The 67,113-nt window shown below is 30.7% G+C and overlaps 4 protein-coding genes and 1 pseudogene across 12 annotated transcripts; 1 reads left to right on the top strand and 4 right to left on the bottom strand.

The window, feature by feature from the left end:
- Positions 1 to 2,576: 2,576 nt before the first annotated feature.
- LOC107261768 lies at positions 2,577 to 5,264 on the bottom strand (annotated as a pseudogene).
- A 2,731-nt stretch (positions 5,265 to 7,995) lies between these two features.
- LOC107261775 (FGGY carbohydrate kinase domain-containing protein-like) lies at positions 7,996 to 17,046 on the bottom strand. Of its 7 annotated transcripts, none has more exons than XM_048379158.1 (15): positions 16,677 to 17,046; positions 16,454 to 16,571; positions 15,925 to 16,103; positions 15,412 to 15,554; positions 15,105 to 15,289; positions 13,053 to 13,114; positions 12,748 to 12,862; positions 12,519 to 12,638; positions 11,890 to 12,009; positions 10,789 to 10,909; positions 10,543 to 10,699; positions 10,219 to 10,291; positions 9,371 to 9,498; positions 8,555 to 8,595; positions 8,289 to 8,440 (listed from the first exon to the last, which is right to left on the bottom strand). In XM_048379158.1, the coding sequence occupies exons 1-14, from the start codon at positions 16,971 to 16,973 to the stop codon at positions 8,578 to 8,580; spliced, it is 1,836 nt and encodes a 611-aa protein (XP_048235115.1). In that variant the 5' UTR covers positions 16,974 to 17,046; the 3' UTR covers positions 8,289 to 8,440; positions 8,555 to 8,577. The 7 variants fall into 7 exon arrangements, 6 of the variants coding, with proteins under 6 accessions (XP_015578846.2, XP_015578844.2, XP_015578845.2 ...); XM_048379157.1 differs by having other exon boundaries at positions 9,376 to 9,498; XM_015723360.3 differs by lacking the exon at positions 8,555 to 8,595 and having other exon boundaries at positions 7,996 to 8,440; positions 9,376 to 9,498.
- Positions 17,047 to 22,257: 5,211 nt separating this feature from the next.
- Positions 22,258 to 24,481, bottom strand: LOC8282422. The gene is made up of 3 exons (XM_015723356.3): positions 24,300 to 24,481; positions 24,119 to 24,173; positions 22,258 to 22,506 (listed from the first exon to the last, which is right to left on the bottom strand). Exons 1-3 carry the CDS (start codon positions 24,382 to 24,384, stop codon positions 22,350 to 22,352), a joined length of 297 nt encoding a protein of 98 aa, XP_015578842.1. The 5' UTR covers positions 24,385 to 24,481; the 3' UTR covers positions 22,258 to 22,349.
- An 18,151-nt stretch (positions 24,482 to 42,632) lies between these two features.
- LOC8282424 (myosin-2) lies at positions 42,633 to 55,556 on the top strand. 3 transcript variants are annotated; one of them, XM_002525711.4, is made up of 25 exons: positions 42,633 to 42,796; positions 43,714 to 44,202; positions 44,874 to 44,975; positions 45,077 to 45,220; positions 45,313 to 45,463; positions 45,564 to 45,591; positions 45,754 to 45,922; positions 46,033 to 46,096; positions 46,225 to 46,238; positions 46,327 to 46,411; positions 46,909 to 47,012; positions 47,140 to 47,278; positions 47,940 to 48,058; positions 48,183 to 48,335; positions 48,420 to 48,509; positions 49,020 to 49,097; positions 49,436 to 49,594; positions 50,439 to 50,636; positions 50,990 to 51,195; positions 51,291 to 51,426; positions 52,540 to 52,669; positions 52,895 to 53,017; positions 53,087 to 53,199; positions 54,215 to 54,427; positions 54,651 to 55,556. In XM_002525711.4, the coding sequence occupies exons 2-25, from the start codon at positions 43,750 to 43,752 to the stop codon at positions 55,149 to 55,151; spliced, it is 3,672 nt and encodes a 1,223-aa protein (XP_002525757.2). In that variant the 5' UTR covers positions 42,633 to 42,796; positions 43,714 to 43,749; the 3' UTR covers positions 55,152 to 55,556. The 3 variants fall into 3 exon arrangements, with proteins under 3 accessions (XP_002525757.2, XP_015578850.2, XP_015578849.2); XM_015723364.3 differs by lacking the exon at positions 42,633 to 42,796 and adding an exon at positions 42,873 to 43,119; XM_015723363.3 differs by lacking the exon at positions 42,633 to 42,796 and adding an exon at positions 43,164 to 43,594.
- Positions 55,557 to 57,791: 2,235 nt separating this feature from the next.
- On the bottom strand, positions 57,792 to 59,160 carry LOC8282425 (chlorophyll a-b binding protein 13, chloroplastic). Its single transcript, XM_002525712.2, has 3 exons — positions 58,915 to 59,160; positions 58,598 to 58,759; positions 57,792 to 58,432 (listed from the first exon to the last, which is right to left on the bottom strand). Exons 1-3 carry the CDS (start codon positions 59,047 to 59,049, stop codon positions 57,923 to 57,925), a joined length of 807 nt encoding a protein of 268 aa, XP_002525758.1. The 5' UTR covers positions 59,050 to 59,160; the 3' UTR covers positions 57,792 to 57,922.
- Between the last annotated feature and the right edge of the window lie 7,953 nt (positions 59,161 to 67,113).

Here is a 67,113-nt window from a genome sequence, read left to right as displayed (position 1 = left end):
CCAACTCTGAAACTCAACACCAACCTTACTGGTATGAACTATCCAAAATTCAGTTTGAGGTTCCATGAATTATTCAAGCAAACAATTCAAGATTGAAAGACTTTCCTAGCATATTCACAAAAATTAATAACTAGTGAACATTGAGACTTCACCCGTACATTATATCAAACTGGGGAAAGAAATAATGAGGGAAAATTGCACTACAAGTAAATGCCAGTAAATGCACATGTATCAACAAGTTTGGTGCAATGGTTGAACCGGATAAGCAACAATGTAGCTACAGCAGGGGCAAGAATATCCATTGTTAACAAATTTCCAATCTTTTTTTTCATCCAAATGTTGGATCAGCACATAAACCAACTGTCTTATTCATCCAGGGAAAGCTACACTTTGTCTGTATAAACTATATGATGTCAGATTACAAGAAGAATAATAAAATATTAGTAAATGCAAAACTAAAATGATATGTTAAAAAATAACCAAATCATGCTTTGCTTTTTTACAGTTGATTGCTATGTTTCAAATTGTAAAACAAATGAACTTGATCAATGTGCATCATAAAAGAAGAAAGTGTTATAATCATATAAATCATGGAGGGAGGTGTACTCTATTGCTATATTCATTGAACCATAAGAATCTATAAGCGACACAACCTAGAAGTCAGTCTTAACATAAGAGGTTCTGAAAAATATTTTCCTCCGCATTGATGGAAGGTTTTAAATAAAGTATCATGAAATTGATATCAAAATCAGTAATAATAAAAGATATAGTCACATTATACCAGCCTGATCGGTCACCACTTTCAACTAAAACTAAGGGCTTAAATCCCATTATTTCTTGTATCAAAAGCCTGTCATATATTTCATTGAATTAAGGGGTAATTGTAATTTGCCAAACCAAAAAGCAATTCAAAGAAACAAGGAAGATCCCTAATTCTATTTTAGAAAATTCTCTATGGGCAGGCAGTCCCTAGAATAATGGCCATAACTCAAGATCGGACTGTTGAATCAAAGTGCCATTTTATACATATAAACTACATAAACGAGGAAACAACATACCCAAAAACCAACCATTCATGTGTCATAGAAATTTAGTATATGAGTTTTCAAAATTGATTGTCAAGACAATTGGAAGGGAATTCAGGACCTAGCAAACAAATATTGAAATCAGCCTATCATTTTATTCAAACACGATAGCCAATAGTACTTATCATTTTAAATATACATATATATATATATATACATATGCATATAAACATATATTCAAACACAATGGCTAATAAAAATCAGTTAAAGAATAAATAGACAAATAAAAACTCAACCTAAACTTTGTCTTCTATTTAATTAAATAATAATAATAGCGATCTTCCCTCTAGAAAAGAAGCTGAAAGCTAAACGATATAAAATTAAAATAAAAATAAAGTCAAACAAATTATAATGCAATTGAATTTGGTATCACCTTAGGCATTAAATAAACAATTAGCATAAAGATGCACAAGTTTCATGCGCTAGCAAGAAAATAAGAGCAACGCTTCCTCCAGAAAAGAACCTGAAATATGAGAAATTAAAATAAAATCAACAAATTTTAATGCAACTGAACTGACAGAGTAATAATAAAAGATAATTTTCGGTATCACCTTAGGCATGAGTTGTGTGATTAAATTGCATTTAATTAAATAAATCATGGAGGAAGGGTGTATTTAATTGCTATTGTTCATTTAAACATAAGAATCTATAAGTGAGACAACTTGGAAAACGGTTTTAACATATAAGGATTTGGAAAATACATTCTATATATAGATGGCAATGTTTTAGATAACAATTTCATGAATAATATTGATATAAAAAACAAACAATGGTATCAGACTTAATGACATTGTATCGGACCGAATCGACCACAGCTCCCATGTTTTAAAATAATTCTCATTTGAATCTGTAAATTTAGGTGTATATTACCTAAGGATTCTTGAGTGAATAGTTTCTTTAGATTTGCAAAGTTGAGAAAATAATGGAGTTAAAAAAATTAAATATAGTTTGAAAAAAATACTGAGTTGTTTCCAAATTCCAAGTAAAATATACATAACATATCGTTTGTTAATAAAAACCATGAGTTGATGGTGCGCTTCAATGATGGCCATTATACATAGAAGTAGTTAATTTTTTATTCAACACAGCAGTAAGGTTAATAGCAGAGATGGTATTGATAACAGTATTGATAACAGTAGTCATGCAGCTAGTTTACTAGTGGCTATGAAATGTGGTAGTATAAAAAACAGTTATAATAGTAGTAGCAGGTGGGATTATTGCTCCTAGTAGCAGCCTTGGCACTGGTTGAGGTACAAATCACGAGCTATAGTAATTCTCTAATGATGACAACAACAACAATATACAGAAATATAACCCACTTTTTCCATACTCCAACCCATCCATTTGAAAATCCCTATTGTCCACCAAAAAAGGAATTAAAATTTCAACTTAACTTAAGGATAAATCCCATAATTCCTGATATTGAATGTCTGTCAGATATTCATTGAATTAATTAAAGGAACAACAGACATTCTTTAAAGTCTCAAGCTATTAAAATCCATCTCAGTTTCTGGTATAAGAATAGGCCTTATAAAAATTAGATGCACACTAAAGCCTTAACAAGAATACTAAGTTTCTAGAACTTAAGCATAGTATCATGGCAAATTAGATATTCAAATGACAGGTATAACAAACTTAATAAGTCCACAGGCAGCTATACATTTCCCGTATTTTAAGTTTAAATTTTGGTTACCACAAGTCCAGCATCACATGGAAGACAAAGTATGTCAATGATAAACTATCATAAAAATAAAATGTACAGAACTCCTTATCGTATAAGCATACCAATCTTAGCATGATGACCATCTATAAGATCACCCAAGCCAATCTCTTACCAAAAGTCATCATCCCATCCACAAGCTTCCATATCTCAAGAATCTTTTTCATTCATTTGCTGCATATGTGCATGCCCAAGATATGTCCATTTGCATACTGTGGTACATAAACTACGACTATCATCTCCCGTTGCTCTAAATCTCAAGAAAAAACAAAGAGATCAGCACAGTAGCATCAGATATGCAAGTATTTCTCTAGGAGAATCATGTACGAGTATAAACGTTAAGAATGTTTGGAGATAAAATAATTACCTGTATGATAACCAATCACTCAAATACATCCATCTAAGCACCATGGACCATGACTCTCGCAAATTTTCTTTCATCCATAGAAGCTGCAATATTTTCAATACTAACACAAACAAATACAGCACCAAAAAGAAAGGCAAAAGAAGAACCTATTTTCTCATTAATCTCAATATTTGAAACTCAGAATCAATCAAAGCACTTATCATTCTTAAAATTTTGAAATAAATGCACAGGGATAGGAAGGCCATCTTAGAACAACACATTATCATTGTTCAGAATAAATCATTTGCAAGAATTCAATTGAATTACATTCTTAGAAAATCATGTCACTTGTAGTATTATGATTTCATTTCTTTCAAAATGCCATGTTCTTTTTAAGTTGAAAGAATCAAATTCTAGCAACTATGACCTTTTCAAATAAAAACAGACTAAAATCGAGAACTCAGTAATATTGAATTCTTGCAATTTCGAGAGTTTACAAACACAACCTGAATAAGTACCTTTGGAGGCTGCATTTCAGGAGAAAGGGCGCCACCTCAGTACTGTAAAACTGGTGAATTAGAAGAATTAATCTTCTCAGTTTGTTTAACAGCTCTATAATCCATCCAAACTATAATATTTCTTCTTGAATCCCCACTCCATGAAACTGATATTGGTGCTCCATCAGCATCAACAGCCACTAAAAAGTTTTTTTTCCAAAAAAAGAAGCAACCTTGTTTAAAATAAAATAAAAATTGAATATACAAAAGGCAGTATAGCCACAATTTCTACCAAAAAGGCAATTCAAGAATTTAATGTAGAACAAATGAGATCAATTCTTGCACAATCATGTCATTTTGGCATGATTTCGTTACTTCCAGAATACCTTGTTTTTATTTTATTAATTGAAAGAATTGAATTCTATCAACTATGAGGTTGCCAAACATGAAAATATCACTAAAACAGAATTCTACTATCCAAACAAGGTAAAATAAATATGACAAACCGAAAACAAGTAGCAGCAAAACCAATGCCAGTAACTTCTTGACCATAAACATTTCCAAGTGAACATGTTGACTTCACAGCTGCACATATTGCATGTCATATATCTGTTGACGATTGCTGCCATAATTTAAAAAACAAAAACAAACTATAATTTTTTATCAAATGAAGCTAAATTTAATATATTTTATTTGAAAATTTAAATAAATAATATAAATCCATAACCTCAACGGTCACATTCTTCCCAAATTTGAATTGGACTACTAGACGTCCCTAAGAGTTTCCCGTTCTCATCGAATAAACCAAAGCGTGCGCTTCCTGTGCCGACGTCGACTCCAAGAAAAACGGACCGACGAGGAACAGCTGTGACGGTGGCAGTGGACATCTCGGCGGAGAAAGGAGAGGCGGGATCGGGAGAATGGTAGAGAGGACCATGACTCTTGCAAATTTTCTTTCACCCGTAGAAGCTGCAATATTTTCAATATTAACACAAACAAATATAGCACCAAAAAGAAAGGTAGAAGAAGAACCTATTTTCTCATCAATCTCAATATTTGAAACTCTAGAAAAACACATTATCATTGTTTAGTATAAATTATTTGCAAGAATTCAATTGAATTCAACACAAAATCCCAACCAAACAGGGCATTCTCCTGTTTTCTTTTTTTCATGAATAACAAATGCAGCTCTAGCAATTTGAAAAACAAACAATTTTTCTTTTATTTTGCCAATAGAAATCCGAAAACTGAGCATACGAGAACTTCATTAAACCCATTTGAAGAATAGAAATCCGAAAACTGATCGCACACTAAAACTTCATCAAACCCATTTGAAGAATAAGAACTAAGAAATATGAAACGACATGCTAGATTTAGAAAGTCCAGAGTTACTGTTTTCTTCTCTGCTTCCTATGACTGCTGCGATAAGCAATAGATTTTTGTCAAATGCTTGTGAATAAACCCATTTCCCCGGTTTAAACAAGAAAGTAACAGCAATCAAACTAAATCTCCAGAGGAATAGAAGAGAGGCATTTTTTATTAAAACTGAAATTAAGGATTTCAGCCATAGGAGAATTGCAGAATTCATTGTGGGTTTCACAGCTGGGTGAAAGGAAAAGAATGGAGGGAAAAAAACGTTTGGGATGCTCTTATGAGAATGGACCCTTAATATTAGTCATCAACGGTAAAAAAACTTCCTAATTAGCTACATTTTCATCTTCCTTGAAAATCCTTTTTCTTTTATTACATTTCTATTTTATAAGTAATTTCAAAATTTTAATTTAAAGTGAAAGATTTTTAGCTTAGCATTTCTATATTAATCAATGAAAAAATGATTCCTCCCAATTTATTGATAAAGAAAATACAATTTTAATAAGATTGTAAATGAAAATAAAAATAAAAATTAGATAGTCTAACTAGAAAATTTATGTTTAACATAAAAAAATCATTTTATCCATCAATCATGACAATAAAAATATCATTGGACACATAAAATTCACTATAATCAATTATAATATTTTTTTATATTTTCTCTAATAAAGAAAATAACTTTTTAATTTATCTTTAAAGTATCTTATTTACTTAAGTTATTTTTTTGATATTAGAATGATAAGTATATTTATTTTATGCAATATAATATTTATATTATCCTTTAAAATATTTTTATTTTTTTATTTTATCTGTTCAATATGATTCATAATATGAAGTAATATTTTCGATCCATTCCATAAAATAGAATAATTATTCTTTTTTTATTTTAATAAAAATTATTTAAAAACTTATTTTTATATTTTAATAACAGCTATTCTTTTACTAAAAGCACTAACGAATAAGAACTTTGAAAATAATAATAATAAAAGTAGATTAAAGAGGAAAGTTTAATGCAAAAAAAATAAAACTAAATTTGGAAAATATTTTATATGGTATTTTATTGATTTTGTATAACTTGATAACTTTTTATTATGACTAAAATAGTATTTTAATTCTAAATATTTTTATTTTTATCTTGTCTTAACAAAAAATACTTTATATGGTATTTGTTTTATTGATTTTGTATAAGTTGATAACTTTTTATTATGAGTAAAATAGTATTTTAAATCTAAATATTTTTATTTTTATTTTGTCTTAATAAAATAGAGTGTGCAATAACACTATCAATTGCAACCATGGTAAAAGTTGCCGAATAGGCTTCTTGTAATTAATATTATTTTTTCACTTCTTAGTGTTTTTCCTTCATCTTTTTTTGGTACACATTTTAGAACTTTATGATGATTAATTGTCCATAATTGAAAATAAATAATTATTAGTAGTATATATATTAGTCCCCTTGAAAAATAAATTAATTTTAGTAATCGGTCCTCTTACAACATGTTTCTTATTACGTTTTATGATCTTTTTCACCATTTATATTTTTCATATTTTTTCAAAGTTTTATTTTATATCCATTGAATATGAATATGTGCACGAGTTTATAGTTAATTATTTTATTTGAACATTGATCTATTTTTAATAAAAGATTATTAGTTGAGCTATACTTTCTTTATCTGAAATTTAATTTTTAATCATTTCTTTTTCATTTTATATATGATTTATCAGCTCAAAGTTATAATTTTCTTTTATCAACTCAAACAATAGTCTTCTTTTTTTTAATTTGGAAAATTCTGTGAAAATTGACTTATGTAATATAATTTTGGTGTATGACACAATAATAGCAAGAGGAATTAATTTAAGGTCTGATTTGAAAAATAGATAAATACAGTAATTTTAAATCTAACTAGAAAGCAAAAGGGAAAGAAAAATTTATGATGATTTGTTAATGTAAGAGCTTCACCATAAATCATGTAGTTATTGTTTTTAAATGCTTATCCAGAGGATATAATTTTGTACAAATTTTCATAATTACATGTGATTTATCTTCTTAAAAATGTACATTCGTTTTGAAAGAGATTTGAAATTGATTGTTTTGATTATATTAATACTTTGATAACATTTATCTAAAAATTGATTTAATGCTCTGTTTGATTTAATTTTATGTAATATTTAATTCTCTTCATTATATTCTTTTATCAGTCAATCTAGTCAAAAGACACAATTTATAAATAAAAAAATAATTTAATTTTTAAATTTCATAATAAATATGAAAGAGAACATAAATTATTTTTGGTAACTCAATTTCAACTAAGTATTAATTTTAGCTTGGTAAATGAGCTACTTAAAATATTTTAAAATTAAGAGAATGTTTAACATTATTATTGAAAAATAACTAATAGTTATTTAGAAAAGCAGTGGACAGCTACAGCTTCAATTCACAACAACTCAAATCTGAAACTTCTCACAAACCCTTAATTTTAAAATAAATAGAATGAATTAACTTTTCATTATTTAGTTAATCTTATTTACTATTCTTTTAATTTTAATTTAAAATAACTTAATTTGAATTTCTTTTACAAATAAATAAATAACAGTTTAAAAATTTATTAAATCCATTAAAAATATTAATTTAATATTAAAATAAAATATTTGTTATTTCTTTTATAATTTAGAAGAATAAGCAATGCTGCACTTTAATAAAAAAGGAGAAAAACAATTAAATTAATATTTACATCATTAAAAATATAAATGACAACTATAGATAATTTTATCAAACACAATTATCGGCGACAACTTAGCCAACCAGGTCCTAATCACCCTTTAATGCTTTGAACAACAGGAAGCCACTATGCCTTTTTGCTTTCTCTTTTCTTTTTTTCGTAAACTTCTTTTTCTTGTTATAAGTTTTTTTGCTTACATTGATAGTTTGTTTTTCTCTTTATACAGTTTATTTCAATATTATACAAAGTGCAGATATATCAAGTAACCTTTCTCTCCTTCCATTTAATTCCCGTAAACTCATAAGTCCACAAAGACATGAAATTGTTCGAAACTTTCTGGTCAAAGACCTTGAAGCTTTAAGTGTGAAGCCATTTCTACGGTAGAATCAATAACAAGTTGACAAGAAAATCAAAAATCGGAAGCATCATTTATTTTCAGAGCTCTAAACTATTGTAAAATCTCTGGGCTATGTACCTGGTGAAAATGCTAATCAACTTTACAAAGATTTCTTTTTGAGATTTTATCAAACTCCCATGATCCTGCACAAGTTTCCACAAGTCCTGAGTAGTAGCAGGACCTATTCCAAAGCTTTAGCAATTAATGCACGTTGAGATAGTTGCTGCTCATAAAGCTCCCGAAATACTCGGTATTTGGCATCATGATACCGCTTCACATTTGGGTCTTTTGATGGATGAATGACCTGGAAAGAGTCAGGTTAATTACACTAAATCAAATAAATATTAATAAAAAAAATATATGACGATAAAGCATAATAGTTTGCCCAAGTATTAATACTAGGTTAGGAGCTACTTACATTTTAGAATATTGGTTTAATGTTTAATAAAGTGAAGCGAGCTGCATAAACCACCCCCACAGTCCTCTCAGTTCACAAACTATTTTATAGGGTAACATACAACTCCCTATTGATTTTGAAATTAAAAGGAGCCAATCCATGTAACGTTGACAATAAAATAGCAAGTTGTTACTAATTCAAAACATATTGACCAGTAAAGGTAGTGCTGAGTAGAAAAATAAATTAATGTAGTTTAAGGCTGTGCAGAGATGGTTTATAAATGCAATCAAAACTTTAACCAAATGACTAGACCAGGGCAGTGCTAAAGTATGGCATAAGAAACAAAATGCAAGTAAAAATTCATTCTGGCAATTTCTGCAACTTCTTCTCTATAATACACAGAAACACCAAAACTATGAAGGAGCAATGAGGTAAAGTCTGCCATGTGTTGCCGAATTCTACCATCAACTTCGAGCCCCAAGCTTAAGCAAGCGCCTTTAGATTTATTTATTCACAACTGATCTATAAAATTCCTTAGAATAATTGCTTTGCAGGTCAACATCATTGAAGTAATACTTCCTTCAAATTCCTTTTGTCTGTTTTTCTCTTTCTTTTTTTTCTTAGAGAGGTGGAGGGAGGTGGGGGTAATGGGATGAACCAAGAGAAAACAACGACTAATGGGAATTCCAGCAAAAACAGAAGGCACAAAGAAAAGCTGCATTCTGTTTTGCACTCGTTTAAAACCTCTCATCCAATCATTCATTGTTTTATACCTAGTTATATATCATAAAAGTTATGAATTGAACTGAAAATTCAGAAGCAAGAGCTCATGCATACCTGACCTGCTGCATTCAGGGCCCTCATGGCCTCACTGAGACTGGCATATTTTTTTGCGGCAACAGCACCAAGAATAGCAGCACCCAATAGCACAGACTCACTTTCTCGTGGTAGAACAATAGGGCAACCTGCACCAATTATGAACAAATAAGCATTGAATTTGTTAACATGCACACAACACTAGAAAAAAAAAACTAATATTCTCAAAAGTAGTCAGAGCAACGCTATCATAGACCTAAAGTACTGAATTTAGTGCATATTTCTTTAATTTTTATACATGTTGCAAAAGAAAAAGTTGTCTGCACATCAAACCCGCTTAGTTCTTCCAACTCTGAAACTCAACACCAACCTTACTGATATGAACTATCTAAAATTCAGTTTGAGGTTCCATGAACTATCCAAGCTAACAATTCAAGATTAAAAGACTTTCCTAACATATTCACAATAATTAATAACTAGTGACAATTGAGACTTCACCTATACATTATATGAAACTGGGAAAAGAAATAATGAGGGAAAATTGCAGTAGAGGTAAATGCCAGTAAATGCACATGTATCAACAATTTTTGGTGCAATGGTTGAACCAGATAAGCAACAATGTAGCTACAGCAGGTGCAAGAATATCCACCGTTAACCAATTCCCAATCTTTTTCTTCATCCAAATGTTGGATCAGCACATAAACCAACCGTCTTATTCTTAACTCGTCTCTACACATGAACATCACACGGTGGCATAAATGAAAATTCACATACAAAGGCTATTCCTCGATCAAAATAATGCACACTAATTTTAAAATTACATAGAAAAATTTTAAGATGAAAACAGTAAAGAGAGTGAAGATGAGTACCAATAATATCTACATGTTCTTGGACAAACACAGGGTTTCTTGAAAGGCCACCACATGCAAGCAACATGTCAATCTGCCAAGAATAAGGATATAATAGAAAGAACAGAAAGTATTAAAACAAATTAAATTTCGTGAATCATTCCATTAACTAAGAAACACATAATTGAAAAGATAAATAATTACAATATAAAACAAATCTCCTAATAACACTAGTCAACTAAAAGTATGAGGTCCAGTTATATGTTTATACATAATATAAAACATGTAACTGCAGAAAAAAAAAAAAAAAAAAGTGCATGAAGATTGAAAGGGATGCTTTCTTACTGTGTGACCATGAGCATTGCAATGCTCCACAATATGGCGTGTACCATATGCAATACCCTGCACGGCAGCAAGGTATAGAAGAGCCAATTGTCTATCACTTGTGTCAAGGGTCATGCCACAAATAATTCCCTTTGCTTTTGGATCTGCAACAGGAGACCTGTAGCATGAAGAATTTAACAATTCAAAGATCTATAACAAAACTTAGGCACTATAACCTGAAAAGACCTTTCATCACTAATCATATACCTGTTTCCATGAAAGTCGGGAAGGACATGTACATCTTGTGTTAAAGCAGCAAGGAATGGAGCCTTTATGTCATCCATTATAGTCCTCAATTTATTGTTCAGTAGTTCAAATAGCGATATGTCTGGAAGACAAGGAAAAGTAATACAAGATCGACCATAGTTATTAAAGGCAACGGCTCAAGGCTGTCCCTGAGAGACGTGAAGTGCAACAACGAAGAAAATAAAGAATTAAACTTCTGACACACATGTACATATTGATACAATCAACAATCTCTTGTTCGTAACAAATGTTTGTCAAAAACCGAGTAAATAAAAACTTAATGCTAAGATACATAGCACAATTAACAATTCAACTTGGCACAAAGATAATGGTAGCATCAATAATTTAACATGGCATAACTAAAAACCAACATGAAAAAAGAAAAGTTATTTTGCTGCTTGTAAAAGTAGGATGTGAAGTTTCCAGAAAAGTAGAGAGAAGAGGAAATAAAAAAAAAGAGGTTGTGAAAGCCAAAGAGGACAGAGAACTGAGGGCCAGCAGAGACAGAATCAAAAGGTCAAGGACATCTTTTTATGGATTGAGCTAGTGAAAGAGTATAACAAATGAAAAGCAAGAAAATGAGGAACTACTTGTTTAAAGAAAATAAAGGTAAAATTGGAGTGAGAAGAATAGAGAAGATAAAGTAAAAAAAAAAAGACATAGAAGAAAGATGACGATAGAGAGATAAAGGAGAAACCTAGTATTGTGATATAGAATAATTCTGGCAGCAACGTTTTATCCCCCTTCTGATCTAAAGCAACACGGGTTCCTTTCTTATAGTTGGTTTATTTTAATTTGGTATGCATGATCTTCATAAGTTCACTTGCATATTGAGATTAATGCTGGAGATTATATAAATATGAAAGAAAAGGGAAAAAAACAACTTTAAGCTAAAATGTTATATACGTGAGCCTACATCTCCTACCTTTTAGTGTTCGAGGCGTTAGGGCTTGTGCCTCGTGCACCTTTAACAACTACGGGGTTAAATTAAGCCACATTACTACGTAAAAAAGCATTAAATATAATTTAGTTAAATGTATATTGTGGAAACTGATATCCTACTCTGAGAAGCAGCATGGTTTGCAAGGCGAGGAGAAGCAACATGGTTTTCTATGATGTAATCTAATAATGCACCAGTAGCACTCTGTCCACCCTCTGTAAGCCAGTACTCAGGGATCATTGCTGCAGGAATTTAAAAAAACGGCCTTAAGATTAAGTTCAGCAATATATTGCTGTGGACAAATAAATGTTGACTTTTGATTAAAGTATGATAATATGCATGCATGTCTGCACATCCATGTCTTAAAAATCATTTCGTTATAACATTCACAATACTTCATAATGATAGCCTGCCCCAGCACTGTAATAATTTTCAGATTGACAGACATTGATATTAGAAATTGTAGATGGTACCTAACCAAAAAGGCCTCAAACCCCAGGAATGAACAGCTTGCTCTGTGATACAGCCATATGACAAGTAGAAGTACCACAGACTAAAGCCATATGATGACATATGACAGATAAATGCTGACTTTTGATTAAAGTATGACAATATGTATGCATGTCTGCACATCCATGTCTTAAAAATCATTGCATTATAACATTCATAATACTCTAAAATGATAGCTTGCCCCAGCACTGTAATAATTTTCAGAGAGACAGACATTGATATTAGAAATTGTAGATGTTACCTGACCAAAAAGGTCCCCAAACCCCAGGAATGAAGAGCTTGCTCTGTGATACGGCCATATGACAAGTAGAAGTACCACAGACTAAAGCCATACGATGACATATTGCTTCTTTATCATGCTCTGTAAAGTCAAAGTTTATGAGAAAGTGAGGAAGTATCTTTTTGCTGTCACAGGACTTAACAGACAACAAAGGTAATGGATCTATCTTTCATTCCAAATGACATAATACCTTTAACATCAGAATATGTGTCAGGAAGTGGGACACTTTCCATGATCCCCACGCCACCAGCATGAGCATCAATCAGTGAAGTCCCCACAGGAGTTCCAGCTTCAAGACCTAGTTCCTAAACATATAAGCAAATACTTAGAGATGTACCGGAGGTTTATGGTTGATAATAAATAAATCCACCCTCCACAGCCCAAATAAAAGTTATGTGCCAAAATTTTAGCGTCTAATCAAATATGTTTGGTCAATGGACCTCAACGAAGCACCACTTGAAATCTATGTGAATTCTTCAGTACAAAATTTCTTGCCTTCGCAGCTGTAGGAGTGAGACCAGAACCTAGAGGATGACCGGGGAAAGCTACACTTCGTCCTGTTTAAATCATATGATGTCAGGTTACCGCTGTAAAGAAGAATAACATATTGGTAAATGCGGAACTAAAATAATAATGTTTGAAAGTAACACATTATGCTTTGCTTTTTTATAGTTAACTAGTTTTACCCACATAGCAGCACGTGAATATTAATAGTTAGACTCGTTATTGTCCACATAATAAAAAATAAAACTATTAAATTTAAAATAAAAACAAACACTACAAATTGACTAAAATGGATTGATGCGTTTACTATTTGAATTTGATTGCACCCAACTCTGATTTTGATCCATGTAATTACGCATTTGATATTTTTAACTAAATTAACATAATTTAAGTAAAAATATAGAATAAATACTTATATCATGTTAAAATAGTAGTAATGTTTGCTAATAGTTCTTTTTCCTAATTTCTAATAATGATCTCAGGTGATTAATATAAATACAGAAACTGAAATGGTAATTAATGATTTATAAGAAACGTTTTAAACTAAATTGTGATCGGTCCAAGCATGTACTATAAAATAACAATTTTTAAGATTCTAGAATTAGATTTAATTATATTTAATGATTAAAAACTCTAATGGAATTGAACTTCTAGAAGTAAACTTATACTTAATGAATTAATAGTATAATTTATTATTAAATTAAATTAATAATGACTAAATTAAGTCAATTAACTACATAATTAATAAGACCATATCAGTAAATTCATTTGTTCCCCTCCTTTTCGCACTACTATATATATATATATATATTATAATAAGTATGTTTCAAATTGTCTTTTAAATACACTTAATCAATGCAGCACCATAAAAGAGGAAAATGTCATAATTGAATAAATCATGGAGGCAGGGTGTATTTAATTGCTATTGTTCTCAACTTGGAAAACGATTTTAACATATAAGGATTTGAAAATACATTCTATATATTGATGGGAATGTTTTAGATAACAATTTCATGAATAATATTAATATCAAAAGCAAACAATGGTATCAAACCTAATCACATTGTATCGGGCCGAATCGGCCACAGCTCCCATGTTTTAAAATAATTCTCATTTGTAAATTTAGGTGTATATTACCTAAGGATTCTTGAGTGAATAGTTTCTTTAGATTCGCAAAGTTGAGAAAACAATGGAGTTAGAAAAATTAAATAGAGTTTGACAAAAAAAAAACTGAGTTGTTCCCAAATTCCCAATAAAATATACATAATATATCGTTTGCTAATAAAAACCATGAATTAATGATGCGGTTCAATGATGGCCATTATACATAGAAGTAGTTAATTTTTGGTTCAACGCGGCAGTAGAGTTAATAGCGGAGATGGTATTGATAACAGTAGTCATGCAGCTAGTTTACTGGTGGCTATGAAATGTGGTAGTATTAAAAACAGTTATAATAATAGTAGCAGGTGAGATTATTGCTCCTAGTAGCAGCCCTGGCACTGGTTGCAGTACAAATCACAAGCTATAGTAATTCTCTAATGATGAAAACAACAATATACAGAAATGTAACCCACTTTTTCCATACTCCTACCCATTCATTTGAAAATCCCTATTGTCCACTAAAAAACGAACTAAAAATTTCAAATTAACTTAGGGATAAATCCCATAATTCCTGATATTGAATGTCTGTCAGATATTCATTGAATTAATTGAAGGAACAACAAACATTCTTTAAAGTGTCAAGCTATTAAAATCCATCTCACAGTTCCCGGTATAAGAGTAGGCCTTATAAAAATTAGATGCACACTAAATCCTTAGCAAGAATACTAAGTTTCCAGAACTTAAGCACAGTATCATGGCAAATTTGATATTCAACTGACAGGTATAACAAACTTAATAAGTCCACAGGCAGCTATACATTCCTCGTATTTTAAGTTTAAATTTTGGTTATCACAAGTCCAGCATCACATGGAAGACAAAGTATGTCAATGATAAACTATCATAAAAATAAAATGCACAGAACTCCTTATCGTATAAGCATACCAATCTTAGCATGATGACCATCTATAAGATCACCCAAGCCAATCTCTTCCCAAAAGTCATCATCCCATCCACAAGCTTCCATATTTTGAGAATCTTTTTCATTCATTTGCTGCATATGTGCATGCCCAAGATATGTCCATTTGCATACTGTGGTACATAGACTACGAGTATCATCTCCCGTTGCTCTAAATATCAAGAAAAAACAAAGAGATCAGCACAGTAGCATCAAATATTCGAGTATTTGACTGGTCTAGGAGAATCATGTACGAGTATGAACGTTAAGAATGTTTGGAGATAAAATAATTACCTGTATGACAACCAATCACTCAAATCCATCCATCTAAACACCATGGACCATGACTCTTGCAAATTTTCTTTCACCCATAGAAGCTGCAATATTTTCAATACTAACACAAACAAATACAGCACCAAAAAGAAAGACAGAAGAACCTATTTTCTCATCAATCTCAATATTTGAAACTCAGAATCAATCAAAGCACTTATCATTCTTAAAATTTTGAAATAAATGCACTGTATATTAGGTCTGATAAGGGGATAGGAAGGCCGTCTTAGAACAACACTTTATCATTGTTCAGAATAAATCATTTGCAATAATTCAATTGAATTACATTCTTAGAAAATCATGTCACTTGTAGTATTATGATTTCATTTCTTTCAAAATGCCATGTTCTTTTTAAGTTGAAAGAATCAAATTCTAGCAACTATGACCTTTTCAAATAAAAACTGACTAAAATTGAGAACTCAGTAATATTGAATTCTTGCAATTTCGAGAGTTTACAAACACAACATGAATAAGTACCTTTGGAGGCTGCATTTCAGGAGAAAGGGCGCCACCACAGTACTGTAACACTGGTGAATTAGAAGAATTAATCTTCTCAGCTTGTTTAACAGCTCTATGATCCATCCAAACTATAATATTTCTTCTTGAATCCCCACTCCATGAAACTGATACTGGTGCTCCATCAGCATCAACAGCCACTAAAAAGTTTTTTTTTTTCAAAAGAAAAAGCAACCTTGATTAAAATAAAATAAAAATTGAATATACAAAAGGCAACATAGCCACAATTTCTACCAAAAAGGCAATTCAGGAATTTAATGTAGAACAAATGAGATCAATTCTTGCACAATCATGTCATTTTTGGCATGATTTCGTTACTTCCATAATACCTTGTTTTTATTTTATTAAATTGAAAGAATTGAATTCTATCAACTATGAGGTTGCCAGACATGAAAACAGAACAGAATTGAATTCTAGCCACAATTGAATTGAATTCTATCACTAAAACAGAATTCCACTACCCAAACAAGCTAAAATAAATATGACAAACCAAGAGAACAAGTAGCAGCAAAACCAATGCCAGTAACTTCTTGACCAGAAACATTTGCAAGTGAACATGCTGACTTCACAGCTGCACATATTGCATGCCATATATCTGTTGACGATTGCTGCCATAATTTAAAAAACAAAAACAAACTATAATTTTTTATCAAATGAAGCTAAATTTAATTTATTTTATATGAAGAATTAAATAAATAACATAGATCGATAACCTCAACACAGTCACGTTCTTTCCAAATTTGAATTGGACTGCTAGACGTCCCTAAGAGTTTCCCGTTCTCATCGAGTAAACCAGCGCGTGCGCTTCCTGTACCGACGTCGACTCCGAGAAAAACGGACCGACGAGGAACGGCTGAGACGGTGGCAGTGGACATCTCGACGGAGAAAGGAGAGGAGGGATCGGGAGAATGGTAGAGAGGAGAAGAATTGGGCTTTTGTTGTTGTGGTCTAGGTAACGGTACCGTATCGGACCACGGAGTTTTTCTGCTTCTACTGCCACTACCAGACATTTTCCTTTTTTCTTTTTTAGAGATTTTGTGATTATTTTGTTTGAATTCTTTTCTCTTTTCCTAAAAAATAAAAAAAGAAAAAGATATTCGGATGACCTACATAGGAAAGGTCGCCAGTTCTCGTGGGTTCAAATTAAATTACCGTGCATCTTTTGTCATGCCTTTTGTTTGTAATATTTACACGCAAAAAGAAATTACAAGGACACGGACACGGTGGAGGCTATGCTTTATTAAATCGGACAAGTGGTCATTTTGCCCAAAAAGCTTAATTGAGTCTGTACAAATTTCTATTGTTTTAATGATAATGGCTCCATTTGGTACTTTATTTAATTAATTATTTAATTATCCAGAAATATATTAACCCATTATCTAGTATTTATTTTAGTCATTGATCATCACTTGAATCAAGTCCGATATTTAAAAAAAATATATTTTTCTACATTATAATATTTGTATTTATATTTTAAATATATTAAACCGATTCGACTGTATATAGAGTCGATCGGCTGTATGTATAACCGAATCGGCTCTACATAATGATAAGCTTATCATCTATTTTTTTTTTTTAAATTATAGTAACCAGATTATTTTAAATATTATTTATATAAATTCGAATTTATGTGTATGATATTGTGCAGGAGTTTGAAAAAAAAATGATAAAGAGTAGCTTCAAGTTAGAACATGATCATTTTGTATGGTGTAACCATAATAACCTTTAACTTATCCGTTTAAATTTTTTTTGTTATTAATTATTCATTAATAGATTTCTAATCACATAATTATAAGTTGAATTATATTCAATTAAATGAATGTGTTGATTTATTTTAGTAGAGTTAAACTTTTAGAATTAGACTTAAATTTAATAAATTATTAATATTTTTATTAATAAAATTATTTAATAATTCATCTAATTAATTAAATAATCAATAAGGCTATTTTAGTAAATTTATTTATCTTTCCCCTTCACACATTTATATATGTCATGATTCAATTAAATGAATGTGTTGATAATTTTAATTGAGTTAGACTTCTAGAATTAGACTTATACTTAATAAATAATTAATATTTTTATTAATAAAACTATTTAATAATTGACCTAATTAACTAAATAATCAATAAAATTATTTTAGTAAATTTTTTGTTCTCCCTCCTTTATTTTATATATATATATATATATATATATATATATATATATGTTGTACATGTTAAGGCTGTTAATGGTGTCTTTAAGCTTATATTTTTGCATTTAGAGAAAAGAGAAATTATTATTACTTTTTGAGATTATATATATATATATATATATATATATATCGAAATTTGATACATTTGACGAGACTGGTGATCCAAAAGAATATATCGATCATTTCAAGCATTTAGCCAAATTTCAGAGTATTTTAGCATGTAGCTTCTCTTTTTTAAGTGGCATCATTCAATTGTTTAAAGTTATTTTTTTATATTATGGTACTTTTATTATAGTTTTTAATTTTTATATTTTCAATTATATCTACGTTTGATGGAAAATAAAATATTTATTTTTCAAAGTAAAGTGTCATTTCGATTTTATTTATTTTCAAATCAGATATTAGACTTAAAGGAAATAAATGCATTAGCTTTTAATGTGAAGTAAAACAACCACCTTAAAAGAGTCATTCTAATTTATTTTTTTAAATAAGAAATTATTTCTTTATATTTGGTATTTCTGTTATATTTTTTTATTTTTGTATGCTTTCTATTTGTATCCAGCTTTTATTGCAAAGTAAAACATCTATCATTCAAAGTAAACGAGTCATTTCAGTCTCTTTTTCTAAGTCAGAATTAGGTTTAAATCAACACATGCATTAGCTTTTAATGTAAAATAAAACAACCATCTTAAACAAAATCGTTTTAGTTTCCTTTTTTTAATCAGAAATTCTTTCTTTACATTTTGATATTTTTGTTATATTTTTTTCCTTTTTAATGCTTTCTATTTGTGTCTAGCATTCAATATAAAGTAAAAATCAATCTTTTAAAGTAAAACAATCCTTTCAGTTTTTTTTTTTTTTAAATCATACATTAGGCTTAGATTAATATATGCATTAGCTTCTAATGTAAAATAAAACACCATCTTAAAAGAGTTTTTTCAGTTCTTTTTTTTTTAAATCAGAAATTATTTTTTGTACTTTAGTATTTTTGTTATACTTTTTTCTTTTTAATACTTTTTATTTGTATCTAGCATCTAATGTAAAGTAAGACATTCATCTTTCAAAGTAAAAGAGTCCCTTCAGTTTTTTTTTTTCTTTCTAAAATCAGATATTAGGCTTACATCAACACATGCATTACTTTTTAATTCAAAGTAAAACAACCATCTTAAAAAAGTCATTCCAGTTTTCTTTTCTTTTAAATCAAAAATTAGACTTAGATCAACATATAGATCACCATATAATTATTTGAAAAAAGAAAAAAAAATTAATACCAAACAAATAAATCAAAAGAGTTGAAACGTCTTTGATGAAACTTTGAGAGAAGATTCTCTTCAGCGCTTGTGCTCCTCCATCATCCCTTTCTTTTTTATCCTCTTTATATTACTGATCGAAGAAGAAGAAGCGACAAGCACAAAACAAAATTTCTATTTTCTTTGTTCTTTGATGCAATATTTGATAATTCAAAGAGAGCTTTCGTGAAGATGGATTTGTATTGGATGTTTCACTTTTCTTCTCATTTTCTTTCAAAATTCTAATACATACATTTGTTGTTCTATGTTCTTCTGTTTCTTTTTCTCTATTTTTGGGTTTCATTTGTTTATTAACCTTACATTTGCATCTCAAATTATATTTCTTAACAAGTAAAAGAACACATCCATATATATATATGTGTATGTGTATGTATTATAATATTATATTATATTATATTAATATCTAAAGATATATATCAGTGTATATATAATTTATAGATATCAATATAATATTATAATACACACACATACACATACATATATATATATATATATATATATATATATATATATATATATATATATATATATATATTAATATTAAACTAATAAAAATTTATTAACTAATATAATTTAATTGCACATGAAAAAGTTAGTCCTTTAGAAAATAGTATTGTAAAAAAGTTATATGAATCAAGGCTATCATGAGATTCTATTGCAAAGGCATGCACTAAAAGGTTCAAAATGAAAATGCAACTCATACATAAAAACAAGAGTCCAACCTTATAATGAAGCATTCAGTCCATTTTGAAGAATAAAAGTCATTCGGCCATGATTAGACTTTTGAGCTTAATTCATATTTATATGTGTTCTTATCTTTTCGCGTTTTAGCTTAAGTAATTGTTTTAGTTTATCTTAATTTAGTTAAGGATTATTTTATTAGGTGCGAGTTATATGTGCGATGTGTGGAGTTACAAATGAGTGCACATGTTTAATTGTTATTTGGAGTTACAAAATGAGTGCAGTCAATGTAAAAACAGCCACTGCTCAAAAGACATCCATTTAGGTTTATTTATCTTATTTTGACTATAAATATCAAAGCCAAATTCATTTGTAAAAAATCAATTGATGAATGATAAATTTTTACTTGTTTTTTGTGAGTGTTTTTGCTTAAGTTCTTGCATGAACTTTGAACTTATCAAACTATCTTTTTAGTTTGTAGCGTTCTATAACTAAAATCTTGTGTTTGATTCTTGACTTATCAAATCATACTTGGTTTGTGACATTTGAAGTTGAATTCAAGTGTTAGTTTCATTGTTGGAACTAGTTTTCCCTAACTTCACTTGAAGAAATTCTTGAGTTTGGAATCATTTTGATTGGAAGGTGTTATCTTGCATTCTATATATATCATAGCTCATTAGTTATTGGAATGTATGGTTTCTAAAATGATTATTTACTATCAAAAAGTTAGTTTATAGTCTTAATTAAGAATATGTAGATAAATTAAAAGATCTTTTATAAATTTTTCTTTTATTTAATTGTCATTTAGTCTAAAAATCACGCTCCTAATATTACGTATGCAAGCTGAAATGTTTATACAGTATTTTTGAAATAAAAGCTTAACTAATAGTATTTTTGACAATAAAATTGATATTTTTAGCTCTTAAGATATTTTTGAAAGAATCCCTAAGAAAATGGACCTTTCATTTCACATATATATATATATATGTGTAAACCCAATCTTTTTACCGTTAAGCCTTCTAAAAATTGTTTGATAATTATATCTAAAAAGTACTTTAAAGGACATTTTTGTCCATCAAATTATTTTTAATGGATAGTTATGTCGAAATAAATTACTTTTAGGATTCCTATAAATCACAAAAAGCTGCTTTTATATTTTGAAAATGCTAAATAGTCCATTTTTATTCATTTCAACTTTTGCTCATTTCATATTATATATAATATTTTTATAAAATTGCTCGATGATCTCAGAATATTTAAAATCAATTTAGTAAAGATATTATAAACCACACCAAGTAAACAATAATTAAAATAAATGAATGATGAATGTAGAATGTGGAGCATTAATCTTTGAAGAAGGTAGAAAAATCAAATTTTCCAAATATGGGATTATTAGCTTACCTACAATAACTTATTTCACTTGCTTTTTTACCAAACACCTGTAGAAGTGACTCTTAACACAAAAGCAGCAATCTATGCCCAAAACTGGCACTCAATAAATCAAAATAAAAATGGAGCTCCATAATTTTTATCTTTTTTTCTAATACAGTTCAAATATCGTTTTCATTTCACTAAGAGGCCTCGAAAGGCCAATACAACAAGAACAAAGAGAGTTATAAGCGCAAATATGACAAAATGCCAATAATTTCGCCATAATGAACCTTTTATGTACTCAACATGAATCCCACAATACAAACGTGTATCCATACATTACTCCTACAATCAAAGTACACAAATACTCATTTTGCATAAAATGTTCAAATTTTCCAAGTATAAAAGTGAGTAGGAATATATATATATGAAAATTACACCTAAAATCAGGCTAATATATGTATATATAGATATCCTTCTACTTAGTGTTTAAATAATACAAAAGATTTAGAATATAGCTTCCAGCAAATGTTCTTTTGGGACTTGGTGAAGTTTGAAGCCTAGCACTCTTGGCGGCAAAATAACTCTGCTTCTACTTCGAAAGCCTATACCTACACCCCAAACGATACTATCTTCCATAACCTTTCTTGTGGAATCCAAACCCTCAGGAAATTGAAGCATAACACAGAGATAACTAATCAAATGACAAGTCAAGTATTTCAGAAACGCGCATCATTCAAATGAGGCAAAAGAATGGATTATATTGAATCATACTTCATTATAACAGAGGAATCTACGAACATCAGTATACAAGACATAACTTTCTACATCATTCAGTCATACAGCAACTTGGCAGATTGAGTTCTGGCTGTCTTGCCGTCTTTCTTCATGACTTTCTCAACAGACTTCTCACTTTTTGAAATAGCTTTCGCTATAGCTTTCATCTTTCGAACATTTTTTGATCTTTTCATTGGTCTTCCCTTCACCTTTCTGTTCCATAAGAAATACAAAATTAGATAAAGACATAGTTTAGGGGAGAAATGAAGAACATGAATGAAAAATGGTTCATTAAAACAAATCTAAATCAGAATAACTGAAAAAGCACTTCATCCGCTCAAACTCACTAATGAGTAGATTACATCATTAAAAAGTTTCTCAAGTACAAGCACTCCATGCAAACAGTTTCTAAGACATATTCTAAGAGAGGATAAGAGACAAGCCTAGACATTAAAGAAAGTAAAGATGAAAATCTAGGGCATAAAGTTGCATAAATTCGTCCTGCATATCTTTACTATTCTCACATGCCAAAGCTCAAACAAAGGAACTCTGCCCAGAATGCCCACCGGGTACGGTCCCTCAAGTTTGCCCTATGTATCACCATTGTCCCTAATTTTTCTTTTGTATCACAAAAACCTTCTCAATTATAATTTGGGTATCAATAAAGCACTTTCCGCCAATCTCCACTTAAGAGCCAAATGGAAAAATGACGTGATTGTCCATGTGGTTAATTTTTTCCCAAAAGAATTACATGTCATTCCCATTCCACTCATTTACCACTTATAATACAAACCAATAATTATACAACATCCAGCACTCATTGTTAAAATTAAAAATTAAAATAATAGACTAAATTAATTAAATCAAATGACAAAATCAAAAGAAATTTAAAAAAGTATTAAAATCAAAATCATCACAACTGCTCTCCCTTTCACTTTTCTTTCACTCACAATCCAAACAAAATCTAAATTAAAAATGACAAAAAAGTTAAAATGAAAACATACACTACAAATGATAAGAATCAAGCCCAGAACACCATCATAAGCAAATACTGTAACATCATTGCTGTTCTTCAAACCATCCTAGCACCATAATATGGTTGTACCATATTTCAGATGGATTTTCTTTCTCTTCAATTCAAATTTCAACAACTCAATGGTCTCCCACCGTTGATTATGGTTTTTCTTACGGTTGTAAGCCTTTTTTAAAAAGTGTGCTCAGAGTAGACTGTTTTGTGTTGTACTACAATTTTCAATCTGTGTGTGATGGTTATGTGCTCTCATTATTAAATAAGCATTGTAATTCTATGGTAAATTCAAAGACCAGAATCGTAGAATGTTTCTCAAAAAGCATCACTGGAACAGAAGTTATAAACTAAATGACTCAATGTTTAGCCCAGCTTCCGCAATTCAATTCAGTACATTAGACGACATAGTTAATCCAATCTTTGATTGCAAATTTAGCTTGATTATTTGAAGATTAGAGTAATTCATTTTAAATAACGACTCTCCTTTTCTTTTCCTTTCTTTTAGAAAACTGAAGAAGGTCCTTAGATATTATACAAGAATACGAGTCAGAAATCTCGTGTGGAAAGTGCCGCTCATTGCGCTAATTCGTGAGAGAGACCAACATTGCGCTAGCACAAGAACTAGAATTTCATCCCTCTCACTTCTCAACAACACAAGAGTAATGCTGCTAATCAAGAAAACTGAAGATCATAAACAATTCCAAAAATGAACTAAAGCCATAAAAATTAAAAATTAAAGAAGGTAAATGTATCCTGATTAGGATTGGGGTTAAGGCGAATGAGAAGTAGAAGACTGACCTTGTAGTTACACCGGAAACCGGCTTTTGCGGCACAGATTCCGATGTGTCCATTCCTGCATGCAAAATTCGATTGTTATAATTAATCCAGATAATAATCACAATAAACCAAGGCCATAGGAAAATTGAAATTAACCGATAGAGTTACAAAAGAAAATTAAAAAAGACGGCTCTTTAGAAACCTTGAGGAATATCTGAAAGGGTTGGTTCGGTGATGTCCATGGAAACATCGCCGCTTCTCTTCTTCTTGTTTCTGTTCTTCGCCATGGATTGCAGAGAAAGGGAATTTGAGGATCCTAGGGTTTAGTCGAACAAAACAAAACCCTGGATTTTAAGCAAGTGGAATTCTTTAGTCCATGGGCTTTAATCCATTGGGCTGCTTCGTCTATGTGTTTTGGTGCTCCTTTTATCCTTTCAATCTATTAAAAATATTAATTGCTTAATGGTGAAAAAACATCCGAAGTCTATATCTTTTGGCGATTTTGGTCAATCTTTTACATTCTGGCAAAAATGGCATTATTTGCAATTTCGGCGGATTTCCAATTTTACTCGAGACCGGATAACTTCAGGCTTATTTAAATCATATCATTTCATATAATACTCAATTTTAACCAAATTTAAATAGTTTTATGATTACTTATGTTTGATTGAGATACATTAAGAAATTTATTTTATTTAATAAAAATATATAAGAAATGAAGTAAAATAAAAATAATAAAGTTAAAGGAAATATTTTTAGTATTATAGAATATTATTGACAAATCATTATTTATTGAAATAGATTATTTATTGAAGTAGACCTTTTAATATAAAAATTTGATCTTTTGACCGGTCGAAATCTGACCTCCAAACTAAGTAATTTTTACACACATTCTATTAAGACTACTATTCTATATATAAAATCAATAAGGAAATATGTGAATGCAAATCTGACTCTTAATGCGAATCAATTTGATAAATGAGAATATCTAATATTTTACAAGTAGTTTCTCTCATCTTCCTTTAATTTTATATTCAAAAAGTGTGTTAGATTTCAATATCAAAATCTTTATTATGTAATGGGATTTTAGAAATTTTTTTATAATTTGAAATTACTAATCTTGCTGGATGTATCCGATTCTCAGTTAGTAACGATTTTCTCTCATTTCAGCTCAAAAAAAAAAAAAAACATTTCAACATCTTATTAGTAGTAAAATTATGGGGGCAATTGAATGACAAAATCACTCCATCAAATTACTGGGAGTGTAATATTCCTGATCAAACTTGGGAGTGTAACATATTCCTGAGTCAGGTTTATCAAGGAAAGTTAGAAATAAAATTTGTAGTGGGAGAGAGTGAGAATTGATAAAGAAACAAAATGTAAATCAGGAAAAGGAAGAGTTTGGCTTTGGCATGCATATGTATAATATTCCTTTTGTTTTCTGTGTTTGTGATTTTGTCAGTGTTGCTTGATGATTTTAATGCAGCCAAAAGCAGAGCCTCAGTAATTTTATATTTTATAAAAGCTGAAAAGGCTGTAAAGCTTCATTTTCCCTTGCGACAAAACAAAGATGCGCACTCGGCATGGAATGGACTAATCTATCTTTCTATATATATATATATATATATATATAATATATATATATATATATATTTTAAGAAATAATGTATTAATTGTATTTTAATATTATAATAATTAATAAAAATTTATAATTAGATAATAATTTAATAAAAAATATTTTAAATTTTATTTTTTATACTATATTCACTAATAAGTTTTTTTAATTATATAATAATTTATAATCCTAAAAACTAGTAATATCATTATATTGATAGGATTAATTTCTATAATATTAAAATTATACTTTTAAAATAATTTTTATATTATTATATTAATAAAATTTTAAAATATTAAAAAATTACTAAGAATATTTAAAATATTTAATTTATTATTCTTTTAAAATATTATAAATAAATATTAAATTTTATTTATAGACTTGATTTTATAAAATCAAGATAATAATAATGATCATGCAAAGGTACGGATAAATGATTAGTAATAGTCTAAATACATAGAAGTACATATTTTTATGTCTTATTTAGATTTAATTACTTCACAAATCCTATCTATGTCAATTTTAAAATATTATAATTTATAATGATATAATTTTTTTAATATCTTTATATATCTATTTAATAAAAATTTATGTCAAATTTATATCATATATAACTTTCATGTAAAATTTTATAAACTTTAATATATTAATACTTTTATATAAATTGCTTTAAAAAATTAATTTTATATAATTTTAATTTAAATTTTAAAAACTTTATTAAAAAAATATAAATTAAAAAATTAAGTTATTGTAATTACTGACCCCAAACTCACTGGAATCCTACTATCCAAACCACTGCCCTCTAATTTAGTCAATGGAATTAGCCATGAAAGTCACTTGGAAATGTAAGGTTCCTGTGTTTGGTTAATTTATCAAGAAAAGTTAGATTCGTAAAGATGTAAAATTCCTGAATCAGTGGGTCTCATCTCTACTTTCTTAAGTAAATAGAAAAGTGCTTTTCCATGCAAGTGGGTGAGAATTTGAGAATGTGGTTTTCCAATTGGAATGCAATATAAAATATATAAATTAGATCTAAAATAACTTCTTAAATATTATTACTGATAAAAAAAACAAATTATGTAATCTTCATAAAAAAAGACTCTTCTAATATATAAATAATTACTATTATTATTTACAAAAAGGATTTATTTATATTTTGCAATATCTACTAACATAATTTTTAAAAAGAATTTGTTTATTATATTAAGGACATTAAGATTATTTATTTTATCATTTTTATGTATCAGTCTTAACATATAAAAATTGTGGATTCCAATAACAATTTGACGTTCAGCCAAATAAGAGAAACTTAAATTTCTAGAGTCACTTGTCTCAAATTTCTTTTTGTGCCATTAGTTGTTAGTGTTATTAGACTAGAAAATTTTTTAGCTAGTTTACTATAGATTTTATATTATCTAGTTTTTATAGTGAGAGTTTTTGAAACTGAGAATTTTAATTCTAAAGGCAAAAACTCTTACCAATCCCGCTAGGACTTGATTAGCGTTTGAAATTCTTTTTTTTTTTCTTAAGAATTGAGATAATATTAAATTAAACATTTAAATAGTAAATATAGGTTGAGCTAGGTTATGAGCCATAGCATTATGAGGAATAAAAATAAAGAAAATGGATGGAAACCTACTAGCTAAATGAAAAATGTCAGCAATGATTGCTTGCACACAAGCTTGAATAGGAACCACTTGGCATCCAATTTGAATGACATTCCATCCTAAACTCCTTGCCCATAGCATACTTTCTCTTAAAGCCATGGCTTCAAAAATGAAAGGTTGACAAGGGCCAATAAATAGCTTTCAACTTGATCCCAGCAAAGCACCTTGCATGTTACGAGCTAGAAAACCAGTGCTTCCCCAATATATGTTAGATCTGCAACCAGCATCGAAGTTGACTTTAATGAAGTCTTCATCAATATTAAGGTCAGCCGCCATGGTAGATCGAGGAGCATGTGGGATCCTATTCCCTTCCTCCATACTCACACTTTGAAATTCATGGAATTCATGGTTAGCAGCTTCACTAATAACTTTAGTGGAATCTTGAGTATTATTAAAAACTAGGTTATTCCGCGCCTTCCATAAATCCACAAAATGAAGTCCATGTGAATCAAGAAGGAGTCATCAACTTAGAAATTCTAGAGATCAGTTTTGATAATATCCCATATACTAGTGATCAACCCACTAAGTACTATTGATATTAATCCCATGCTGACATTTGTCACACCTGCCGAGCTAAGGGGCAATGGAAGAAAATATGTTCTAAAGATTAAATCATACCACAATTATCACACCGTTAGGACAATCCTAATCGATTGAATAGCAATTGACCAACCGGAAGACATTAGAAAAGATTTTACATATAAATATCTTTAGTTTGCTCGGAAGTTTCATTTTCTAAAGATGCCTTCATCGCATAGTATCTTGGTGATTCAATTGATTCAAGGATGAAAAAGGAAGCTTGCCACACAAAATATCTTGAACGAACCGAATAGTCTCCCGACGCAATGAAAGTGTCAGATAAACTTATCACTCTTATTGCATATGGTAAGAGGAATTTGTAAAATTTGTTGAACTTGAATCAGTGAGAAATGTCGATGTATTTCCCAATTTTCTAGACTTTAAAATATTAATCTATCAAGAAGTCAATTGTTTGAGATGCGATAAATGATGAATGCAGTAAAGTAGCTTAAAATAGCACAGTTGTAGGTAACAAGGGATCCTCAATAATATTGACCGACTGACCATTACCAAGCTGCCATCTTAATCCATGTATGAGAAGTTCTTTTCCAACACATATGCTCCTCCATTGCCCATGAAGAGTTGGATCCCTTTTGGCTGGTGATGAAATTTGAGGATGAAAAATATTTTCTTTTGAGAAATCTCCAAGCCTGTTTTGCCAATAAAGCAATGTTGAAACCATGCATATTTTTTAAAACCCATTCCTCTTTGAGATTTACTTCGGCACATCTTTTTCTAAGAAATCCAATGCATTCTTTTTTTTCATTTGATACTTGCCCCTACCAAACATTAACTAAGATTTGATTGCTTTCTTGACATACTTCGATTGGGATTAAGAAATAGCTCATAGCAAAAACTGGTATTGCACTAGCTACCGCCGTTATTAAAATTTCCTTACCTCCGGGAGATAGGAATTTCTCTTTTCAGCCTTGAACCTTATTCCAAATTTTCGAAATTAATTCTGGAAAGGATTTTTTTCTTTGACTTATTCAATATCACTGGTAGTTCAAGATATCTATCCAAAATGTCAACGTCTCCAATTTGAAAAATTCCACCAATATGCACTTTTAAAGATGGAGGTGTATTTGGAGAGAAGTAAGTAGCATATTGAATTAGATTCACCTCTTGACCACTGACTTTGGCATAGCAATTTAATAAATTTTGAAGTGTCTAAGCTGTTGAGATAGAGTATTTACTAAAGAACATGGTATCATCAGCAAATAATAGATGATTTTCACTAGGACTATGCTTCGCCACTCGAATGCCTTTTAAAGATTTTTGAACTTGAGCTCTTGTACACATGTGAGATAAGCCTTTAGCACATAATAAGAACAAAAGTGGAGATAGTGGATCATCCTGTTGAATCCCTCTTGATGGAATAATGAAACATTCCAAAGCCGATTAATCGAATAAGTAACATACGTAACACAAGACATTATCCATGTAATCCATATTTCATAAAATTCAAAAGCTGCCAGAATATGCCTGATATAATTCCATAAGCTTTAGCCTTGTCCATTTTAAAAGCCATACCTCCTTTCTTTCCAGTTTTTTGAGCTTTGAGAAAATGAACCGTTTTATGACATACTAGAATGTTATCTGTGATTAATTTTCCTACTGTAAAAGCACTCTGATTCTTAGTGACTAGTTTAGGCATAATTCGTTGTAATATTCTGAAAAAAAGTTTGCAATTATTTTGTAATAGACTATGCATAGGCTAATAGGGTGCCATTCACTCATTTTCATCGGATGCAAAACTTTGGGAATAAGGGAGATTGTAGTGTGATTTGCACTTCTAACCATAGGACCACCTCCAAAGAAACTGACAATAGATGAAAATAAATCATCTTTGATCACATTCTAGTATCGATGGAAAAAGAGATCCGTAAAACCGTCCCATCTCGGGGCTTTGTCAGGCTGAATTGAGAAGGTAGCATCTTGAATTTCTTAAAAGTAATAGGAACTGTTAGAAAAACATTATCCTCCTCTGATTCTTTAGGCTCTATACATTCAGTAACGAGCTCAAATTATGAACGATTTGCTGAAATATACAACTCTTTGAAATAAGATATATCTAGACAAGTCATACATTTATGATCTAAAATCCATTGGTCTTAATCATTGATTAAACCCCTAACTTGGTTGGTTCAACGCCTTTGAGCCAGTGCTACATAAAAAAATCTGAAATTGCTATCACCAAATTTAAGCCATGAATTGCCTTGCTTTTTCAGCCCAATAATTTTTGTCCCGAAGTACGATATTTGTAAGATTGTTTTCAAGCCCTCTAATTGAATTATAATGTGTACCCCTGTCACGACCCCACCCGTGGGCCCGTGACCGGCACTAGGGAATGGGTAGGCTTAAGGCCATCGAAACCCGTAGTAAGCCTGACACTCACTGATTTAAACAAATCTCATCTCAAATTAATATTATTAAAACCAAAAATTATCTTAATAGCTACATTCTACATAAATACTTGATGCCGGAAAACTAGGCGAGACCAGAAGCTCAGAAAATTTACAACTGATACATTTACTATTACTACTCATGAGAATCTAAGATTTACCAATTTACATACCAAATCAAATACATCACCCGATGATGAAGGAGTCAGTTACTGAATAAGAGTCATGGAGAACTAAATACCACGAATCCGAAAAAAAATATAAATGGAGACTCGGCCCCGAGAGTGAGTTAAAATCAAATAATCTAGGGACTATTGCTTCTTCTCGGAAAACATAGATTATTCAAATCATACTATAATCATACCCTACTATTTCCTTCACATAAAATATTAATCATTCGAATCAAAATATCAACCATGCACGTAAATACAAATCACATTATAATCAAATACCATAATAAATAAATAAATAAAAATATATATTTACTTTTACGGGACGAGTGGCTCGGTAGAACCCTAAACCCCAAAATCTAGTAGCCATTCGGCTCTCTTAACCCAATAAGACTGGCGCCCCGAGAGCAATGCTCGACTAGGGACCTTACCTCCAGTCTGGTCACTTAAGTATCCAAATAAGCCGGCGCCCCGAGAGCAAGCTCGATCAGGGTCCTTACCTCCTGCCTGAACACTTGAATTCCAAATAAGCCGGCGCCCAGAGAGCATCGCTCGATCAGGGACCTTAACTCCTAATCAATCGAACTCGGCCCTGCAGAGCAATGCTCGATCAGGGCAAACAAATCCATAATAACCTTATGTCCATAATCATTACCGGTGTGCACACGGTCCTGATGTAACCCATCAGGCGGCATGTCCTACAAGCCACATTTCCCAATTCGCAAACATCACATATAATAAAAATCATTATCTGATGAACTCAACCAACACATATCGAAATAAAGATTAAAGATTTAAGGTAAAACAACATGCAATTTGTGAGGGAAAAAATAATAACGTTTATCTTATTATAACATACTAATAATAATAATTATATTATTTCAAATATTAATAATCAAGTGAAATCATTTATTTTGCGATACTAATAATCATATTATGCATAAACTTTCAAAATAGCATATTAAATCAGACTTAGCAATAGTGCAATGATTAAATGACTTTAACTCACAGGATTGGGCGACCTCCTAGCTCGCTCCGGTGCCTCGGTTGGAGCGAGCCAATGCATGATCATCTAATCACGGAAAACAATTTATCAATACCGAGACAATCCATCATTAATCCTAGGTCTAGACTCCCAGGATCGACTGTCTAAGAATCTCGACTCGGAGAATTCTACTGAAAATCCCGGCAGAACCTCCCTACAACACGAACATTACCCCCCGTAAAAATGGGTCCAGACCCGCCGGAAAAACACTCCAAATATCCAACAATTTAAACAACGGAGTCGGGTCCCCAAACTTCACTATTTCCGACCCGCCACACAAAGACAAAAACACAAGGCGTGAATTGACAGACAATTATTTTTGACTCATAAAATCATCAAATACTCAATACCATCCAATAAACACAAATTTTAAAATCAAGGATTTCTAAGATCAACGGCCGGAGAAAATTACCGGTCGACTCCGGCCGGAGTCCGATCGACGATCCGAACACACCATCGGACTCACAACGACGCTACCGATGACGATCCCCGCCCGATTTTCCGATCCGACACCCGACCATCCGGAGAGATTTGCGAACGATCACGGCCGATTTGCAAACGAAGTCCGATCGCCACGAAACTAATGCCATCGCGAAGCTTGAGCTGAGGAGAGTCGAGATATGTCCTCTGATCTTCCATAGCTCACCGGAGCTCGCCGGAAAAACCCAAAACACCGGCTGCCACCATTTTCTCTCTCCACCGTGAATCTCCGATTCCGGCCACCATCACAACACCGCCGGCCAAACAAAGCCGAGGCCGCGAGGAGTCGATCGGCACCAAGATCAATGTACCACCAACGCTTGAAACGCCGCGACGGCAAGAAAGCCATTTTCCTCCTCGCGTGAGAGTCACGGCCACCACAAGATCAAGTCGCCCGACGACGCACGCCACCGCAGCCTCTTCCTTCTTCTACTCTCTCTCTCTCTTCCTCTCTTCCTTCCACGATCCTTCTTTTCTTTCTTTCAATATCGACATTTGACCCCTGAACTTTTCCTTATTACAATTTGGTCCCTCAACTTTCTTAATTACTTACAATTTCATCCTGCAGAATTCCAATTTAACCCCCAAACTTCTTTTTAGCCTTTCAATTAAGCCCCTAACTATTTAATTTGGGCCAAATCCGAATTATTGAAAATATACAATTACAAAAATACCCCTGACCGACATATTTATTTACGAAAATACCAAACTCACAAATTTCCATTAAAACCCCATAAAAATAAAATTATACTTTTAATCCTTATTCCAAAATAATCCTCCAATTAAATCCTACACACAATTAAATTAAATAATCAATTTCCAACTTAAAATTTAATACTACTAATCAATTATAATACCAATTTTCTCAAAATTCTTTTATAAAAACATCCCTTACAATTTCTATCATAATTTTTCAATATATAATTTTATTTATATAAATATGCATTTGGGAAAATTTGAATAACCAAAATATAATCATTTCTCAAATAGTTTACTTGAATAAAAATAAAGCTAAAATTAACTTAAATAAAAACTCACTATTAAATATATAAAAAAAAAATTTCGGGTGTTACAACCCCCTTATTGGATCTTAATCCATTCTAGTTAGAGTAAGGCTAACTTCGGCACTCAACTTATCACAAAAGCTCAATTTAGCCCAAAATTTTACCTTCATGCCTTAACTTATTTTGCGTAAGTGAGGGGCCTCACTTTTCTTAACAAATAAAAATTAAGTTGATAATTTTTAGTGAATTATTTTATACTTTAAAAACAACTTAAATATTTAATTTAAAAAAACTCTATTAGAATTCTTTTTGATGTTTGTCGTGTTGAAAGAAACCGAGTTAAGAACTAGCAGGAAATATGGAAGTTTGAAGAAAAAGGAAGATGAGAGGATAAGGACAATAGAATGAGAGAGCAAGCCATGGCAAGCAAGGAGAAAGATGGTGGGAGGTAGGTGGTAAAGGAGATGAGGGAAAGTGTATCCTAGGAATAGCAAGTAAGATTTCTATTCAAATAGAGATGTCCAAACTTAAATTTGTTTAAAATATAATTAATCTAATCCGTCCTAATTCTATTTAAAAAATTTAATTTTACTATTTATAGTTGGCTTAAATCTATTCAATACTACCCATACACTATCCAAGTTTGTCCAACCCGATCATATTTAGTAACAAAATGAGCACCAGCTTAATAAAATTGCTTAGTGTATAAAAATTAATAAACAACCTATTATAATAAAATAAAAAAATACTAACTAGACAAAAAATTATAAATTCTAAACCAATCAAATAAAAATTAAAAATACAAGTAAAACATAATATTAAACAGGTAATTATTATCTATGAATACAAGAATTTAACCAAATCCAGACCCATCATAGATATCAAAAATTAAACTCAAACCCGCCTAAATCCAATTATATATTTCCCAAATTTATTTTACTAGGTTCAAAAACCTAAAAATACTTGACCCATCACCATCCGTAGCCTACAATGGCAGAGGAGAAGATGACTAAGTGGGTGCTTGGTTGAGATGTTGATGTTGGTAGTAAATGAACAATACATGTTTAGTGACAGATGATGGCAGAGGAGATGAAATTATGAGATAATGTTTATGTAATATTATTTTTATAAAAAAAGAAAACATGTATTCTTTCTTATTTTAAAAACTTTGATTTAATGTACAAAAATAAAACATTGTATCGGGTGCCTGTAATTGACCCTCTAAAAAACAAGTTAAATTGAGTGAAAAAGATAATACTTTGAGCTAAAGTAGTCCAAATTATTAGAAAGAGTTAATTGAACTTTTCCCATAAGTTGATAGACCAAAATCAACTTTATTATATCCTTATTCTTAAGTTGGAGATAGGGGGGACTACATTGTTCACCCCACACAGGATAGCATTATAAATATATATATATATATATATATATATATATTTATAGAAAAGAAGGCCATATCATAATAAAATCTTGAAGGGCCCCTCTCCTTCCTTTGTTGCACAAGCTCCATAAAAGTTCTTTAACAAAGCTATATTATACATCCTCATTATTCACAGTAATTTAACGTCATTGACATTAACAAATTTATCTATTTTTTCCTTTCAAAAGAATCTCTTACTTTCTTATCTGAAAAAACACATTGGTTTAGTGTCACTGAAAAGGTAAAATATGCTTCCCTGCTTTTATAGGTTTGGTGAGTTTCTCAACTATGCACAAGGAAACTTGCTTCTTACAGTTATATATATATATTTTGAAAGAAATTCCCATCTTTTTCTGGCCAAGTGAAATGCGTAGAGTCCCATTCATACAATCTTAGAATCCCAGAAGCTGAAATGATACTCCATAATGTACCTCTGGGCCATCAACATCAAACCAGTTCTAAGCATGCTGTCAATTGGGCAGATGTTTTTGTTCATCTACTGATACCTTGACCCAGTTTGGTCTGCAATTTATTTGTCCACATATATATAAAAGAAAAAGAATTGTTTGAATAAATCATACTACTTATTTTCCAATGAATATGGTGTGTAACTGCAGAAGCCACTAATTTAGTGATTGCCACTGCCAGACTAGAAAACATATCCAGTTTATGACAATAGTTAGTGTACAGAAAGAAGCCCCTATTTTACACCTAAGCTATAATGAAAACAACTAAACTAGCCCACTTAATTTGGGAGTTTCTCTTTGGCAATGAGTAGCAGCAGCAGCAGCTAGATATTTGCTGGCCCCAATCAACTGTTAGGTGAGTTCATAATCATCCTGGATCTCTACACTGTCAGCTGGGCCACAGTTTCACACACAGGAACACTTTCTTGGGGGGTTTTTTTTTTTTTTTTTTTTCTGTTTTAAAATTTTTGAATGCCCCTTGAGCCATCCATCGCACAAGTAAATCCTGTTTTCTTACATTTAGGTTACTTTCAAATACTTTTTGTCATGGTCAATTTTTCTTTTCCTTTTCAAGAAAAACGGGTTTTAAGGCCCCAAGAACAAAAGGAAAATCCCTTAACTTGGTAACCACTCAAGCAAGAAATGGTGAAGAGCCAAGCAGTTTGGCATCAACTTTTGGACCATAAGATAAGTAGAGTTCAGTTTGCTTTTAAGAAATTTCTTGTAAGTTTTTGTTAATAATATTCATATTCACTACAATGATGTTGAATGATTAAAAGGTATCTCAAGCACATGCCATAAAAAGTAGAGGCATCTAATTACAATTACACATGCCCATATGGCATGGCTCAACTTAATTATATATTATATATATTCAACCAAAAATGAAAAAGAAAAAAAAAAAACCCTTTCTTTCTACATATATATAGGACCCATTTGCCACAAAACTGTGGCTCTATTTAATGACAGTTACACTTCTATATATGGTTTTGTGTTTGTAGATGTGTCCCTAATCAGCAACCTTGGATGATGATAGCTACCTATAATTTTATTACCAAATGCTTAAATCTCAGGTTGTTGTTCTTGCCTGCAATCTCATCTTCAACTAAACTTTTATTTTTGGGTGTTTTTGGACGATTGAGTCTTGGTGAAGCTCTTTCCTTCTCCAAAAGCTGTTTTATATGGACATGGAAGAAAAGGGAGGCTACATAAAAAGGCTAGAAGCACAAAGGGGTTTTCATGGTTGATTATTTGAGTAAGAGATGAGGGATCCAATCTAAGAATTACCAAGATGACTTATTATGAACTTGTCACTCTCGTCGTCTCTGCTGAAATTGAAATTAGAACTGAAAATCTTTCAAATATGTATGTAAAAAAAAAATTATGAAAAGATAATTTTTGAAAATTTTAAATTTTAAATTTTTTTCTTTTAATACTCTTTTGAGATTTAAAGAATTTTTTGTTACATTTATTTGTGGAATTTATTCAATTATACTTGCAATAAATGTGAACATTTCATATGTCTCTATTAAGAGAGTCATAAATTCATTAATTTTGATAAATTTGGTTATAAGAATTAGTTTGAGTAATAGTTAGATTTACTCATTGGTCCCTTATTTCGGATTAAATTGGTCAAAATGGAGAAAATGTAAAGATAAAATTTTAGAATTAAAAAAGTTGTATAAAATACTAGGGGTATCATTCGAGCCACATAAAAAGAAGAAGGAGAAAGATTGGAAGGTGAACATGTAGTAATTATGGGATTGATGCTAAAAGCAAATAATAATGTTTCATTTTGTGTTGTTCCAAGCCTTTTGTGACTAAATTCCTGCCGGGAATATTGATAAAAAGCAATTACTTATTAGAAAGAAATTGTAGACAATTTCTTAGGAGAATTCCATAGGGAACCAATTGGGTTCCGTAAACAATTTCACATTCTTTAAGAAAGTTGTTGATCTAGAGGTGTTGAGACCAATAGTTCCAATAATTATCATTGCCCATCAAGCAGGTTTCCCCTCACACTTCTATGCCTAAAACCCCACACTTGATCAGGCTTTCAAGATTTTGGAATTGCCACTCATTCAAGTAATTATAAGCAAAAGCGAATTTTGACTAAAATGAGAAAGAAACAAAAGAAAAAGGAACGTTAGAAAGTAAGATTTTAAGGGAAAAAAAAAAAAAAGGAAGAAAAAGAAGAAGAAGAAGAAGTAGTAATACTGATAATTATTTGATTGACAGCAATCAAATAATTTGATACCTAATGTGTTAGGGTTTAGTATAAAGTCAGAAGATGCTATTGGTGTAATGTTGCTCACTGTATTGATTCTTATCTTAATTACACAAGCATTGGTCAAATTTAATTTTAAGATCTTTGATATGTATTTAAAATAATTTAAATTTAACTTTTCTCAATCAAAAATTTATTTAGTTTATTAAACTCGTGAACTTACTTTTTTATAGATTTAATGAGCAGCTCATGAATTTAAGTTTAAATTCGACTTATTTGTGAAGTTTACAAGTCAGATGGAGCTTCATTTTATTTTAAAATCTGACAAGTCAATTTCGAGTATAATTATATAGAACGACTTTATGCTTTTTTTTATTCAATATCATTATTTAACAAATTGAAATTAAACTGAATCTATTTAATATAATTAAATCTTTTTTAAATGAAATTTAAATTGAGATTTAAATTAGTTATTTAAAGTCACGGTGAAACTCAAACTAAATATTAGAAATTATACCAAATTGAGATTAAATTTTACAGTAAAAATTGGCTTTAACGATGGAATTACAGTCTTTAACTTAATTTGGAGTGAGCTTTGTTGGATCATAACCCTAACTTTGTGCGGTAAAAGTGAAGGGATGAATATGTTTTTGTCCAACACCAAAAGGCATTAGACCCTTGAGTTGCAAGACAAAAAATTTACTTCCAACAATGTTGGGAGTTCCTTCGAATATTGTCCGAAACACCCTTTTAACATGACATGAAATCTCTTCAATTTTAATCATGTTTTTCTTACAAACATGTTATTAAGAAAACAAAAAAATTAATAATATTATTAAGTTAAAAAATATATATTCTAAACTCACTTTTTTACCCCAATCGAATCTCAAACACATGTCCAATAATTTTGCTTAATTCTCTCTCCTTTCTCAAGGACAAAATAAAATGATAATTATTACTCATAATAAAAAATAATTATACTAATAAAAAAAGGCATGGGATGAAATGAAATCTCACCACCCTTACCTTCTTTTTCTTCTTAAAGGCTAACACAATGTCACAAGGAAAATTCTTAATAGACTGAACCCTTTTTGATTTTCTATAAAGTGATTGGAATCTGATTGTTTATGGTTTTTAATTTCTCTAATTATGTATTAAGATTAAAATAAATAAATAAATAAATAATTAACATAATGTTTTATTTATTGACAAGAGATACTTCATAAAAATTAAAAGGAAGAAATCCATGCTAAAATTTGTGCTTGAGATGAGCCACAATGAGCGGGAAGTTATCAATCAGGTGAGGTTCTAGAACACCGAGTCTGAGCATAACAGTTGCCCTTCCTATTCTGAATAATGAATGATACACTTATCAAGCAAGTTCTTACTGACCTCTTTTATGTGTGGACCAATGCTACAAATTCCGTTTATTATTTGGTACAAATTTTATTTACTTAATATGGTATATAATATTTTTATTAAATTATTTTTCAAGATTTTATAATTAAAGAATGATTTAGTAAAAATATTACATGTTATATCATGAGAGTAACAGTTTGGATAAATAATAATAAAATGCTTAGTATTTTCTTATATAGATAATTAAAATTTTATTTATTGAGAGTTAGAAAAATACAATAACAATAACAAAGAGCTACTAAAGTGTTAGGTACGGCTCATATACCAGTTTAAGGAATAGATGCTGGAGCGGAACAGAATAAGCGAGTGAAGCACAGCGCAATGAGCGTACGGATTTTTCGGTGTTATTTCTCAACAGAAAGCTTTCAGAAAATAATATCATTAAATTTACACTTAATTTGATTATGATAATAAAAATAATTATTTTACTTTATTTTAATTGTTCAGTATTAATTTTAATTACAGTTTAGTTATTTTATAACTAAAAAATTGATATGTAATATTTTTTATTATATATCAATTTTTTTATTTATGGTGTGACCAAACTAAAATATGTCTAAAATCAAAATAAAATAAAATAAATTATTAAAAAAAAACTAAATACAAAATTAATTCAACATTTATATCATTATGTCTAAAAGTTAAATTATGCAAAGAGAAAGCTAAATGGGGTCTCAATAATATGGCAAAAGAAATTTGGTTTATGGCAATGAAGAAATGGGAAAAGAACAAAGGGTTACACTCCAACAACATACTATAGCATTAGGTGGCTATTTTGTTCTTCAATTTCTTCTTTTTTTCTTTTTCTTTTCTTTTTAGTTTAAAGAAATAATGAAATTGGGAGCATTTCTTGTTGTTGACTTATCCACCACATTTTTTTTTCCTTGGTTTTTTAGCTTTTGTCATTTACCTTTCGCGACGCCCCCTAATTAGCGGGGGCCACGTTACCGTTATGATTAATCTCCCCCCACTTGGATTATTGATAATCTCTGATGTGCTATTTGAACTGCTCCAATTTACTTATGTGCCCTTACTGAATTTTTTTATCATATATTTTGAATTTTTTCCCAATTCAAATTTTCCCAATGGACCGTTACTCCTGCTATCTATTTCTTTCTGCCAACTTTAAAACAATATTCTCTTAATTATTATTATTATTTGAACCAAAACTATTATTATTATTATTTAATAATGAACAATGTCCTCTTCATTTTTGTAATGCTAATTACAAAATTCATATTAGTGTACATTTTTAATTTTAAACTTTATAGAAATTAAAATTAAAATTTATTATTTTTAAATCAATTCAGATTTTCTTTTAGCATCTAAAGCGATTGATTATATATCTATTTAAGTTTTAAAAATCTCAAATATATATATATATATTATATTGAATCTATATAATAAAAGCGATGCTAATATAAAATTTTTTAGTTGACTAGATACATTTCAAAAGAGAAATTGTCTTTATGTATTTTTGAGTTTTTTCATTTATGAATAAATTATTTGAAGATTCCGAAAAAATAAAAATTGACTTCTACCTTACTTGTAGTCATGTCCACTCTTTTTTGGACCTACTTTAATTTGTCTAATTGCTTTTGACATTTTGATGAGAACCCAATACAAATAATTAGCAAAAACAAAAAAATAGCAAAACCCAAAACATTTTCAATATTCCATATCTCATTAAAAAAAATAAACACCTAATTGAAGGGGCATCATTGTCAAAATGATTTTCATGTATTTAAATTCACATTCCCTCCATTATCAGCAATGTCAGTCATAAGAAAACCTGACATTAACATATATATATTTGGCTCATCACGTCACAGCCCCAAAGTCATGCAAATTTATTTAGATTCAAACATTATATATATAATCAATTTAAAATAAGGTCCAAGAAGAAAATGGCATACATACATTCCCTATCCTTTTGGGCATGTTTGTGTCCAAGCACTAAATTCCACCAATCCCGTTTATTGCCCTTCACTTTGTGAGGTATTCACTTAAAAACCCATCTTAATTAGTTAAAGAATATAAGTCATTTTACAATATATAATTATTGAAAGGGACCACGTCTATAGCATTTAAAGTCCACCAAATTAGTGTTTTAATTAACCATTAGGGTAATAATAATGAGATTTTGAGTTACGTATGGAGTTACGTTAAAATTTTTATGATAAAATATTTTATCACTTTTAAAAATTATATCCATCACATTTTATATTATTTTAGATTAATAAATTAACAAATAGTGCTTAATTAATAATATTTAATTAATGATATGTGGTCCCATAACATCCAAAATTATAGTCATCAAGTAATAATGCAGTTACCCTTATCTTAGCTGGGAAAATATAATTGTTTTTTATTTGTTTCTTTTATGTTTAGGTTAATGACAAATAGAGTTTACCTAATGTACCTTGAAACGTATGTGTAATAATTATAAAATCAGTAAATACCAAATCTATACTTAGTGTAAAAGGTAATTATCTATAATTACTCAATATTAGTAATAACTTGATACATATTAAGGAGGTTGATTAATGATTATGACTTACTCTAGTTTCCAATAATTATAATTATTTATAACCCAATAAAAAAAAAAAAAGACAAAACAGAATGTTCTTTCTATAATTTTCACATTTGCAAGATAAATTAACCTGAATAAAAAGTATAATTTTCCTAAAGAAAGTCTTGTTTTTAATTGATATATATGAGAATAATGTTATATATTTAATTACAGACCATACAATAAACATACATATTTATGTGTAATAAAATTTGCTATTTTATTCTCAAAATATAAAGATAATTTTTTTAAAGATTTTTATTACTTTTCTTTTAGGCTCAATTAAAGTGGTGAGGATCATAATCAATATGAATAAGATAACCCTTCACAGTTTATATAAAAATATAACATTATAGTATATAATATCAGTAGCTTATTACATTTGTAATAGATGATATGCAATAATCATCCAAATTTGCTCAGTAATTACATGAATAACATCATTGCTATTAGGAATTAAAATAGAGAAATAATGATTTGATCAAGTGGTAAACTATATAAATATGTAGAATCTGAAAAGGAAATTATCTCCTTGAGCTGATAAAAAAAAAATTTAAGCGTTAATCGCTGATATAATAAAAAATTATTAAATTATTAAATTTATAATGATAAAAACTTAAAATAATTATTAAAACATATTCAAAGTATACTACATTTCATAAATTTCAAATTAATAAATTATTATATAAGAATGTATTTATATTTTAACTAAATATTTAATATTTAATGTAGTAGTTACAAAAATACATTTTAAATATTTTTTATCAATAATGATACAATTATTTTTACTTGCTCATATTCAAATTTTTCTTTAAAATATTATTATAATAATTAATAATTATAAAAAAGAATCGTTATCAAAATTTATTAATTATTAAATAATAGAATTATTAATTATCCAATGAAGAACGGAGTTGTTTTTTTATTTTTTTTTAATTAGTAGAGTTATTAAATCATTAAATGCACATATAATATAGTCGATGTATATTAAAAGTAAAATTACTCAATAAAAAAATTAAATACTTATATAAATACACTCGAAATAGAAAATTATTAACAATATTAGAATAATTAGTCATGTTAACTCGAATATTATTTTCTCATTTTTTATCACATTTCATATTATGTAAGTAAGAAGATTAAATCTGAAATAATTATTACTTTATTTTGAAAGATAATATTCTATTTTTAGTTCACTAGAAACTAGTATCACTTTAAATGTAGGTTATAAATAGCGAAATATTGGTGGGTTTGGATTTTTATTACCAAATCCAAACAAACTCACCTGAAAGGGCATAAAAGTAATTTAATGCTGGTAAAGCTGTAATATTCTGAACTTCAAAAATAAAAATCCAAAAATCCTAATCCAAGCTTTTTATTTAATTTTAAAATAAGCTTTTTTTGTTATTTTAAAATAGATCCAGACCGTTTTTTTTTTTCAAGAAACGAATACACCTAACCAGAAAAAATTTGAATTTGTTTTTGGGTAACCAAAAAAAAAAAAAAAAAAACCCTTAAAGCAACAGCAACAACAAACAGCAAAAAGTGGAAGCAAAATTGTTTCTTTTTTTTAATGTTTCAAGAAAAGAACAGCTCTGCATTTTCTACTCTTAATCCTCTGTTAATAAGGTTTGTTATTTGTTGTCAACAACCTTAAACCAAAACCCTTTTTTATGTACTCTTTTACAGATTTAATGTTTGTTGCAGACTTTGTTTTTCTTTGTGCTTCCCTTTAATTTTTCCTGCAACTGCTTAGAAACAGAAACAACATTTCCTTTTTTTCTTTTTCTTCTTTTAATCTGTTAACTAGACTCTTTCATTTTGGGCCGTTAAAATTATTATAATTTGCTTGTCGTAAATTGTTTTTGTTTTGCTTGAACTGTGGTTTGGAGGAGAGGTGGTGGTGTTTGTCTTGACACGGAGGCTCTTTTTCTTTTTTTGGTTATGAATTTGTAAGTGTAGTTGGTGATGGTGATGTTTTGGTTTTCAATTAGGGTTTTTTTGTGTTGAATTTTGTCTTAATAAAGCACAAATCTTTTATTTTTTATAGAAAGAAAAAAGAGTGAGTTTTTTTTTTCTTTAATTTAAAAGATTTTCTATTTTGAAAATTTGTGGCCCTTCTTTTTCTCAAAGTTTGGATCAGAAGGTGTGTGTTTTATGAGGTTCTGTCTGTAATTAACTTCAATTTTGAAGCTTTTTGGCAACACTTGCACAAATTATATTTTCTAAACAGAGAAAAGACGTTTCGTTCTAAATTGGAATTTAGGGCTTTCTTACTCTTTCAATCTCTCTGTTCTCTCAATCTTTTTGCTTTCCACCACTTTCTGGTGTTTACAGAACCCAATTTTCTAGTTTTAATGTTTCCTTCTTTACAATGTGAATCTTGAGGTCTCTAGTATAAACTTTTAACGTTTTGATCCGTATTAGGTATTTGAAGCTGTTTATGTTTCTGTTAATTATCAGTGTTTTACAATGAGATGTTATTGGGTGACAAAAGTTTTTTGATTTTTCTTCTTTCTGAGAAAAGGTTTGATCTGATTTTTCAGGGTCTTGTAATTGAAGGGAATAAGATTACAATTAAAATGATGTTATCGGAGTCACCGGCGTCAACGGTGACAAGGAGCTCACTGGAGGAAATGCTGGACTCAATAAGGCGGAGAGATGAGGCAATGGAGAAGTCTAAAGACCTGCCACCTGCTTTGCCAGCTCGGCCAACCTCAAGGGCAAGACTTCCCTCTGCAAGAAAATCACTGCCTACAGACTTTAAGGTTGGTGCTAATGGTCAATTGGAAAGCAAAGTGGAAACTGTTGTTGAAGTTGATAAAAGGAAGGATGATACAAAGAGGAAGGAGAAGGAACTTGGGCATAAGACAGGAAGTTTTGGAAGTAAGAAGATGCGAAAAGATCAGAATTGTGTGGATTCAAATCCTTATGCAGAAGAGAAGAATGAGGCAGTTAGAGGGCCTGTTATTGCTTCAATGTCCAAGGCAGAAGAGCCAGACTGGGACGACAACATTGGTTATTTTATCAAGAAGGTAGTTGTTTGGCCTATCTGTTATTTTTTCTCCTTTAGATCTACTTGGTTTTTGTTGTTTCAGATTACTATAACAGATAAAGATCTGGTTCTGTAGTTTTTGCAAGAATAGAAGTCTGATTTTGTTACTTTAGATTTTTTGTTTTAATGCAGAAGTTTAAATGTGAGGGGTTGGGTTTCTACTATGATGGGTGATCCACAGGGTGCCTCATATTGCAATACAATATACTTTTACCTGGAGAACATTTACTTAATGCGTTTTAACTTATATATAGTACTTCTTGATGATAACCTTTTATGTTTTATAACTTATGTAGTTGTACTTATAGATTATAGTATATTACAACATACAGGACTGGCAGCGCAGATAGTATGTTGCAGAAACATGTTAGAAATGTTAAATATTGGAAATAATGGCTAGGAATTCGTATTCAACATACAATTAATTTTTTAGGCAGGGTGAAGAGCAGCTAAAATTCTTAGAGGAGTTAGGTTCTGCCATTTAGACAAATAACTATGAACATTGGTCTCCAGAGTGGCTGCAATTTTTCACCAGTAAGATGCCAGTGTGCTAATTCTTTTATTCTGTGAAAGTGGCACATGGATTCATTTTATATGGTGTAAGATGGCACAAATGAAATTGCATTCATTATGGGAGTATTTTTCTTCCAGAAACTACGCATTTGGTGTCAGCTTGCAAATGGGCAATGGGGATCAGGGAAAATACAATCAACTTCAGGGGATGAAGCAGTTGTTTCACTTTCAGCTGGAAATGTAAGTTCCTAGGCTCTTTTCATTTGAATTCTATATAAACATTTTGCGATTGCTTATAGTGATGGATTCTAGCTGAAATTAATGCCGTTTCATCTTTATAGTTCGTAAAGGTGTCCACAGCAGACCTCTTGCCTGCAAACCCAGATATCCTTGAGGGTGTGGATGATCTTATAAAGCTTAGTTATTTAAATGAACCGTCAGTCCTTTACAATCTTAAGCACCGGTATTCTCAGGATATGATTTATGTAAGTGCAATAAAAACCCGTTGCTTCTAGTGTCCCTGTTAGCAAGATACATCTCCACTCCTCTTTTACCGTTTCTTTGTTTATTTCAACAGAGTAAAGCAGGGCCAGTTTTGATTGCTTTCAATCCATTTAAAGTTGTGCCACTTTATGGAAATGAAATTATCGGGGCTTACAAACAAAAGCTTGTGGACAGTCCTCATGTTTATGCCATAGCAGACACTGCTTACAATGAGATGATGAGAGGTAAAAGAGTCCTTAGTTTATCTTTCTTCTGCATTTGATTAAGTGTTGGTCCTGAGGTTCTTCTTCCTCACGCCTTTTCTTTGATAATCATGATACACAGATGGAAAAAATCAGTCCTTAATCATAAGGTTAGTTTCCATTTCTTATAATTCACATTTTGGAGCTTTTCTTTCTTCCTTTATCCTTATGTTCCATGGTACTGGTTTTTTATATTTTAACCTCATGTTAATATTTTATGAATATTTGGGACACTTTTATAGCTAAGAACTTCTTTAACATTTATCCTCCAGTGGTGAAAGTGGGGCTGGTAAAACTGAGACAGCAAAATATGCAATGCAATACTTGGCTGCTCTTGGTGGTGGCTCTGGTGGCATAGAAACTGAAATTCTTCAAACCAACTGTGTGCTTGAAGCATTTGGAAATGCAAAAACCTACAGAAATGGCAACTCCAGTAGATTTGTATGTTGCTAGTACTCTTCTTCTTCTTTTTTTTTTTTTTAATAACTTCATTGGATAAATTACTTCTGGATTGTCGCTTTACTCTTAGCTCTTTTTCCCAATTGGTGCAGGGAAAGCTGATTGAAATTCATTTCAGCTCATTGGGGAAGATATGCGGTGCTAAAATACAAACTTGTAAGCATGTTAAGTTTTATAAATTGTGTTATTTGTGTGTATATGATAGCTGTGTTATAACTGACTTCAACTCATTTTTCTAACATTATGCATATCAATGCTGATTCACCTATGATAATCCCATACAGTTCTGCTTGAAAAGGTAAATTGCTACTTCTAAATTTAAGCTTGGAACTTAAACTGTCATCATCATTTTGAACTTCTGAACTTTTCTTGTCTCCTTTGAGCAGTCGAGAGTAGTTCAACTGGCCAATGGTGAAAGATCCTACCATATCTTTTATCAACTATGTGCTGGTGCTCCATCAATCCTTAGAGGTACTATTTTAAAATCTGATAAATCTACTCAATTTTCAATGCCTTTTGTATCCTAAGTAACATTCACTAGGCTCATTCGTCCACTTTTTCTATGCATTAAGAAAGCAAAGAAAGGACTGAACAGTAATGTTAACAATATGTTGCTAAGACCTTGTAATATGAATTTATGCTGTCTTCTATGGATTTGAGCATGTGTTGCCACTATTATTGTGCTTTTCTTTTTAATGTTCCAGTCATTTTAGCTGACCATCTTGACATTTTAAATTTTACTGCCAACTAATCTTTGTGGAATATTTGTGGCTATCGGTTTTATCATTGATTATTTGTCAACTCTTTGCTCTTGCTTCAGCAGTTGATGTAGAACTGTAGCAAGCAGCCAGCACCCATTTTAAAGTTTTAGTTTTATTCCAGATACTTGTTGCTTGAAAAGCTTAAAAACAAAACACTGGTTGTGCCCTCTCTTATCTACCACCCCTCTTTCCCCTCTTTCTTTGCAGAGAGATTGAATCTTAAAATGGCTAGCGAGTATAACTATCTTAACCAGAGTGAGGGTTTGGTAATTGATGGTGTTGATGATGCCCTGAAGTTTGAAAAGCTTATGGTAAGTATTAAGTGTTTATTGTCTGTATTTATATCACAAAAACCCTTTGTGTTTCATTTTTATTTCATGGCCTTGAGCATTTTACATTTTTCTTCTTTTTTGATGGGGCTTTTCCCCATTTCTCCAGGAAGCCCTGGAAATTGTTCAAATTTCTAAAGCAGATCAAGAACAGGCATTTTCTATGCTTGCGGCAATATTATGGCTTGGAAACATATCGTTTCAAGTAATTGACAATGAAAATCATGTAGAGGTGTTAGCCGATGAAGGTAATCCATTATCATATGCTCCAAAATAGTGTCTGTTTTAAGTGGATGTTTATCTACTGTTGTTTCCATGATGCCAGCTTTGAGTGCTTGATTACAACTGATTATACTTTAGTCTCCCGTATCTGATTTACTTGAGAGCTGGAAATCTCTTATTCATATTTAGTTAATAGAGAGGTGGGACCATGTTCGTGTTGAATATGCTGAATGTGCCAGCTGCAAGTTAGAAGTGATTATAGAACTACTTAGCAGTTAGCAAGTGAATTCTAGTACTGGAAGTCAACTTTTCCCTTCTTTGCAAGCTAGTAGAATTTGGTTACTGTCATTGTCATTAGTGTCTATCACTTGTATGAATTAAATTGGACAGAGTTTAACCCCAGTAGCTGATGGTGATTGGCAATTTGGATGAGTTTATTCATAAGCTCAATGTGCCTCTCAAAATAATGTGGTGCAATAGTCTTCACATGATGCAATGGGTTTGTGCATGCATGAAATAATCAATCTTCTGGATTGGGCTATAATAGAAATAACATTATGTACTAAATATGCACCATCATGATGCACCATGGGATATATGTGGAGGATGTATTACATTTGTTACATGATACTTCATGGAGCTTTTTTTAATGAACATTACTGATCTTTCTATTATGATCTCTTGCAGCTCTGACCAATGCTGCCAGGCTGATGGGTTGTAGCTTCCATGAGCTGATGCTTGCTTTATCGACCCATAGAATTCGATTTGGAAAGGATGATATTGTTAAAAAATTGACATTCCGTCAGGTAAACTTGATTCTTTACTTAAGTTAAAACCCAATTTACTTCTCTAATCTCCACAAATCATATATATTTAAAAACTATGCAAATGTGTACATTTAGTTATGGTCCTTGATTGTCATGTTCTCAGGCAATTGATAGAAGAGATGCTTTAGCAAAGTTTATCTATGCAAGCTTGTTTGATTGGCTTGTGGAACAGATTAACAAATCACTTGAAGTAGGCAAACTGCGCACTGGAAGATCCATTAATATCCTTGATATTTATGGGTTTGAGTCGTTTAAGGTATGTAAGTTGTATTTTTGTTTGGTAATGCTTGAACTGCTGTGCACTCGTACTCTTACAATGATCAGCTTTTCAATTTTACAGAATAATAGCTTTGAACAATTTTGCATCAATTATGCAAATGAGAGGCTGCAGCAACATTTCAACCGGCATTTGTTTAAACTTGAGCAGGAGGTAAGCATCTTAGATCTTTAGTGCCATTAAAATTGCTGGATGCCACCTGTTTGTATTGAAGGCAGCCTTCTTGGTTACAATTATGAAGAGATGCATTATTTTAAATTTATCATCAATATTCTAACAAACTGTCTTTTGTTTCTGACAATCAAATAGTTGTTCCATGTTTTTCTTCTATTACATGAAACAAATATAGTTGTTTACAGAGATTGTTTGAAACTCTTCCTGCTGAAACATGCTGCTATTTTAAATTCTCTGCACTTAATGGGAATTAACTTTTAGTTTTATAATGGAACAAAATCCTGATTCCATATGAGGTTTTCTAGTTGCCTTATGGATTTACTCTGGCCCTTTTTCTCTCCCAAGTTTTTGCGCTTGTCATCCACATATTTCTGACAAACTCTTGTGCTCTTTGGATGTATTTTCTCTTATACTATTTAAAATTCCTGGTATTGCTATTATTACCTGATTGTTTGGTCAAGCAAAGTTACAGTTTCTCATTAATTTCAGGAATATGATGAGGATGGAATTGATTGGACTAAAGTTGATTTTGATGACAACCAAGATTGTTTAAACCTCTTTGAGAAGGTATTTCAGTGGATTCACCTTTCTGTATCATATATGTGCAGCGTTGTATTGTATAGTTGTTTGTTCTCCTCTTTGTTTTGATTGCATTGGACTAATGTGTACTGGGTGTATAGACCATTGGTTTTGCGTACTTATCTGTTACCTTCATTTCTTACTTTGTGCAATATATTATGAGTTAGTTATTGGTCTATTGCTATAGCTTGTGGTAAGTGTATGTATATTTGAATTGGGTTTTAATAATGGATGGGTCTCTTGACTTTAGATCTCTTCCTGGTGTTTAGATCAGAATGTTGGCTGCTATGCTTACAGTGGTTGTTGTGTTACATTTGTTTGTGCAGAAGCCTCTAGGGCTACTATCTTTGTTAGATGAGGAATCAAATTTCCCCAATGCCACTGATTTGACCTTCGCCAATAAGCTTAAGCAGCACTTGGGTGGCAACCCTTGCTTTAAAGCTGAAAGAGGAAGGGCTTTTGTAGTTCGGCATTATGCTGGAGAGGTCAGTTATTGCTCTTGCTTAATGAGCTTTGCTAATTTTGCCCCTCTTACTGAGATCTGCAAGGCAGTTTGGAAACCTCGGTTCCAGTATACATTTTGCTCACTGCTGAGTTTATTGATGAAATCAGAGCATATAAAGGAACATGCAATCTTTATTTAAGGGACTTTATGGAATCTCCACTGTTCTTTGTTGAGTGTTTTTATTTAAACTCAAATGACACAATTTGTATAAAGAACTAAAATTCTGTGATAATATTAGACAATTTGATAAGTATGTCATACTCAAGTATCAATCAGATAAGGCTTCTTGATGATTTACAAACAAATGTTTCAAATAGGAACCTAGTGTATGTTTAAAATGACCATCTGAGATTCTATTCAATTTTATTTGTTTGTGGCTTTGAGCACTAAAGCTAAAGCTATCATGATGAAATCGGAACAACTTTGGTAAAATTATGTTCAGCAAAGACTTGATATTAGAACTTAAGAGGTAATTCCTTTACATTAACATTATATTTTGTTCTTGGCTTGCCCAAAGTTTTCTTGGTCCTTGTATTTTTACATTTAGCTCTAGTGACACAAGTTCCAATTTCAGAATGCTTCCAAGTTTGCAACATATATAGCAGATTTCTTTTTTTTTTTCTACAATTCTTTTAGTTTATCTGTTCCTTGTTGAGTTAGAGTGGCACCATAGATATTAGTTACAGTTATAGAAAATGTGATGCTTTGAAAACAATAATCCTTTCTCTGGCCCCATCTTAATACCATTTTGATTCATGCAGGTTCATGAACTGTTAGAATAAGTGATTTGTTTATGAATTTATTGACATTTAGAATTTGATCAGGTTGTGTATGATACAAATGGCTTTCTTGAAAAGAACCGAGATCCTCTACACTCTGATCTCTTCCAGCTACTATCATCATGCAGTTGTCGACTGGCACAGTTGTTCGTCTCCAAAATGTCTAATCAATTCGTATCCAGTTCCTTTAACCAATCTTATGGACTGGAATCCTCAAAGCAAAGTGTTGGTACTAAATTTAAGGTAGATAAGGTTACTGTGTCTTAATTTGCACATATATGTTCTCTTATGCTACACTTTAGAGCAGATATTAGAACTAGGCAAGTTTATAAAATTATCATGTGATTTTTGAATTTCGAGAATCAATTTCTTTCTTTCTTTTTCTCTTTTCTTTTTAGCTAATATCATCTCTGGGAGTAAGTGGAGTACAAAATTTTTCTGAAATTTTGAATGAATCTCATGGCTTTAGTTTTCTGTTCTGGACTTTGTTTATCGCTGTACTCATCTTTCGGCACATCAATTTGTGCTTTAGCAAGTGCATCATCATTTTTTATTTCATGCTTGCAAAACCTTGAGATATTCTTTCTTGCTTGTAGGGTCAACTCTTCAAACTAATGCACCAGCTGGAGAACACCACACCTCATTTCATTCGCTGCTTAAAACCAAATTCTAAGCAGCTCCCTGGTGAGCATGAAGATGATCTTGTGCTACAACAACTCCGATGCTGTGGAGTATTGGAGGTTGTTAGGATTTCAAGGTCTGGATACCCTACCCGAATAACTCATCAAGATTTTGCACAAAGGTACAGGATAACATACTTATTGAGCTATCTACTAATCCTTGTTCCTCTATGATTAATGCTAGATAATTTTGTTATTAATGTGCACACAAATTTAGGTATGGATTTCTACTTTCGAATACAAGTGTATCTCAGGATCCACTAAGTATATCAGTAGCTGTTCTGCAACAATTTAACATACTCCCTGAAATGTATCAAGTTGGTTATACCAAAGTGTATCTTCGTACAGGCTCGGTATGTACCTGTTCTTTTAAGAAGTTAAGAAGTTGTGATTCTCATCCTATATATTGTAAGATTTTTGTTAAACATCTAGTTGATATTTATCTTTGTTGCTTTTATTATCTGGATGCTGTGACTTGAGGTTTTAATAGGTGTAGAGATTTTGGCTGTTTGAGGATCTTTTTTAAACTGTGTAGAATTTAAATGGCGTTCATTTCATTTCTTTAAACAAGCCTTGGCATGTCTGCTGAGCATGAATTTCCGTACTACATATTTTTCTATTGTTAATAACTGCTTATGTTTGTGTAATGTTATTTTGTTACTTGCAGTTTGGCTATTGTTCCTTTTTTTTTATTAGCTTAAACTATTCCTGGTAAGAATTCACATAATTGAGAAGTCTGTTGCAGTGCTGGAATTTCTATGCTACTGTAGCAATAAAAGCATAAAAATTAGGATTATAAAAATTAGGATTTGCACTATCTTATAGTAATTACTAGTCATCAGAAAATCTAATTTGTGAAGAAGCTCATTAAAGCTCTATGGTCAAGTTATCAAAGAAAATACTAAATGTAATTTTTTCTTACTTTTATTTTTCTAGATAAATCTCTTTATAGATGACATATAACCTTCTCTTCATAGAAGTGATATTGGCATGCTTTAAGTGGTGTAACATTGGCTTCATGATAAGTTTTATGTTCTAAAATAAGTCTTCATATAAAATGTGCTTTATCTATAGCCTATGTTATTCCTTCCGCAAACACTGTTATCATAAATGACAAATTAAGTTAAAAGTTTTATGAATATGGCTCTTGGGAACTATGTAGGCTAATTGAAATGTACAATTCAGCCAATCTTGAGGTCCAAGAACTCACTTATCTTTTAATATTTCAGTAACTTCTATTTGCAATTATAAGTTTTACAACTATCATTAAAATATTATTCTGTTAATTCAAAAAGAATAAGATTCTTTTGATTTATCCATCCATTTCCAAGGCAAACTATCTACTAAATTCGGATCTGGTTTCTTGATTATATTAAGCGCAACATATTTCCTTTTGCTGCATATTTGGATTATAATTATGACAGTTCATCACTAAACTGATCTACCATCTATTACTGGATTGTCAGATTGCCAAATTGGAGGAGAGTAGAAAGCAAGTTCTGCAAGGAATACTTGGGGTCCAAAAATACTTCCGTGGCTCTCAAGTTCGTCGTGATCTAAATGAACTAAAAAGAGGAGTGACAATAATACAATCATGTAAGTACACTGTACACTAAATTTTTTCTGAGGTATTTTTGCTGTCTGTAGTCTTGTTGACCTCACATTTTCAGCTTTTAGTTGCACTGTTTTGTACAAATTGCACCATCTCTTTTTACTAGGCCCATTTTGTTGTGCCGAGTTACTTCGATCCTGATGAACATGTTTATTCAGTAACCTTTGATTTTAGATCCAGTTTTTGATTCTGATTGCTTTGAAATTCAGTTGTTCGTGGTGAAAATGCCAGAAGGAATTATAATTCTATTGCAAACAGATGCGCGTTTAGGAATGAGGGACCTCCTACCATGGTTGATAAGAAGCTGATGGCAGTCATATTCTTACAGTCTGGTAAAAAAATTTCCTTTGGCTAATTTTGGCTTTTCTTTATGCAAAATTCTTATTCTTTTCCCATCACAGCAATTCGTGGGTGGTTGGCTCGGAAGCAATTTAGTGACAAGCGCAAACTGAAAGAATTACATGAGAATATAAATTCTAGAAGAAAGCATGTAAAAAAGATTTCGGAAGTGAAGGTATATTTTTTTTAATGTTGTATTAATTATCTTTCATATTTTGGCCCCTAGTCTCTGAAATGTTATTTATCTCCACATTTCTTTTGACTCTATGGCATCCTCTGTTTTTAAGCTCCAATCAAGAAGTTTTTGATTCAATTTTAGAGATGGTTTTCAGCATGAGAGTGACAGAATTTGTCTTTGCTTTTATTCAAACTGGGATGAATTCTTATATTAAAAGTGATACAAACCCGAGTCAATTTAATAATCAGCCAACCAGCCTTTCTGAAATTCCTAGATGATAAATGGCTTCGCTTAATTTAATAAATAAATAAATAAATAAAGGTTTTCCTTCCATTAAAAGCCAATACAATTAAAATGTCCACCTTGTGAGGGCTGGGGTAGCTATGTGGATAGTTTGCTCCATTTCCTCCCTTAGTTTAGGATTATATATATAGAGAGGGCTTATGATATTAAATTAGATCCTTGTTAAAGGTTATGTCATCCTAACTCCGAAGTATGTGGATGGTTTTCTCCATTTCCCTTAGTCTAGGATTATTTTTTTATAGAGGGATTATGATATTAAATAAGAACCTTCTTAAAAGTTTGTCATTCTAACTCCTAATTTTACTGTCACTTATTTTCTTATTAATATTTTGGGATAAACTTAATTTTCCGCACCATGCATCCATTGGTCCACATTGAACATGTTCAAATAATATCAATTATCCCCTTCAACTTAAATTTGATTGGTGGCCTGTATATTACATGCATTCTAGATGTGTTGCTTTCTTATTTTTCGTAATTCAGAAACCTACTCGGCCACTTGATTATTCAAAGCACAAGGCATCCTAAGGCACATAGAGGTCCTGAAGCCTTAGACAGAAGGCACAGGAGTTATAGGTCAAGGTGCTAGAACTATGCTACAAGCTTTGAGCTTGAGGCATTTCTGTGGCACACCTTTACTAACGACTCATATCTTCTATTTTTATTTTTGTGTATCTTATTGGCACAATAACTTCTCCTTGCTGACCAGGTCCTACCACAAGAGCAGGTTGATATTCAGGCTATGATTTTGACAGAGCTTCATAGAAGAGTTGCTAAAGCAGAAGTAGCTTTGCTACAAAAGGAAGACGAAAATGCTTCATTGCGGGAGCAACTACAACAGTTTGAGCGGAGGTGGTCAGAATACGAGACAAAAATGAAAACAATGGAACAAACATGGCAAATGCAGATGGAATCATTGCAAGTAAGGTTTTCTAGCTCCTGTTATACCTTATTCAGAGTCTAGACACCATTAGATATGTAAAAAGGACTGTTGTGGTATTTCCATGGTTCATAATTCTGTCAAAAGCTGTAGATCTGGTTCTTCATAATTAAGATGCTTATTTCCATATGCATTGCTTGCACTTGATATGGTGGTTACAAAACAGTACATTGCTTGCACTTCATAAATGAATTATATTTGCCAGGCAAGTCTTGCTGCAGCCAGAAAGAGTCTTGCTGCTGACAGCACTGCAGGTCAACATGGAAAACTTGAAAGTTTTTCATCACCTCACTATTATGATTCCGAGGATAACATGTCTACAGGAGTTCAAACCCCTGGTAGCAACACACCCAACAAAAGTTCTATTGCTATTCCTGATGTAAAATTAGGGAGAGAGACTAATGGTCCTATAAATGCGGTTAGCATTCTGGCAAAGGAATTTGAGCAGCAGAGACAAAATTTTGATGATCATGCCAAAGCATTAGCTGAGGTTAAATTAGGACAACAATCAGCTTCCGACAAGAATCCTGATGAAGAACTTAGGAAATTGAAAATCAGGTTTGAGGACTGGAAGAAAGACTATAAGGTAAGATTACGAGAAACAAAGGTAAGGCTTCACAAAGTTGGGCGTGGAGAAGGTGATAGAAGAACCCGAAGATGGTGGGGAAAGATAGGACCGAGAGGGTTCCAACGGTCCCATTTTTGATATTATATTCCGCTTAGGGTGGGAGAGAGAGAGAGAGAGAGAGAGAGAGAGAGAAGCGGAGGAAATGCAACAGATATGATGTTACCAAGCTGCCAGTTGCTTTCCTTAACTGTAAGTGGTTGCTTTGCTTCTTATAGAAAGAATAATTGATCTTTCTATGTTGTGAGAGTAGCATAGTTGATGAAATTGTATTTATGCACCCACCAAACTGTTGATTGGTGGGTCGATTGGTGATCTGTGTATAGTCAAATAGGTTTGTTGAGAGATTTCAGCTCCACTCTCTCTTTTTTCTCTTTTTGGCAAAGGTAGGTTAGGCTATTTGTATATATGCTGTTATCATAGATGTAATCCTAAACTTGGTAGTACTAAGCATGAAAATATGGAAGGAAAAATGTTCATATTGCCTGTTGTTTGTTCTTTTATCGTGGAAAGTATAACCGCATCTTTCTTCTACTGAACCATCCAAAAAGCATTATTTGTATACTATTGGTTCTGCACTATTGTTATTAACTTTAGTTTACAACTTCGTTCTCTCAGAAATTTATATACTGTGGAGGTATTGCTACTTCAGGGCTGAGCATGAGATTCATAGAACTCGAACCTTATCAAAAATCAAACTGAATATATATCCATTGAATGTTTGACTTTCTCTAAACCTTACTGTACTAGAAAATAATACGGTTTTGGACTTCATTAGTTATTCAAATTGAGAGGCGTATCAAACTGTTCGAACCGATATATAAAATAACAATAATTATTATAATAAAATAAATTAATAAGTCAAGTCTAATCATTTATCAAAATATAAAAAGGCTTAATAGAAAGCAATTTTGGTTTAATAAAATCACAAGTTTAATGGTCTAAATATAACAAATCTAAAATTACAAACACAAAAGTAGATTTTGATTTTATAATATTCATCTATATTAGAGATGAGTATGTAATAAATTATTTTACTTAGTTATTAGATAAATATATAATATGTAATTTTTCACGAACTGGAAAAATAATCTTATTGGCTTCATAACTTTTTATTGGTTGAGTACTTTAGTCATGATCAAGAGTTTTTGTATTGGATTGCACTCTTTTTTCTTACCAAGATTTTTTCACACTAGATTTTTCTTGGTGAAACTTATTAGTAAGGTAATTAAACTTTATTTTCTGCTCTTAGTAATGGCATGAGTTCTTATTTCATAAAAAGTATCTAATATGTAATTTACTATTTTTTATTTTTTATTTAATTTAAGTTTTTGATAGATTTTTAAGTTAATTGTAAATAGTTTAAGTTGAAAAAATAAAAAAATTTATGAAATAAAAAATTTAAAAATTATTTGAATTTCCATTGCTCTATTTCATACCGTATATATAAATCGAACCATCCCAAAAATGAAATGATTTGGTACATATATTTTTTATGTTACGGTATTGATTTTGAAAATCTAATTTTGAAATTTTTTTAAGTTTGATTAGATTTCGAAAATATTTCAATCTTTGGATTTCTCTGAATTGTGTTCATCCTTAGCTACTACTATTAAAGTTTTTTTTTTTTTTTTTTATTGCTAAGGTGCCAATTAATATTTAGTAATGATTGGGAAGAATCATTATGGGTTATTGTTAAGTTTTTGAAGGAGAAAAAATAGCAAATGCAAGAGTAAAATACTTAAAATTCTAGCCTTTTAATTTTTTTATTCTCATTGACATGATAAGCAATTATATAGTGACTTTACAATGATTAAACTAAAGCAACTAATGCAAGTTAGCCTACTAAACAAAATAATCTAGGACACTAAATAAAATAGCATTACACATAAATTGACTTAACTTAAAGAAGGCATGTTTATCCTAATTATGCTATTAACCAAAATTTCTTTATTGCAATAAGTAATCTTCATCCACCATACAGGACAATACACATAAGATAATAAGAGTAAATATTCTTATTATTGTTGTAACAGTCAAGTGTCGTTTCACACTTAACGGTTATGACAACTTTAAATATGAATTATTGTAATGAGTATGTAGAGAAAAATTGAATTAAATGTTGATATTTGGTATTATTAATTAAGTATTACATTTGTATTTGTTGATTTATTTATTATCATTAACCACCTATAATTAAAAATCAACTAATATAAATGCAATAACTAATAGATAATGTTATTGTCATTATGCAATTGATTTATGTGAATGACGTCATAAACAGAATCTATCTAAGAATTTCCTCCTAAAACTTTCATCAGAAGATATAAATATATAAGAAGATATAAATATATAACGAGGGTTAATTTTTTTTGGTGACACCAAATTCATATTATGTTTTACTTGCCAAGGATTATCACGCAAATCATAAGTTGTCATCTTTTACGCCAATGCTTTGTCCATCCTAAACCTTCTCCCCTACCTAATGAGCTTGGATGTCGTGAAGCATTCTCCTTCCTGTTTAGGTACATCTATTGAACCATTTTAAGACTTTCCCTTTTCATATAGATTGCATACGCTCAATTTGGAAACTGGTTTTAAAGTGCATTGGTTCAAGTTGCCATGCTTTGATTTTAACTGCAAATTAATGTGTCAAGTTGCCATGGTTTTCCAGATTTATCTTCAGACGATGAGTATCTATGTCTATTAGCAATCATGATATCATGGTAAAGAAGAGAAGCACTGCCATTGAATGAAAATTTACATTAGATCCTAACAACATAGCCATGTTTTGAATTTAGTAGTACAAGATCCATGATATCTAGGCAGGCTTTCCACTCTAACCTTTTAACTTATGATCCAGGGGAAAACTTAGTGGCATAGACCCAAGCATTGTTGGCAACAGGGTTGTCAAGGTGGTCCAAGAGATTTTCCAAGGGACCCTTTCCAGTTACAATAGCTTGAACAAAGAAGCCAAACATGGAGAACATGGCTAGCCTGCCATTCTTGATTTCCTTCACCTTGAGCTCAGCAAAAGTAACAGGATCATCGGCAAGGCCAAGAGGATCGAAGTACTGGCCACCAGGGTAAAGGTCATTGCCCTCTCCAACTCCAGGAAGACCGTTGATGCGGAATCCTTCAACAAGTCCCATAAGGACAACCTGGAATCCAAGAACTGCAAGAATGCTTTGTGCATGGACAAGGTTGGGGTTGCCCAAGTAGTCCAAACCACCTTCAGAGAATATCTGAGCTCCGGCTTTGAACCATACTGGTTCTTTGAAGTCAACTTTAACCCATTTCTCAAGAACTTCTGGGGTAATGCAGCCTAGTGCTCCAAGCATAGCCCATCTTCCATGGATTACCTAGAAATTTGGAAAACGATTGGTTTCCATTGCAATCAAAGCATAAGTGAATCATATGATGAATTTCTAGTGAGCACAGAATATTTTGGTAGCCTGAAGGCTTTGTTGAAGGCTCTATTATAGAAGCTGATGAGAGAAAAACTAATACTGTGGTTAATTAATTACCTCAAGAGCCCTGTTTCTGGCAAAGGCTTCAGGGTCAGCTGATAAACCAGCAGTATCCCATCCATAATCACCTGGAAACTCTCCATTCAGGTAAGAAGGAGTCTGAGCTGAAAAGGGTCCTAAGTACTTCACTCTATCTGGTCCATACCATAACTCATTTCCCTAATCAAGTACATCAAACACAGTTCAGAGTCTAGAAGTTCAACTTCCTCACTCATTTTCTTTCAAAAAGAAGCGATATGCCAAAATAAAATCTCCAAGAACATAAACAAATTATTAAAAAAAAAAAAAAAAGATTAGAGAGAGAGATGAAGTACCATGATATATTTCCCATTTCCCATGGAGACAACATCTTTAAGAGGGTTAGCACTTGACCCTCTTTGGCCAAGAAATGGGGTTGGCCTAAGCACAGAGCTTGAGCTAGCAGTAGCTGCCATTACAGTTGATGCCATTGCCTCTTCAGTTGCAACTCAGTTGTTTATCTTTTGAGTTTGTCTCCTGAAGGTTTAATAAATGCAGCCTGGAATTGTGTAGAAAGGGAAGTGTTTTTCTTTTATGTTTATAAGGCAAAAAATTGAGAATCAGAAATATGTGTGGTTAAGACTGAAACAGATTAGAGAAGTGGTGGTGGGGATCTTTGAGGTTCATGTCAACCAATCAAGATGCTGCAAAGGATTCTAAATATCTCTCAAACTCATCCCACTTTATCCACATATTATCTTTTACAAAACCTTTGATTGTTTTGTCCTAACTCCTAAGGTTTTGGACTGCAAAATTCTTTTACTAATATGTTTCACTTACATTTATTGGGTTTTTTCTCCTTTTTTTTTCTTTTTTTTTTTTTTGTGTGTAGTAGATTAAATTTAAATGTAATTGGAATTTTGGGATCATTATTATTGGTATATACTCATTTTGCATGGCCTACTTGATAGATTTAGCATTCATTTGAAAAAATTACTTGAAAAAAATCAGTCTATTTACTATGAAAATAATAAAATAATCCAGGTGAATTTTATATTAATTTTTCACTAAGAATATTTAACTCAGGGAAATTTGGTTCTAATATTTATTAAAAGAAAAAAAAATACAAAATCCATGCCTATTTTGCCAAGTATTCATAACTTTGCAAGACTGAGAATCCCAACCTTTACAAGAATTTCTATGAAAGAAATGCATGCATGATAATTAATTAACGTTTTACATTTATAGGCATTACTATTAAACAGAAAAAAAAAATAGAAATCTTATACATTTAAAAGTTTTCATTATTAAATAATTAATAAAAGATAATTTATTGCATATTAATCTAAACAATTAATTTTTCTCATTCTAATCCATAGTATAATGAAAAATGATTGGTGTAATCAATTTTGTTTTAAAATTACATGATGTTCATTTTAAAACCTTATTTTTATAAATATAGACTCAAAAAACATTTGCATACCCATTAAACTCCAGTTTTTCCTAGTGTATACTTTTTCTTTCAAAGCTCTAGCAATGAGATAAATGGCCTTGCTTTATCCTAACTTTTACATGTATTCAATATTCTAATTTTAAATCCACTTCCTTCAAAATTTATAAATTATCAGAATCGAATTAAATAAATTTAACCGCACAAAAAGTCATTTTTAAATTTGAGTTTTATAATAAAAGCAAGAATATAATTTTACTAAATAATTAAAAAAATTAGTTATTTATTTAATTAAATTGAATTATTTTATACAAAACCGAGAAGAGCCAGAAAAACAGTTTAAAACCGAACCAAACAAAATCGGTTCAATTCCATTTTTAAAATTTCGTTTGTCCTTAAAATATTTGATGGTATGATCAGTTCTCCGGCGGATCCATTTGAGAACGCCAATGCACCGTCACCACAAGACCGCCACCAAAAGAAGAGGAGCGCTTGAGAGGGTATCACCACCATCTTGCCTTAGAATTTTTAAAATTTACTTTACATAAATGTCTAATATATTAATCCAATTAATTTTTATATTTATACTTTTAAAATTTTACAAAATTTTAAAAGATTTTAATTAATCCATCTTACTTTTATATGCTAAATTTAAAAAATTATTGATTTTTTTTCTTTCGTCTTTTCTTTTTTTTTCTCTCCGCATCCCGACAATATCAATCTCATTAAACACCTAATTTTTTATATTTTCTAAAATTTGGATTTTAATATTATAAAATTCTTTAACTTAATTGATTGAACGACTGAAGAGAAAAACAATCTGGCAAAAGAAAAAGATTTCCAATAAAATCAAAATAGTAGCACCATAGTTATCTACTGGAGAGCTTATCTAACCAAAATAATAACTAATGATATAATTATTTATTTTATTCTTTTGGGTATATTTTTCAAATTAATTATATAATGCAAGATTACTAATTAGTTTTTGATTGTGATGGTCGTCTCTTTTATACATATATAAATATATTAGTTTTTCTTTTTATAGCCAAACATCATTGTCTTCTAGTGTTATTTTATTTTATTATTAATTATTAGGTCAATTTCAGGATTATCTAAGTAGATGTTAATCCTTAACCTTAAATTAAAAATGAGATGCGTAATATTATTGATTATTAATTTTGTTCAAATTTTTATATATATATTCCTATATAGATTGGATTGTATTTAATTCTTGTTTATGATTATAAAATTAGATATTTGTATATGAATTAGAATCAGAGTTTTGAAGAAGTTTTGAATTAATTATTCGACTAAATTGATTCAAACTTTATCTATAAATTTATCACATAAAATGTACTAGGATTTTAAAATGAATTTAAGATATACAGTAAATAATATACATTAAGTATATTACGAGTTTATTTCAAGTATATTATACTTTGATTTTTATTGAACTTTTTCATTCACATTTTAAATCATCTTTTATATTTATTTCTGTATAAATATAAACTCAATACCTATTTTTCTTTACTACAATGAATATTAAAATAAATTTGATGTAATTAATACCCTCGTATCAAAAAGCAATAACTTTTTAAATCTCACAATTAACAATGTATACTTCGAGTATATTATAATAAATTTAATAGTAATCTCATAAATATTTCATAAATATGTAACAATAAACATAAAAAGATATAGACGAAAAGCTTCGTGAAGATAGATTCACTAATAGAGGAGGTAAATTCAATTTCAAATATATATTTAATTATTTTTATGTTACTTTGAAATTCAAAACGACCATATTATATAATTTTTAAAGTTATATAAGGTAAATATGGACTCCAAAACTTATATTTAGAGAAAACAAAATAATAATATTATTTTACAAAAATCTAGAGAAGAATATATATTCAATATCTATAGGAATATGATAAGTATATATTTTAAAAATTTAGTAAATTTGAATTTATCTTTTATGTGTTTAATATATATCTTGTAAAATTCTTGTATATTAACTATTATACGAATATAGGTATGTGAAAGATATACATCAATTATACATTATATAAAGAAATTACTTTCTAAGAAAATAAAAATTAATTTTAAAGGTATATAGTGAACAATATATGCTATATATATAATGAGTTTATTTTATGTATATGATACTCTAATTCTCATTGAGTTTTTTTCATTCAGACTTTTAAAATTATTGGAAAAATAAATTTGGATTATAACAACTCAAAATATTTCTAATTATAACAACTAAGCAAATTAGATAACAGAAATCATTGTTGAACAAATTGGAAAAGCACAAAGTAATTATTACGAAAAATAATTTATACCAAATTTACTTTGAGTATAGAAAAGGTATTATCGAATATATTACGAGTATATTCAACTTATATTTAATAGGAGTTATAAGCTTAATAGTATATGGTACTCTGAGTATATTATGAGTATATAGTATAATTTATACAAGTAGTTTAAACTAATTATTAAAACTATTTAATTACACAAGTTTTAATTCATGAAACCAAGTCATGTAATTGAGTCTAAAACCTATTGTTATTTCTTAAGTATGATGAAACAATTTTCAAAGTATACAGTAAACAATATATTCTAAGCATATAACGAGCTTATTTCAAGTATATGATACTTTAATTCTTACCAAATTTTTTCATTCAAATTTTAAATCATCTTTTGTATTTCTTTTCTACATAGATATGAACATAATATTGATTTTTCCTCATCATAATGGACATCAGAAAGAAATTATAAGGTATGCAAATTTTGATGTGGAACAGGTATTCTCATACCTAATGACAACTTTTAAATTTCAAAGTTAATATATATATTAGATTCAAACTTAATTTTTAGTTCGAATTTTAGATCATCTTTTGTGCTTTTTTCTATATAAATATGGACATAGTACCTATTTTCTTCACCATATTGGACATTGAAAAAAAAAAAAAAGGTATGTAAACTTTGATATAACGAGCATTCTCATAGAACAAAAATTTTTCAAATTAGTTAAATAATATATAACATATTTTGAGTATATTAAGAATATATAATTATACTATGTTTATTTTGAGTATAAAAAGAGTATCATCGAAGTATATAATATATTTAACAATATATAGTATATATTAGAGTATAAAAGCATAAAAAGATTGTCTAAAAGCATATATAAGTAAAAAGAATGTTCAAAAAGTGTAAAAAAGAAAAAAATATATTAGCAAACAAATATATTAGTAATAATATATAAAACATAAACAAATTTTAGAATTAAAACTAAAAAATAAATAACAATTATCAAGATTATAAGCACAGTAGATATATGGACAACAAAGTCATAAAATTAGGCACAAATGTAAGAAAAATCGGAGGCCAATAATTTGAGAATTTCTGAATTCAAAGAGAGGCACCAAAGCATAAGTTTTAGCACACCAGTATAACAAGATCAAGACACCAGTAAACAGAAATTAGGACATCAGAAATCCAAGTTTTGTGTATCACACAATCTCCTTAAAATTGATTCGCCCCTCACTATTGATGTTTGAGAATGATATGATGTCTGTTTCCCAAGATATAACATATCAACATAGTTGATGAACACTACAATAACTGTATCAGTGAACTTGAAATATGTTTAAGCTTTATCACACATGAAAGTAAAGAAGAAAAGATAGGAGGATATGTTTCTCATGATATGACCTTTGACATATTTTGAGACCTTTGATATATCATAATTAATTATAATTAATCCATGACCTTTGACATACTATAATTAATTCATCATCAATCCATGATTTTTGGCATATTATGATTAATTCATCATTAATCTATGACCTTGGACATATCATGATTAATTCATCATTAATTCATGATCTTTGATATATCATATGATCTTTGGTATTTCATATGACTTTTCCATGTCAACATTCAAAGGGTATCAATTTATCATTCACTTATAATTCATTTTGAGTGGACCCTCCTCAAAATGAGTCATTATATGTCTCATAAATTTTGTCATTTTTCCAATAGTCCCCCACATAAATGAAAATTGATAAAAGAAATAAATGTTTTTTTTTAATAACTAGTAATAGAGCTGAACGGTCAATACCTGCATAGGATAGGTAGGGTTAGCCTTTGAACCTTCACTTGTAAAATTGTATTTGCTTTACTAGCTAAATAGTAGACATGGTGTCCTTGAACTATTATGCCATTTATGTAAAGATGATATATTTCATATAGGAGTCTTTTCTAACACACTCCAGTTCTCATTATTATGTTAATTTTGGCCATGAACATCTCCCTGGTTATGTGAGTGTTTCTAAAGAATTGAGCCCTAAGCAATTCTCCTTTGAAGTGGCCCTACTTCTCCCTCACATAGGTGATTTCTTATGACATCCTCCATAAGAATCATTAACAACACTTGCTTATCCTTATTTCACTTCATTATCATTTTATTCATCATAGGAATGGGCAAAAGGATTACCCCCACATTGATCTAACTATGCTTTACAACTTAGTTCTCCTTTTGAACCTAAATCTTGGGATCTCTAATCAACTAGGTTGGGTTTCCATAATAATGAAATCTTCTTGCATGGGCTTTAGTCCCATTCTCCTTGATAATTTATCAATTAACTCTCTGTTCAAACCTTTGGTTAGCGGATTCACAATATTATTCTTTGATTTTACATAATCAATAGTGATAAATCTAGTTGGAAGTAATTGCCTAATGGTATTATGTCTATGATGTATATGTGAACAAAACATACAACAGGAAGAAAAACTGTATTTTTCATATATTTCTGCTGAAATTACACGGTCTATATATAAGGAAAAGGAATACACCTAATTTATTTACAATGTCTGCTATTCTTAGAAACTAAATCCCCTAAATTAGGCAACAATTAAAACAGGCAGGAATATATACAATGATTCTACTTCCTATTTGATTATTCCATAATTTGTGAAATTTGAATATTGTTTCCAACACTCCCCTCAAGCTGGTGAATAGATATTTATCATTCCCAGCTTGCTGATACACAAATCAAATTCTGGTTTAGATAAGGCCTTCATAAAAACATCTGCTTCTTGAGACTTGGTAGGAATATAGGATGAAGCAATAGTCCTGCTTTTTATTTCAGACTTAATAAAATTCCTATCAATTCTCACATGCTTCATTCTGTCATGCTGAATTGGGTTATGAACCACACTTATTGTTGATTTACTATCACTAAACAACTTCATGGGGCCAGTCAAAGGCATATTCAAATCAATTATCAACCTTTGAATCCAAATAAGCTCACATGTTCCTTGGGCTATGGCTCTATATTCAGCCTCTGCACTGCTGCGGGCTACTACAAATTGCTTTTTACTTCTCCAAGTAACCAAATTTCCCCATAGCTTCGTACAATATCCAGTTGTGGACTTACTATCTTCAACAACTCCAGCCCAATCTGCGTCTCAATATCCAATTACTTCCATTTTCTCAGTTTTCTTGAATTGTAACCCTTTACCAGGACTTCCCTTGAGATATCTCAAGATCTGATTTACAGCATCCAGGTGTCTCTTTGTGGAGCATGCATGAATTGATTAACAACGCTCACACTAAAAGCAATGTCCGACCATGTAAGAGACAAATAGATGAGTTTGCCTACTAAATGCTGGTAGCTATCCCTATTCACTGGTGGATCTTCCTCTGAAATTTTTACTTCCATTTGCGTTCTAAGGGTGTTCTAGCTGGTGTACACCCAAGCTTACTAGTTTCTTTAAGCAAATCCAAAGTGTACTTCCTTTGTGAAATGAAGATTCCCTTTTTACTTCTTGCAATTTCCATTCCTAAGAAGTATTTGAGGCCTCCTAAGTCTTTTACTTTGAATTCAGCATGGAGTTTCTTTTTGAGATTCTCAATTTCAAATTCATCATCTCTTGTAACAACTATATCGTCCACATAAATAATAAGAATTACTTATTTTCCAAACTCTCATCTTTTTACAAATAGAGTGTAATCAGAATGTCCTTGCTTGTAGCCTAACTATTTCATCACTGTACTGAACCTAATAAACCATGCTCTTGGAGATTGTTTTAAGCCATAAAGGGATTTTTTCAATTTACATACCTTAGTTGATCCTTCTGGAGTCTCAAACCCTGGTGGAGTCCTCATACATTCCTCTTCCTCTAAAGTGCATTTCAAGAATGCATTCTTAATGTCTAGTTGGTGTGATCCCCAATCTAAATTTGTAGCAATAGACAACAGAATTCTGATAGAATTTAGTTTTACAACTTGAGCAAATGTCTCCTCATAGTCAATTCCGTATGTGTGAGTGAAACCTTGCGCCACTAATCTTGCTTTGTACCGATCAATCATGCCATATGGTCTATACTTGACTGTGAATACCCATTTGCTGCCAACTACCTTTTTCCCTATTAGTAGCTCTATCAACTCCCAAGTCTCATTATCATTGAGTGTCTTCATTTCTTCTAACACAGCCTCCTTCCAGTTTGGATCTTGAAGCGCTTCATGAAAATCTCTTGGCATTTGAAATTTGTCAACTTCAGCAATGAATGCCCTGAAATTATTTGATAACTTGGAAAATGCGAGGTGGTTTGAAATTGGATGTTTAATACAAGTTCTTATCCCTTTTCTTACTGCAATTGGAAGATCTAAGTCATTAACTTCTTCATTGTCCTCTGAACAAATGTCTTCCTCTTCTTGTGAGTTTGTAACATTAAGATTTGCCAACGGTTCAGATTCTTGGTCCTATATTGGAGCCTTTGGTCTCCTAGAGTAAACCAAGGTTGGTTTTGGGTTTGATGTCTTACACTCTTCCCCTTGACCTAAGGCTTGAGTAGTGGTAGGTTCAGGTCTATATGAATCAGGTACAGGCAAAGATACAATGGAATCCCAATGTTTGTCTCCCTTAGTACTATTATTCTCCCCCTCGAGAGAAACTTGGGAATAGAAGGCTTGATTTTCAACAAATGAGACATCATATGAAACAAAGAACAGTTTTGAAGGAGGGTGATAGCATTTATAACCTTTTTGTGTTGGTGAATAACCAATAAAGAGACACTTAAGAGCCTTGGGGTC

Source organism: Ricinus communis, chromosome 9 (genome assembly GCF_019578655.1).
Source record: "Ricinus communis isolate WT05 ecotype wild-type chromosome 9, ASM1957865v1, whole genome shotgun sequence".
NCBI lineage: Eukaryota > Viridiplantae > Streptophyta > Magnoliopsida > Malpighiales > Euphorbiaceae > Ricinus > Ricinus communis.
The sequence above is the reverse complement of the archived record's forward strand: the minus strand, read 5'-3'. Positions and strand labels throughout refer to the sequence as shown.

Bases quoted from the DNA above. Each gene is read 5' to 3' on its own strand.
- LOC107261775 (XM_015723358.3), bottom strand. From the start codon at position 16,973: ATGTCTGGTAGTGGCAGTAGAAGCAGAAAAACTCCGTGGTCCGATACG. The intron at 16,104-16,453 runs GTTTGTCATATT...AAAACTTTTTAG, and splicing joins TGCTGCTACTTGTTCTCTTG to TGGCTGTTGATGCTGATGGA. The intron at 12,863-13,052 runs GCAAGAAATTTT...TTATATGTTTAG, and splicing joins TCACTCCTACAGCTGCGAAG to GAACTAGGTCTTGAAGCTGG.
- LOC8282422 (XM_015723356.3), bottom strand. From the start codon at position 24,384: ATGGCGAAGAACAGAAACAAGAAGAAGAGAAGCGGCGATGTTTCCATG. The intron at 24,174-24,299 runs GTTTCTAAAGAG...TTTTGCATGCAG, and splicing joins CCTTTCAGATATTCCTCAAG to GAATGGACACATCGGAATCT. The intron at 22,507-24,118 runs GTCAGTCTTCTA...CTTATGGAACAG, and splicing joins GTTTCCGGTGTAACTACAAG to AAAGGTGAAGGGAAGACCAA.
- LOC8282424 (XM_002525711.4), top strand. From the start codon at position 43,750: ATGATGTTATCGGAGTCACCGGCGTCAACGGTGACAAGGAGCTCACTG. The intron at 44,976-45,076 runs GTAAGTTCCTAG...TCATCTTTATAG, and splicing joins TTTCACTTTCAGCTGGAAAT to TTCGTAAAGGTGTCCACAGC. The intron at 53,018-53,086 runs GTAAAAAAATTT...TTCCCATCACAG, and splicing joins AGTCATATTCTTACAGTCTG to CAATTCGTGGGTGGTTGGCT.
- LOC8282425 (XM_002525712.2), bottom strand. From the start codon at position 59,049: ATGGCATCAACTGTAATGGCAGCTACTGCTAGCTCAAGCTCTGTGCTT. The intron at 58,760-58,914 runs GTACTTCATCTC...GTACTTGATTAG, and splicing joins GAAATGGGAAATATATCATG to GGAAATGAGTTATGGTATGG. The intron at 58,433-58,597 runs GTAATTAATTAA...CCAAATTTCTAG, and splicing joins CCAGAAACAGGGCTCTTGAG to GTAATCCATGGAAGATGGGC.